Source organism: Phallusia mammillata, chromosome 6, assembly GCF_965637545.1.
Source record: "Phallusia mammillata chromosome 6, kaPhaMamm4.hap1.1, whole genome shotgun sequence".
NCBI classification, from domain to species: Eukaryota; Metazoa; Chordata; class Ascidiacea; order Phlebobranchia; family Ascidiidae; genus Phallusia; species Phallusia mammillata.
Window position 1 is genome coordinate 17,614,925 of NC_137257.1, and position 60,948 is coordinate 17,675,872.

Genomic DNA, 60,948 nt, shown 5'->3' on the forward strand with positions numbered 1-60,948 from the left:
AAATGTTGATTCCATTCGAAACGAAGTTTAGTATAACAAAGGTAAATCAACTGGTTTATTGTGTGGTTATAATAAACTAACCGCGGCATAAAAACATCTGCAAACGTTTTATCATTAAATCAGTGGTGTTTATGCAAAAATGTACTTACACCACAACATATAACGTTTTCGTTGGTCCCTCTAAAGGTGTGGTTATGCTTTCGATTCTTCCAGTGGCGGTGTTATTGTACTTAACCACCCATTCTCTCGCACCAGGAACAGGTTCAAGAAATGTTGTAGCGAAAAAAGGTGTTGAGATAACGTTTAATATATTAGCTCCGTTGGGTGCTAAATAAACAAAAATATTTTACACGCAATACAAAACGCTTACAACAAAACTCCTAAAAGGTAAATCTAAGGCTGAAGATTCATAACAAGCCTTTGACACTTTGTGAAAAATATGTAACGCAAGGTGATATTTTTGGGTATTTTTGCATTTTTTTGATAAAGTAGGTGTCTGTTTAGTTTTACAGAGAATGATTTATCACCATGCTCTATACGTTTATGCCACACAGCAATTGGTGCGACATGTTGCGCTGGGCAATTTTGTTTTACAAAGCCATTAAGCAATCGATAAGTATTAACCAAGCATGTTACCTGTTCGTACAACAAGTTGGGTTTCACTTCCAGATGTGGCCTTGGCCCCAATGTTGTATATAATGTTACTTCGCAATCCAGTTATCTGTAAATAACAGAACTGGAGTATAAATAATTAGAAAAATAACTCTTTGAGTTTTGATAAAAATTTATAGTTTTTATTGAAGAGTATAACGATTCAAACAGACGTAACAAGCGGCATGTATTATCATATAAATGTCGTTTTTTCGTCTATTTTAGCCGTTATGTTCCTAATTAAACTTATGAACAGATCCGAGTATAGTGTTCTATCGTTCGTTTTCCAAAAACAATGGAAACTAAAGAACGTGACATTTTTGTTGTATAAAGACTTACTGTGACGTTTTCATTAGCATATTGCGTCACTGTGTGGATATCCGAACTGTTGTACTTTGCTGTAGCGATTACAGTGCGGTTCGACGTAACGTTAGATGCCGACAGAGTAATTGTTGATGAAGTCACGTGTGTTGTGAGTGTTGCTGTAATACAACGAACTGTATTAGCCTATTAGTTGAAGCATCCAAGCTTATTTTCTTTCACAATACATTCTCGTCAAGAACGTGTGTACATACATTGGCCTCACCTTCAGTGAATCCACCAATAAGGCATAGATTGACAATGTAGTACATAAACATCTTGCAAACATAGTTTAGTTGGTTTTCTGCTAAAATAGAAGTAGTTTGGTTTTATGCTAAAATAGAAAAAAACATCCCAGTAAACCAGTGCTTCCCTTCTGGCCAGTCAGACCAAAAATAGTCTTTTTTAAAGCCCTTCAGTTAAAGGTCGGATACGGCGGATTTTCGCAAACTTATCAGACCTTTAACTCGGAGACTCATGTTTCTGGTCCTGCACTTATACACTAAACGTATTCTCTGTTACCCCTTGTAGGGTGCTTCGTGACGGTTTTACGTTGCTTTCTATAAACCTTACTTTATTCTTTACAACAGTTTAACGTTGCTTCAATTTTTTTGCCAGTGTTTCTGTTTTAAATATTTGCACCTTCAGACAACCTAATCAGCACATTATCAGTTGCTTCAGTTTTAATATTTTGCACCATCACCCAACTTATTATGAGCATTAAATAAGGACGAAGGTAACTTATTAAACATTAATCAACACACACCGTAAATTCTGAGAGCTTATAATAGGCAGTTATGAAAGTCATTTCCTCTAGCAGACATTTACTGCATTCGGTTTAAACACACGTCAATCGCGGTGATGTCATTGCTTTTACGTTTATCCGCTAATATGAGATTTACTTGTCACTTAACACATCAATCAAAATGTTAACGGATAAGGTTTGGACCCAACAAATGCCCAATATTGTGTCATTGTAAATGTGGTAGAGCTACTAACACCATAACGCAAATCACACCCCAAAGTTAATCGGTTATATCTCCAAAAATGCTCACGGTTAGGGCTATTAGGGTCGGGGTAAGGTGTTAGCACTTAAAATTCAATAAAACTAACCCAAAAATTAGTTACTAATGTAAAAATTTTAAAAACTTATTTCCCAACCCAACCCATTTATAGCCGCTAAATAAAAAATTCAGCTCTTTACGCCACCTAATCTCTTTTGGTTGTCATTTGCGTTATGGTGTTAGTAGGTCTGCCTGTAAATGTAGTAGCAACTGTTTATCGCTTATTTGTTTTAATTGAGACATATTTTATTGTTTATTGAAACTTTTATAACTTTTATCAACACGAGTTTTCATGTAAGTTTAAACCGTACAAAATTTACTGCTTAATCACATTATTTCACAACAATTAAACAAGTTTTGAAAATGAAATACATTTTCATACTAACAGTCTTACTTGTGTATTGTAATTCGCATGACACATAAGCTTGAAAAAGACTGTTTTTATTCACACTTCCGAATAAATTTCAGTTATTTTGTAGCTTTTATCTTTGGATAAAAGTATTTCTCAAAACTTAATTTGAAATCCGTGTGGCTAGCCCATGTTTTATTGCACCACTGTCGTTGAAATATTGTTTAAGTGTTTGTGTAGATTTTTTGTTCTAACAATGCCTCTACTACACAAAGTTGCTGTACCTCAGTGTAACAAACTGCTGTGTCACAGCTACGTACGTGAATGGGGTTGTTACGAAGGAAGTTGGTTAAGCAAACGTCATATGCACCACATGTGCGTCAAAACCCCATTCACAAATTATTAGGTTGAGCGTCATGGGAAATCCCCTTACCCTCGGCAAAAAAACAAACAATACAGGAACCTGTTTGACAAATTAAATTGTATTGGCTATAGAGTTAAGTTATACAGCCTATTAACCAGAGAAATGGAACACAACTTCTGTAGTTGGTAAAGCAAGCTATGACCAAATAGTGTAATAAATGTCATCGTAATTGCGGAAGTTCATTGATGTATTGTTATTGTCATATTTTTGTAACAATAGTTCATATGATGAACAGCTTTCTTATGATTCATTGTTTACATACTTTTTGTTTGTTTTTGTAAATTTGTGAAAGTATCAATTATCTTACAACAGTACGTTCCAGTTTTCATAAAGTATAATGGGAAGTGACCGAACTTTTAAGTTAGTGTAGCAAAGGAAAGGAAACTTTCTAGTTTTAACGTGGGTGGTTCATATGTTTGTAATGTATTTCAATTTTTTGTCGTTTTGTCTCTACTTTTTTGTGACATGAAATTATTCTGATCAACAATTTTTTTGGCCAAAAAATCGAATGTCATATTGCAATATTCCAGCAACATTTATAACTGATAATAAATTATTTTGCAAAAGTAATCTTATTTGCTTTTCATAACTTTACCAAAACATTTATTGTAATGTACAAATCAAATCCAGTGAGTGATTTTCAGCAATCAGCAAGGACTTATACGTAAAACACTAAACATTTGCGGCCAAATTTACAAGTTTCTTTGAATATCAGGACTAAAAACCAATTTTTTACACTTTCCACAACATTTTGTACAAATATTACTTTCTACTCTTTTACACATATTATCGTATTTACAAAATACAATTTGATTTCACATCAAAGAATGTTTAGGTGAAATGATACACTTCAAAGTTACCAAGATTAGTAAAATGAATTTGTTTAACCTTTCTCATCTTACGCGACGTTTAGCAGATTTAGCTCGAGCAACCAACATTTTGTAAACTCTTAGACTAGCCTAACAAGTCCCGAAACTAGCCACTTATCTAGGCAATTAAAATGTTTTCGTTACTGACACAGAATTTAAAGTCATGCCTTTTTTAAGTCTATTTAAAAAATCCCAACCCGAACCCGGTCCGATCATGCAACGCCGTTTGCAACAGATTTGCTTGGTATGGAATACCAACGATGCGGTTTAACCATCTTTAGTCGCTGAGATAAGAATCTCGATTTAACAGAGTGTTTGCAACTTGTGTCACATACATCAGGTCCAACATGCTGACTTGAGTGTAAAATAATACAATAGGTAATATGGTTCATTAAACTTTAGTTTATACAGGGGAATTGACAACAGTAAGCTGCCCGCTCTCGGTGACATCATTTGATACATGAGTAGTGAGCAACGAAACGTCGTAGGCTGAGTGGTTTTCGTGACTTCCGTCTTGTTGGGAAGTCGGCGGTACTTGCAACTGGAAATAACGGGAAGAAACGTTTTATAATAAGAACAAATATAAGCCAAGTAAAAGCAACCAATTTGGAAATAAATATATTGTTGATCGCATGCACTTAAAAGCTATTCTTGAGCGTCCTAGCTTCAAACCCCTTGAAAAAGAGAATTGTATCTATTGGTCACTTTTAAACAACGTTTCGCCGAACCTTACCCCGTGTCGCTTATTTTTAGAGACCCTCCTTGTGGAGAGCTTCTTTAACCAGGATGAGGATCGTATAAGGCGCTCCTGCAAACAAATCAAAGCTCAGAATACAACAAATAAGATGAGCACACTTTATTTTTTTACCAAAATCTTTAACCTGTTTCTTGGCATTTGGGAATGCTTTGATAAATGAAATAGTTTAAAACCATCATACATAGCAACGCTGTTTTATTTTCATCATTGGTTGGAGGCATGAGTCCTTTGCGCGTTATGACCCCCAATAACTTCCATAATTTTAGTTACGTTAGATCAGTGGTTTCCAATTTATAAAACTTAAGAGGAGAAAAAATACTTTAACTTGTACATGTGGTGTGTAAATAGACTTTTCAGCACTGAGAACATAACCTGTGAAGTTGATGAAAGACCAATTTTAAAATTACGTTTGTATGGAGTCTTTTGGGGAGGAATGAAAATGTTTTGAAGTTTGAAGTGAGAAATATGTCGATAATTGTTGGGAACGAATGCGTTAGATTGTATACTTGTTGTAAGATGATTCACATGTTTAAGAGTGTTAATCAGGTCCGACAAGACGAAAAATAAAAACAGAACTAACCTTGAAGTTGAAGAGAAAGAATGAGTTTAAAATTGGATTTAAAGCGCTGTTGAAGAAGGCGAGACAGAAGGTGATGTCTCTTATCAGATTGCAGAGGTTAGAGTCGACACCATTTATTCCGTTGATCTGAGCCAAATGCCAAGCGTGGTAGGGAAGCCAACATACGGCAAATGCAAAGATTAGACAAGGTACCTGAAACACACATATTTGTAAATACACAAAGCAGAATATAATAATGTCAAAAAATAGTCTGTGTTTTGTTTATAGCACCTCTTGTTGTATGACATGCGGTATGTACTCCAATATGTTTTTAACATTAACCTGTCAATACCAGAAACAAAAATGACCACAAAGTATTGGAGTTACATGTATAGTGATGACTTATTTTAGTTTCGATATTTCAATGGGGTGTTTTTGTAACATGGATATTTAGATGGAAATAAATCAAACCGCTACACAGTAAACTCACAAGAATGCCCATTAGCATCTTCGCCTTTTGATTTTGTTGGACAGTTCTTCCGTTGAACCTTCCACGTGTCGTTCGGCTTGATGTGCACTGGCCAAGTTTAACAAATATTTTTTAACGAAAAAGTCAAAATAAAACAATGTGGGGAACTAACCTCATAAAAATGATAAAAGAACATAAACACAAAAAAGTTCAACTATGTAAAAACTTGACTTTGAAATAGCACACAAAATATCTTAGCTCTTAAATTTGAACAAAGATAAAGTTATCGTTAGTTCACGACATTGTATACTATTTTAATCTGGTCATTACTTAAAATTTAAAAGCTACAGTTAATATTCAATTAAAGTGGACAATACCTCTGCTCGTAAAGGTTCTCCATTTTTCTGGATTTGAACGTTGGTGGTTTGTGACGTCGAATCTTTATGGTTTCCAGAGAAGATTGAAGAATTAAGCAACATGATTTTTGCGTAACTGATGCTGATTATTGAGAAAGGAATCACAAATCTAAAAAACATTGTTTAGAGTGTTTTGTTGCCCCTTTTATTTGTTGGTCCATATTCCACTTATTGTTCGATAATGTCTTCATATTTATATTGCTAATTGAGTAATTATTACTGTTTGTAGGTGTAAGACAAGTTTTCGCTGTTTAAAAAATTAACTTACTTTCAATTTTTTTTCAGTTTGTTTGAACTTATGTTTTTGCCCGTTAAAAATCTACTAAAAATTTTTTTTTAACCTTTTAAACCGTTTATATTTTTTTGGACATCTCACATCTTAAATTGCGAAGCTAAAATCTTTTCAGTTTTGGGGATTTATTTTTCGAACATTCCACTGTACTTACCCGAACACGAAGTTGCAAACTAGCCACACATGTAAACTTCTCACAGGTGGATGTCGACATGATACCGTCAGGTCATCTACAAACTCGTGGCTTACCTGTCAAATAAACACGATATTAAGATAGTACAGGAAATTATCCATAAGTTACAAGTTATGCACATTACGAATTCAATTGGCCAAAAAATGGTTAGTTAAGACTTTGAGAACTTGTGCAATGGTTTTTAATCGTTGAACGACAGTGCCTATACCATAAAACACATTGCAAGGGGTCTAAGGTTTTGAATCTCAAGCTGGCAAAGCATGTCTGCGGGTGGATTTAAATTCATCATCGAAGGTCATATAGTTGTAATAAAAGAACATGCCTGTTGGTTCGAATCTCACCGCATTCTTGTTTAACGCTTTTGCTTTGCCGTATGAAAATGCTTAGGAGAACGACTCAAATCGATATGACACCTATTGTAGACCAAAAGTACTAAATTTATGTGTGAATGTCCTATGATTGCTGGTCTGCATGAACGATTCAAGGCCGATTCCAATAATGAATATTGGTTCATCGCAGTTATTATCTACGGTTTATTATTTTTTTGCTGCATTTGTGAACTTTCAAAAGACCAGACACAATGTCCAAAGCTATTTTCAGAAGTTCAACTTCACGACAACAAACTTATCAAATACATTCCTGTCAATATTAACATGTTAGAGGACAGGTATAAGGTCAAAGGCACTGATGTACGAAAGTTAAGTGTTTCCTTCCTGGGTTTAATCACGCAATCCAGACGATCATTGACGCCGCACTGCGAAAGGTCAGAATCTATCAACGATTTTATTTTGACGTTATCATTTACATTTAAGGTCAAATTTGTCAACTACTTGAACGCTTAGCCGACACTATATGCAGTGGTGGGATTCAGTCGGTTCGAACCAGTCCCATAGAACCTTCTCACTTTTATGAGATCAGCGATTCGGCTAGCATTACTTGTTACTGTCAATGGACTTTTTGTAACAGAACCGGCTGAAAAATATAACTTTGTAATGGAACCAGCTGATAAACAATTTGAATCCGATCACTCACTATATGTAGTCAATTTTACTCACAGAAAATAGAAACAATTCAAATTTGAAGTTGTTTTAATAGTTTTCTATGTGTGCATAATGAATAAACTTTGCAGCATTTGTTAGTTTTATAATTTTTCCGTTGGTCAAAATCTGGGTTAAACCGGATTCGGTTAATCAGGATAGTCGCCTCATTCAGACAAAACTTGATGTCGAAATGATTTGTAATGTGAATAATTGACATCACTAAATTCGGATCTTCGCCTAATCTTGACAATCTTTTGATCCAAACGGACTCGACGGACTGATGTTTACCGTACTTAGGGTTCGCACTATCATGGTTGGTACAAGGAAAAGAGAGCTTACCAGCTAGTTTGGGTCTTAAATAAACACCACATAACAGTAAAGTCTGTCAGAGTTCGGGCCGGGTTTGGCATAGGTATCTTCAAAAAAACGGGCCTGACTTCACACTCTTTGTCAGTATTTTTTGAATAAATTTAACCCTAAGTGGCTCGTTGCTGCACCTGACCTAATGTCAAACAGCCCTAAAACGCCCTGTTCAAGACCAATGTCTACTGTGTTTGTTGTCTTGATCTTTACTGAGGCTTCAATGTATTGGCCTGTCAATCAAACTTTCGGGCCTAAAAGGGCTTCTCAAAAATGATTCGGGTTCGGATCGGGTTTCGGGCTTAAATTTCTGGCCCGTTTACAACTCTGAAGCCTGTATTGGTGCATTTTTCCTCATACGCAAAAAGTCGTACCTCAGCAATGTTAGCCTGCTCGTCCAGTGGCATCGATTCCGGGAACTCCTCACCGACATACTCGTACGCGACACCAGCCGGATAATTCTCAGCGTTGTAGTAAATGTTTTCCAGACAAACCGTCTTGTTTCCTTCCGTTGGTTCTGCGGGAATATGTGGGACATGCGGAATCTGTCAAAACCAAAATCAATTGGTTTAAATTTTAGTTACGAATACACATGTATTGCTTGTGATAATTTTCTCTATTACCTTGATGTGTTATCGTCTGTGTTAAAAAATATCCATGGGTTTGAAATTGGAAGAGTATAAAAAACTTTTATTAACTTTAAAAATTACACATTTTACATAAAAAAAAACGATTCAATTCAAATTACATCAACCAGAAGAGGTTTGAGGGCAGAAACAAATTGCTTCATACAACAATTTTCTGCTGCAGAAAAAAAAAACTTTACTACACAATTCAGGCGTTTTTAAATTTAAAATCACCGACAACATATTTTCATGTTTGTTTTTAATCAACATTACATGAACAAAAAGCAAAGAAGATTTTTGAAGTGAATAATTTATTTTTGAAAATAAAACATAGGCCGAAGTCAAAATGAACTTACGTGGGTGCCGGGAAACAGAATGCTGCAAAACCCGTATGCATCTACGTCAGCAAACACCATGAGCGGAACGACGAAAACCAGAGAAAGCATCCAGAGGGCAGCAGAGAGCATCCACAAAGTTTTTCTTGCCATTCGACGATCGTACGTGGCAGGCCGACATAGACAAACATACCTAATATGTCACATAATACATCATAAATCCTATAGTAAATTTTCATTGTTTTTTTTCCTTTTTCGATTTGAATAAGACGCTGATAGCGAAACATATGCTTAACAGCGAAATATATATGTTTTAACTAAAAAATACATATATTTAACCAGGAAATTAACGTTTCCAAAATTGTTGTAGCATGCTATAACACATCAGTAAGTTATTACACATGCACCCGAACGGATATTTCATTTTTGGTTTAATCTAACAAACGCTAATATGTGGTCCCAACTGAACCCCTCAGTGTAGGCCATTTCTCAATTTGAGGTGACGTTGAGACGTACTGTAGTTCTGTACTATAATGGAAATACATTATATGCCTGCTTTGGTAAAGAATTAAACCTAAAATCCACGCGATTAATATACTTTCCACAATGTATAGATTTTATTTTCGATCTTTTGCAAACTTATGTTAGAACACACGCCTAATTTTGTTACACACAAATTCTGTAAAGTTTTTTTTTCACATACCTGTCAACAGCCATTGCAGTGATAAAGAACACGGATCCATAATAATTAAGAAATTTGATTCCTTCCTCGAGTTTGCACATTACGTTTCCGAAAATCCACTTGCTTTCCAATCGATGTACGATGGCAAACGGCAGCGTCAACAATAAAAGCATGTCTGCTATTGCTGTGAGAATAAAACACCAAAGGCTGACACAACGAAGAAACCATGGTTGCCTAGGATTTTGTTCTAAAAGCAGTTGCTTTTTAGACTATTTTATTCTTTAACGTTTTATTACGTTTGCATTCAATTTGGCTAAAAAATTGAAAAAATATTATCTTCTTCGTAAACTTTTGGTCATACAATCATTTGGATTTAAACAAATAATTTTCGAAATTTTTTTTTAAAAATTTCGTTTGTAAAATATTATTTTATAAAATTTTCATCATGAAATATTATTTTATAAAACGTTTATCACCATTTCATCGTTTTTCTAACAATTTTTTTGTCATACAGACAGACTATATTTAAGCTGTTGCTACCAGGCACAATATCAAATTTGTAGAGCTTTATTGGCAATGGTATTTTGGAAAACTGTCAGGAAAAAAATATTTCAGGGAAAAAACAAGACAAAAATATTTTTTATTGTTGCATTACAAAACTATTTGACGCTGTGATATCTCAACATGACTCGGCCTAGCAACAAGCAGCCACATACAGATAACAACAACAAAATATTTTAAATTTTTAGACTTGACCAGCTAGAATTACAAATCCAATATGCGATAAAGAAATACTACCCTTTTCATCAATACAAATACCAAACTTCAACTTACCCAGGTTGATGATAAGAATGGTAGACGGGGTTTTGTAGGTGACCCCACGGTTGCCTCCCCCCAGCAGTGACGTCATCAGTACGATGTTGGCAATCAGTCCAACGGCGCAGATGGCACCATAAGCCCCCGCCACATACTTCTGCCTCTCATGGGTTTCTGCTGCCAACTCATCGATGTAGTCAAAAGACAGCGGCGTACAGTTACTACTTGCCATAGTAAAGTTGCTTATTTTCATAAAGTTTTCTTAAAAATCAGAAATAGACAATGTTATGTATAATTCGATACATAATCTATTGCTGCCAGGCATAACATAAAGACTAAATCATGTATTTTTGGCAAATATGCGACAAAATGTATAGATATAATTTGATTAGTTTAATTACTATTCTCATCAAGCTGCACAGTGCACACTGTTTGGACCTATAAGGGATCATGCTGTTACTCCCGACAAACTGGAGTGCCGCTGGATGGCTAGTTTGCTACACTAGCCAATACGGCCGATCTCTCGTCACCAGCTGCACTGATGGGACCTTGTAGGTCGAAACAATGTGCACTACCTGCAGCTTATCATTTATTGGCTCTATGCTTTGCATGTTTGCGTTAATATATCAAACACGGAATACAGGAGTTCTTGCTTTGACTTCTATCGCTGCTCATTTACAGTCAACTCACTACTACGCATCTTTATATACTCCAGCAAACTTTAAGTGTCGTATTGCAACCTTTTTATAGCGCGGCATGAATTAACCTCTTTACCCAAAATAAATTTGCATCAAGGTTGGGTTGGCAATCGGCGGCTTCGGAGGCGCCAAATTCTCGCCAATCCGCGACGCGTTTCTGGTCCTCGTAGTGACTCACGATTTACAAGTTGCGATAAAAATACCCTGAATTTTGGTGACGGGATGTTGCAATGACGCAGCCAGAAGTCGTTCAATGGAATTTGATTCATAATTTTAGCGTACAATTTACATTCTCCATAAAAATTTCGCGTAATGGATTACGCAACGTAGGCGTTATTACGGTCTGAAATACCGTGGGTAAAAACTACAAGCAAAACTATATTTCTTCTTTCAGAGAGCCACAGCAGACTTTGGTCATAAAATAAACCGCTGTTAAGTAATTTTAATAATAGCACCAAAGTGTGAAAAAAATATCGACTCTGAAAGCAGACTAAATCTAACCTACTATCAGGCCGTAAAAGCCTTTTAAAGCGTTATGCTGTTTTCCAGATTATTTTTTAATGCTTGAGTATGAGTTATCAAAATGTTTTCACCTCATTTATCCCGAAGCGTTTGTTAAATTCAGTTTCGTGTGGCAATGGTAACGATTAGAAATTACGTTAAACTCAATCTTTTTGTGGTGCCCACAGTACCGCTATCTCAATACAACTGCTTAGTCATCGCAAATCAACCTATTTTGAAGTTAATTTTGGGTGATAGCAGTGCAGTTATAACCTGTCATAATTATACACGTAAATCGGCAACTTTAGGGGCTTGTTTAAAAAACACAATGCCTTCTTACATAGTTGCAATCGATATAGTTGATGTACAGCGTATTCTGATGTTCTCACACTTTATAAGCGCTCTTTTTAACCACATCATCGACGCCTGTTTTTCTGTGTTATGCGTCCACGCCTCCCCAAAAAGTAGCAAGGGCAAAAACAACTTGCCCATGTAATCCTGCGGACTACTTCAAAGTAATTGGAAAAAATCGTGTCTGACACCGTTTGACTTTTACGGATTTGCTGATGATCCCTGGTTTAAGTTTGAAAACAGTGCATGGGTAGGTATGTGGTGTTTGTGTTGTTGTTTTTTGACAACTTAAAGCCGTTTTGCTACACATATCTTCAGTACGTTTTATGTGGTCCACAAGCATACGATATTTTTTTAAACGTGTAAAATGTGCTGCGCATTTAACTAATCTTTTTTCTTCGTTCATATTAAATCGTATAGGCTTGCAACTATCTAATTATTACACACCTTTTGACGATTTAGCAAGTTATCTTAAACTTTTCAATAGGCCGCTCACCATAAGCAGTATAGATTTTTCTTGGATTGCGTATAAAAAACGAGACTGGCTAAAGTACATCACCGACAATTTAAATACGTTTTCACCTCAGTTTGTATGGGCCGACAAACAACAAAATCGTCAGGCTATTTTTTCACATTCAAAGGGAATAAAACGGTACGATGTTTGGTAATACCCACTTAGTGCAGACAAAGGCTGAATGACTAAAACTTTCTGTGCCAAAAGGTTTTTGTCACGTATAAGTGAGTGGTAATCTGTCATCCAACAAAGCCGTTATAGGTATTTTTTCGCTTGGAACTGTAGTTGGCATGATTTTAAAAGAGCCCGTGATGTTTGTTAAAGGTTTACTGGCGTGAACACTCGAAATGCTAGGAGATTAAGTTACAAAACGGCGAGAGAAAACGTTGGTCCAGCAATCTAGAGTTTCCACTCACGAAATAAATGCTGTAATTTTTCTTACACTTTGCTGACACATTTTTGTAAATCTTGCTGTCAACTACAAGCACTCCTGCCCCCGTAACATTACTGTAGCAACTGTTAAACAATAAAATTAGCTTTTTTTAAAAACAAACAAACAAGACCGATGTAGCTTAAACAAGCGTAAAACAATGACATTTTTAAATAAAACGATTTACTAAAACGATGTTTTAGGAGAGGGTTGAAGTGAATGCTTTGTGACTTACGCTGCTGTCAAAATGAATGTTTATCAATGTTCATACAAAACATTGGTAGCAAAGCAGAAAAGACAGTACTGTAGTGAATTCATCACTCAAAAGAACCAGAGATAGAAAAAATACCCTAAGTCTATACGTGACAAGACAAATTGCTGTTTTCATCTCCGCAGCCCCAAACTCAAAACCTCCACTCATTTGTTAACGCATAGGATTAGCAAAATCAACACAACCAGGGTGAGTTATCACAAGGACGATCCGAACGCCACCCAGGATTCACCCTCTTATTTACCTCCCAAACAGCTTTGCTTGCATGTCAATTGACCCTGAAAACTTAAATGCGTTTGAAATTGGAGACTGAAATCGTTATTTCCTGCAATTAGGGTTTGTATGTGGATTTAGGCGTTAAAGTGTCAGGCAAACTAATAACCTTGTTCAAACGGGTTTTGACACTGAATATGCGAATGAGCAAAAAAGTTAAAAAGCCATGCAAGGCAATTACATTTACAAAAAAAACAAGCTGTAGAAAAGTGTACCTATGATGGGTATAATAGCACATCGATCGATTTTAGGCTAACTACAAAACAAACATCGTTTACAACGTGTGAAAATGTTAGATAATACAACTTCAACAGTTAACACGTCGCCATATTGCAGCGGCAAATTATGGTTCATTATTGGTTGTTTACATACTTTTAAAAATCCGTTATATTAATGTAACCAGCATATTTCATACGATATTAAAAGCAAACGCGTTCGACAACAAGGTTTAATTTCCCGTGGGAATTGGATCTCTCTAAAAAATTCTTATCTATCTAAGATATTCCCTGTCTACTCTATTGTAATTAATGTGCGTATTTTATCTCTTGATGCTAAACCTTGAGTAAGACAAACGACTTTTGTCTTATTGCTCTTCAAGGGAGCAGACTTCAACTTGTCTGTTAAGTTTTGATACTGGTCCATCTTGACACAAAGACATAGGCGGTAACATTTAGAGCCAGTTCAACGCGATGTGTTTAACCACATAAAAGTGTTCGACAACCTTAGTCAAAAAAACAAACAAAAAACTAAATATGCCGAGCCCTAAAAAACGCCCTGGTGCGTCGTTTCAATTTTCCAAGGGCGTCGCAGAATAGTTGCGTTTCGTGACTTTTTGTTGTTGTATCAATAAACACAACTTTAATAATAAGTTTCCTCATTAACTTTTATTTGCTGGTGCGCCGCAAGTGCAGAAAACTTTTCCAGAGGCGTCGCAACAAAAATTTTTTAAGAATCACTGCCCTATAGCGAAAAAACGTAGAGTAGTTTTGTCATCGAAACTAACTGTTACTTGTATTCACCAAACTTAGAGTCCAATTATAACTTATTTGTAACTAATTAATAAGTATGTAGACTGTGCAAACCGGTCAATACATGAGAAATATTGCACTCTATCTACTACAAAACAAATCATTTTATGCTTTATGACTTTTTTATGTTATCGTTTTATGACGTAGTCAATCCTTGCATCACATTTCTTTAGCGGAACGGCGTGTCAGTCACAATACATTTGCGGATACACCATCGCGGACTGTTCCAGCTTGCTTTCAACTCTGATGGTTGTTTCGCGAAACACAATACAAGAATCACAAATATATCTAATCGAAAAATTACCTACAGTGCTCGAATTTGTTGGGGTAAAAGTTTACTATTGCTCAATTTTACTTACAATGAGATCCATGACAAAGCAAAACACACTTTTTACTATAAGTTTTTCTGTCGTACAAAATCGAGTCCTGACACTCCAACAACATTTTTACCGCGGAGCAACAGGCAGTAATGCGATTGCCCCCTAACCATGCGCAACGGCCAGTACGTGATAGTCATAATCCTGTTGTAGTCAAGTGTGACAAAAAGATAAGATCGATAGAAAACAGCATCGCAAAAAATCCCGGTCTGTGCATCAGGAATCTGCTTTGTCTTATTTTGCAAACAAAACTGCAGGAGAAACATCAAACAGGAAATAAGAAACACATGTTTCTGCAAACTTAAAATCAATGACGTCAGATTGATGTCAGAGTGATGTCGTACTCCAGTTAAGCTACGTCACGCATTTAAGTGAAACAAAATTTCTGCAATAAGTACAATTGCTTGCACACTTTATAAGGTGCGCATACATTTATCTCTAATTTGAATTTTTTATGCTATGCGCTCAATATTGCCTTTACACAAGGGTTTTGAAAAATCAACATACGACACTGCCATTTTACACATCTCTGTGCGACTTGCTTGAACGCAACGCTCAAAATTGCACCAGGCAAGGCACTTGTAAGACCTTTTGTTAAATATACTTCGAGATCCCACATCTTAATTAAGCACCATTTGTGGTTTTAATTGCCGAGATCGTTTTGCGCCTGATGAGGAAGTCATAGGAATTTCGGGGGCATAGTGGACCTGTTTCCTACCGGTTGATACGATAGGTGAACCAGCAACACATGAACAGTCGGAAATATTCAATTCTACAACTGCGCGTGCCACACTTGGTTCCTTCCCTGATGGCGGAAACCGACCATTGCTGAATGCTACACCTTTCAGGTCAGCTGGTCTGCCGTCTGCCAATTTGTTGTCCACTAGCCAATATGAAGTGTATGGGAAACTTGCAGGCAACGCAGCTGTAACCACTAAAGATTCGCCAAGTTCGTCGTACGGTTTTTGCCTCACGAATTCAATAGATTGATAACTGAAAATAGATTGATAACGGAATATATTTGAACAAATGGGCTTTTGTTTCTTCGAACCACATAGGTTTAGTAGAGTTATATTGGATTTGTTATATGAAGTGTCCCAAAACTTCAAAACATACTGTTGTGTATACGAGGGATTTGTAACTTTCAATCAAAATGATTTTTCGAATTTCGGTTTCACCCTGATAGAAATTATACCGCGTAGAAGTATTTGAAAGCATTACCAAAGCGACACCTTCCTTTACAAAAACTTGTTTAAAAAAAAAAACCTTATTCACACACGTTATCTGTGCGTTTATCGAACTGCGAATTGAGAACGGTTTGCCAGTGAATCCCCACTTTTACGGCCAAATGGTAATTTGATATTGCTTGCTTGCATTTCATGCATCTCAATTTTCCAGGTATTTCCTTAATTACCACAAAAGCGTGGTGATTTGACGTTATTTGGTGCTTTAATTTGGTTTCAATATGCAGCGAAAGTTTCACCGTTTTGTAGACAAACACGATTTTTACAGTTGGGCAATAATTTCGTGCATGCGCATGATTGGATTTTTGCACACAGTCGCATGATCATCATGCCGAAAGGGCATGCATTTTGAATATAGGCCTATTTATGAGTGTGTAGGTTAATTGGGCTATTCAGTTACTTGCACAGTTTGCCAATAATGGTTAATTTAGCATTGTCCGCTAGCAACACTGCGTGTTACATAAATGTATTTTCGCTGCCTAACTTCATTACTTCGGATTGATTTACACAACTATATAAACGGATGGTGTGAAAAAACCAGTGGTTTCCAACTGAGGGCCATGATCCCTCACAGGGTCCGCGATGTGATTCCAAGGAGTCCTTGAATGTACGAATCAAAAGTATTTTAAAGTTTCTAAAAAAATAATTGTGGCTGAGGATTTAATAAAATGTCGTATACTTTCAAAACGAAGCCACTGGCTAAAAATGTTCAACCTAAACTTTAGACACAAAACAACTTTAAAAAAAATACTTTGACGATTAGTTGTTGCTCATGGTTTTGAAGAGTTTTTTTATTTCAGTGTTGCGGAAACACATGTTTACTCATGCGAAACACTGATGATTCTCTTGCGCCATTGTTTGTGTGGTGGTCAGTTTTCTGAGCTCAAAATATTTGTAATTAATGAATTTGTCCTTGTTTTGTTTCTGCATTTTGCGTTGTGGTTTCTTGTATATTTTTGTAAAAAACATGTCATTATGCAATGTCTTCAAGTGTGAACATTATTTCCATGCTCATTGACATTTTAATGACAAGTTTTAAGAATATATCAGATGCTTTTTCGATTAACTGCATCTTTTGATTTGTTATTTAAAAGCAATGAAAATTATACATGTTCACTTGGATCGCTTGGTGCACCTTATTATCACTTTAATATCGCTTGGTGTTGGTGCACCTTTATATCACTTGGCGCACCTTTATATCGCTTAGTTAGTGCACCTTTATATCGCTTGGGGCACCTTTATATTGCTTGGTGCACATTTATATCGCTTGGTTGACATTTATATTGCTTGGTTAGTGCATCTTAATATCGCTTGGGGCACCTTTATATCGCTTAGTGCACCTTTATATCGTTCTAAGCATCCAATTTATGATTACCAATTTATGAATGGACAAAATACCATATATGTTTTAAGAGATACAAAGTCAAATTTTTAACACCGACTAAAACATTATGTAACTTTCATGTTGCTTAAATCGCTACAAAAACAAACAAGCAAGAAAGTTTTGCCAATTTACAATAGCTGAACTCCTGAACATATTTTTCTGGCAAGTCCTTAACATAAAATCATTCACAAATATTCACAAAGTTAAATATTTATTTTTCCTGCATATTTCCTGCAAATCTGTTTCAGATCTTGTACATCTATCTGAAACAAAGCTGCACAGACAACAGTAAAAGTATAAATCACTTTAAGTTTAAACATTGGTGTTCAGTGATGCAGTATAGCAGTGATAATGATAAGAAAGAAACCAATAAGTTGGATTTTGTGTGGTAACCTGATGAAATATTTTTCCCTCTTAAACCACCCCTTGAGGGAAAATTTGCCCACTTTGAAAACTGCTGTAGTCAATTGGACCCTAAAATTCCGAACATTAGGTGTGTTTTCAAAAGTAGTTCCTTACACAGATTTTACGCCCAACTGTTTGTTAATATCCATAAAATTCCTGGCATCTGGTAACCTTAATTAAATTTGATTATTTGACCTTGACCCGATTTTTTTGTATTTTCATTTTGCAAAAGGTACGCAATGTTTTCATTCAAGTAAGCAATCTGCCTATATGTGACTGATAGTTTTATGCATGAAACATTTTTATTTTGTAGGTATTCCATTCTAGATAGATCTTATATTTATATTATAGGCAATTACCTGAAATGTGACATAACAACACAGTCTGTTAGTGCAGTAAGGGCCCAAGACAGGCTTACATTTCGCCTCTAAGTATGAGGAGTAATATACTTAAATTTGCCCAGCAAGGTCTGTGGCCAGCACTCACAGGTGGATGGCACTACAACCCAAATCACAGTAACTTCACCAACATTTTCCACATGTACACATGGCTGTTTCTGCTTTGCCTGCCCTTTACCTTGTATTTGGTAAGTTAACAGATGTGTGTAAAATGTAAACATAAAGTATTTTGGTTGATCACACAAACTTTAAAATGCTGAATTTTTAAAGCTAGCCAAATATGTTATAAATATATATATGTACTTCCATGGTGTACATTGTATGTGCAGTTTATGGCAAACTGAAAAATTTTTGGACATTAGGATGACTGTTTGTGAACTCTACTAAAGATATTAAAACATAAGCCTAAAGTATAAATTTGTATGCAGATAAATAATATTTAGAACCTTGTGTTTTCAGAGTACCACAATTACCTGGGTTGTAATTGTGATCTACACCTTGATCTTGGCAATCTTGATCAGCTGCATTAAATTTATCAGTGCTCACTTGCACAAAACATTTGATGTTGGTGAACAGATGCAGCGGAAAACAATGCCAGTTATAGAAGGTCAGTGTCTTTCGTTCCGTTTAGAACAGGGGTTCTTAAACTGGGGGGCGTGAAGGGTTCGCAAGGGGGGCGCAGCACAATCTGGCTGCAAAGTTTTCACTTGCAAATAAATGCATTAGAATTATGTCGGCGCTAATTTCGAACATATTGTTTAAAGTAAACGCTTCATTGCTCTGAAATGGATGTCCAGTTGTAATTTTTGACAGTAACCAAGTCATCAATACGTTTTGGCAAACCTAAAATTGGGATTGGGGCCCGTAGATAGGTGACCCCTGTACTATATAGTCGGCTGTACATTCTTTATTTGTTCTGAATTTCGCATCAGAGATTGCCTTGACTTTTAGTGCATCAACAATTTCTGGGCGACATATGCGTATAGTTTACAAGAATACTGGCACCGTGGCTCTGTGAGCGCGCTTTTTTTCGCAACTTATCAGCGTTGAAGTGGCGTTTTCTAACGATTGGAACTAACTTGACAGTAGCTTAAAGCGGACCTACGATGTATGTTGTTTTAAAAAAACAAGACAAGCATTATCAGTGCTAATGTTTTAGGGGGGGGCGTGAGAATAAATAAATAGTGTCAAGTGGGGCACGACCGAAAAAGTTTAAGAACCCCTGGTTTAGAACTTATAATTTGAACAAGTAGGTTTCAAATATACAAATGTTTTTGTTTTGTCTTTTGTTTTTTTGTATGCCATTGTGTCAGCAAAATGTATTTTATAGAAACAGAGCAAAATGATCATGTCCCCTCCAATGATAGTCATGGACATTTGGATTCTTGGTGCAATATGGACTCGGGTGATATGTAAGTTATGTCTTTATCAGCAGTTCATGGTGCATTATTTTTTCTCAAAAATTGTGGGTACCAGATTTACTTGATCGTAAGCAACCCTCGATTTTAAGCTGCTGTTTGTGACAGTAGGACTATTGTTTAATAACTATTGTTACTTTTAAAAAGCATGGGTGTAGAAATAATATGGTGTATAACATAAAATTGTAAGCTGCCCTTAATTAGGAAGCCACACAAATGGCAGGGCAAAAAACTTATAGGCCGTAAAATCTTTTTATACTGTTTAGACATGAAATCATTATCCAAGATATTTTGTGATTTTAAACTTATTGTTTGTTCTTTTTTTCTACTATTTCTATACAATATGCTAGTATAGCAGTCAAGTGCAAGGCTTACAGAAAATATTGATACACAAGAAGCGATTAAAGACTAATTAACTTAATCCCTTATTTTTTACCTGAAGGCCAAGTGTGGTTGGCACTCCTAAGCCTGAACATCGGGACACAGCCGGCCATCTGGAACTTTGGGAAGAGATATCCCGTCAGGTAGGATTTTTTGGATAGGCTATATTTAGCATAATGTTGGGATTTAAACTTTTCTTCATAGGATTTTTCTGAAGTTGAAATCTTCAACACATTTCAAGACCCACACAAAGGCGACAAAAATAAAAGTATGATATAGTTTAAACAAACCCGGTTAATTGCATGCCGGTTAATCGTATTATCAAATTTTATAGGGACCATGAAAATATATCTCTTTGCTGGTAATGAAAAATGTTCACCTAATTACATATACACACCGATAGATTTCCTAAAGCAACAACATAATAACCTTTGCTTTTGTGTTTTATGTGGCGATTGCCTTGAATATTATCCATAAAATCTATAACTTATCATATGTTTTACTCAGCCCATATTGCTCATGTACATGCCCATAGCAGCAATGCTTACAAGGACACTCCTACAAAGGCAGAAGGTCATTCAAGAAAGAAACATCGTGTGGCTTTGGACAAATGTAGAAGCTTGCCAGATATTAGCAGTAGCAGTAGCAGTGATAGTGACATAGATATATCACTGGGACAAATTGGGACTTTGGTAAGTAGGAAATATTTTTGGTTTTATGAGGTTCCCCTTTTCCCAATTTGCTTTTATTTGGTGGCAATGCATCCTTTTTAGTTTTAGCTGCAGTTTTTGGTCAACTGGCTGGTTTTAAGTTTACAAATAAAAGTTGGCTAAATAAGAAAATATTTTTTTTGCTTAAGCTATTTCCCCAATGCATTATTTTCTGTAAAAATACATCATTTACAAAACTCAAAAACTAGTGTTTGCACAATTAAATCGATTTCTTTGCTTTATGTAACTGTTTTAGTTGTAAAATTTATGTTTGAAAATGTCAATTTTTCTTCAAATGAGTGGCTTAAAGATTGTTTTTGCTGCAGACCAAAGAAGGCTCTTCAGGCAGTGAAAAAGACACCGAAGGTAGGAAAGTTTGTAAACTTTATAACCCTCTCCATATTTTACTTCATGGTCATGCTTATATATCATTTTTGTACTGGCTAAAGACAAGGGCTGTAATGAATATTCAACAATATTTAATAAATAGAAGTATCATATCATCTTTATCATAATTTTCTATAAACCCTCTTTTCAGGGTGTGCCAAAAATGGCACAAAGATAAATTTTTAGAAAGTGTGGTTGTGCAATATTCAATGTTTTGGTATTGCTTCAAAAAAATGAACACAGATCTGTTGTTCCACTTTTATATGTATGTGTGATTTGCATGTATTTTTTACCCACACCTATATTTATGGGTCCCCTTCCCTCAAGGGGACACATATTGTTTTTGTCCGTATTTTTTTTTCTTTTTTTCTTTTTTTCTTTTTTCTTTTTTCTTTTTTCTTTTTTCTTTTTTCTGTATAACGCTGGTTTGTAACGCTTGGTCAAGAAAGAGTGCTTCAAATTTATTCAAATTTGGACATATGTTAGATATTAATCCAAACTTGGGCCACCTGAAGTTTGACCCCAAATTACCCAGCGGTTCACCCACAGGCCCCCGAAACGTGAAATTTTTAACGCTGGTTTGTAACGCTGGTTTGGTAAAGAAAGATTACTTTAAATTTATTGAAATTTGGACATATGTTAGATATTAATCTAAACTTGGTCCACCTGAAGTTTGACCCCAAATTACCCAGCGATTCACCAACAGGCCCTCGAAACGTAAATTTTTAACGCTGGTTTTTACTGCTCATGTGGTAAAGAAAGAGTGCTTCTAATTTATTTAATTTCGGACGCATGTTAGTTATTAATCTAAACTTGATCCTCCAGAAGTTTGATCCCGATTGACCCAGCGACACACCCACAGGCCCCCGAAACGTAAATGTGTTTAACGCTCGTTTGGTCAAGAAAGACACTGTAGGCAGAAGTCCCAAGAGAGTAACTCATTGGTTTACGATAGCAGGAAGGCTCAGCTTGACGTCGGACAGACGTTTCACGACACGTCGTTTCGGTGATTAGAAATCAGCTGTTTTGCACAGCAATGCTATTTCGTTTTATTAAGTTATCACTCACATTTTCAGTTTTGGCAAAGGTTTCACACCTATGACGTGATTTAAACCTGATAAGCGTGCTTCGGTTTCGTATATATATGTTGTTAATAAAAATAAAGTATAAAAAAATATAAAAAATAAACTTGACATTTTTGCAAGATAAAGGTTTTTTTAAAATGCTCGTTGTCAGGTTGGCCGCCGCATGACCACGGGTTACTTAAGGTCAACTAGTAGGTATCACTAACACAGTTCAGAGCTTTCTTTCGTCATAACGTAGCGTTTTTTTGCAATCGCTTTAGGAATCAATACTCAAGGCATGTATAAATTAGGTTAAACGGTGTTGTTGAACACCAAGGACTGCGTGCTATTGAAAACGGTGTCAAAAGGTCAAACAGTCGTTTGGCGTGTACACCCTGAGAGGTTACTACAGGTCAATGGTACTCGTTTTGCGAAACAAAGTTAAATGAAAAACAAATGGTTATGTATACACTTGTAGCAAGTTGCTTTTTAACTTAAAGTGTCTGTAACACAAAGTTTTTGTAATTATATGACAATAATAGTGCAAAAAGAATACGAAAAATTTTTTTTATTGTTGGGTTAATGCATTCTAAAAATTTGTCTTTAAAAATCTAAAAATCACCGCAACATTTGTTTACCGTAAATCCGCACAAAAACGCGTGTGGGGACCCATTCGTTTTTGTTTACAAAAACAATCATATGTGTAGATCAAATAATGTGTATAGTAAATTGGTAAATATCGTATAGAATATATATATATATATATAAAATGGAAATATATCAGAAAGCCACCATTCTAGTTTAAACTGAATGAATAGTTTGAAACCTAAAAAACAAATATCTGACACTCCTTTTTTGATTTTTTTGACTTTACAAGTCATCAAGACATTAAAAGTCATTAAATTACGCCTGTTTTAAGTACTACATGGTCTAAAATGTGATAGTCTGGTTTAGTATAAGGCACAGGATTATTATGATTGTTGTGAAAATAAAATTAATTTCTAAAATAGTCTTAATTATATATAGTATTAAAAATGTGTATAAAATAAAAAGAAATTTATTTTAAAGTTTGTCAACAACAGTTTTGTTGAGGTTCTTATTTTAAGCCTTTAAAATTGCTTGCTGTATATATATGTTGCCATTGTTTAAAGAAAAACCATTCCAAAAGCAAAGAAAAGCTGGTTTTCGAAAACGGGAACGCCCCCTACGCTTTTCTAGGAAGCCAACTGATTCTGATGGTAAAAATAACTGTGTCATGTCCTATGATTTCTGTTTATTGCATAATTTCGGCTGCAAATTACGTTGCATGCATCTAATTTGCAATGGTGTGCTCCGACCTTACTGATTTGCATGTAGAAAAACATGATCTTGCAACAATCTTTAGTTGCCAGAAGTGTGCCTGACAGAAGGTGCAACATAAAAATTCCTGTGTTTTTTCCTTATTAATCAATAATCATTCTACATTTACATTAAATTATATTACCAATTGCCAAGAACAGTAAACAGTGGTTAATCCGAACCTGTCAGGACAAAATAGTTATTCTGGGTTAGTCGAAGAATAACCAATGTGGATTAGCTAAAGCCTTACCACATTGCAAATCATTTGTACTTTTTGGTTCCATTTGGCCAAAGATGTGAATTAACCAAATTTGGTTTAACCAAGGTTTACTGTATATATTAAAGGCCTAGGCATGGGCATTTTTTAACAAAAAAAATGCTGATTGGGCGAATGCAGTTTTGCAAACTACAATGTACATGTTATATATTGTTTGCAAAGTGTACACACATACATTGTTCCAATTAATAACCCTGCATTAGGACTACAATATGTTTTGTTCAATAGGCAAATTTAATATTAAAAATGTTTTCTTAAGCATGTTTGCTTAGTTCATATTATTCACAGGTTTAGTATGGTGGTTTTTGTTATGTTGGTGTTGTAATTGGTGTGTTTTGCATGGTTTAAAAAAGCTTTTAAACCTAATGTAGCAGGTTTTTGATATTATTGGCCTTTATTTTGCTTTGGTGGTTGTAGTGCATCTTTGTATAGTAACTGAAAAAACAACAAATCTTTTACCAAAAACAATTTCTGGCATATTTTGTCTTACAAAACGTGTATTTACTATGTTTAAATATTAACACTTAAATAACCACAATATCATTGCATGCATGTTAGATACAGACTTGAATGCTAGAGGTGATGGGAAAATGAGTCGAAAACGAACTGCTCCAAAAAATGGTGTACAGGGTCCAATGCTTAAACGAAGTTATTCTTCAACAGATGCGGAATCTTCTGTGCAATCTGACAGTAAACTACTACCTTTAGAGGTAATGGACAACAAACTGATTTGAATTTACACAGAAGCTCTTTTTTGAAAACAAATATTCTGTGCTAAACTAAAAATAATTGTTTCTAAATTTTTGTGGTTCACAACTTGACACCGAAAGAAAATTTAGTAGCAATACTGCAGAAATTTCAGTTTATGGAATTCAGTTATAAATGCTGTATATGAAAAACATGTAGCATCAAATTGACTTTCTTGACTTTGTGAACCTTTAAACATTTCAACTACAATAATTTTAAATTCCCCTATTGGAAGAATCAACTTTTGAAACTTTTGAAAAAATTACACAACCTCCATTGCCGTGGAAACCTACAAAAATCTATTTGTCTTAATTTCTGGTTTACATTAGTAAGTTACGTGAATGTAAGTAAACCAAGAGACACAATCGACTCCTAGCAAAATACGTTTGTTTTCGTTAGTATCGTAACATGCTTGACGTTGGTACAGTACCACACAAGTTAGGTATGCTGACTGTAGAGTTTGCATCAGAACAGGAAAATGGCTTGTCATTGTTTCAATGCAACGTTTTATTAAATTTTAGTCAATATAATGTGAACAAATCAGTGGTTTTTATGTAATTTTTTGGTCGCAGACGTTTGGACTAATTTTTTCCGGCTGCATTAAAAAGCATTAGTGGATCCCTGCTATATTTAAAATGCTGTTGAACCTTAATGTTTAAACTAAGTGTCACCAATCTTTTTCTGTTCAGGCCGATTCAAAATCCGGTGCAACGCGCTCGAAGTCTCATTCGTTACCCTCTGCTGCTCCAAGTGGCCAATTTTTGAAGATGTCAGGACTGAACAACAGACTCTCTCAAAAGTTGGACTCTTCCAGAGATATGAAAAGCAATCGGAGAAAAAAAGGGTAAAGATTATTTTTGACATGCTTGTGCCCTTGCAAGCAGTAAAATGACAAAATTGGGCTTGTGTGGAAAATTGGGCTTTTGATTTACTTGACTTTAGGTTTTTGTTTTTAAAAGTTTGACCTGGCATGGGCTTAGGTTGTGGCAGTATTTCGTTGTTTGATCTTACTTTTGTATGATTGACTAAATTCAGTTGTGTATTTAATCATTGGCCGTTACCCATATATTTTGCAGAGCTTTAATCGGTGATGAGGACGAGGGCGGTGGCGATGCAGTGAACAACGTGAGTAATTACTCAATAATATATTTAGCCATGATTTGAAACTTGCCTCAATTAAAACCGATTTCATTATTAGAACAACAAAGCGGTATCGGACCTTAACGATGACATTAGCAGTCTGACGTCACTGTCTTCTGACCCGACCCTAGCTGCGTCATCGAAAGAGTGAGTAGAGTTTTTAAAAGCATTAGTAAAAAGTCCACCCATTGTCATCATCATCATCCAGTGCCATGTAGTGATGGGACGATACCAGATTTTGAAGCGAGTACCGATACCGAGTACGAGTACCACATGTATATACCTTCGATACCGAGTACCGAGTACGATTACCGAGTACTTAAGTGTAGTGTTGTACTTAGTTGTATATCACTAGCTAATTTATCTGCCATGCTCGGGGTAAAGGCGTGCGCACACACATGCCGAAAAATGTAATCACCACGTGATAGCGAAAAAGACGTACGTAAACTGGCGGGACTTTTTTCCAATTTTGTGCTGTCCGAAGCAAATATTGGCCAAAAGTTGCCCGTATTCTTATGGTGTAAATCGGCCTTCGATACTCGAAAAAAATCGAAAACTGAGACAAAATATTTCGATACCGAGTACGAGTATCGATACCACTGAAATCGTTCGATACCATCGATACCGAGTACCGGGTACCGGGTACTCGTCCCATCACTAGTGCCATGCCTGAACCAGGCTTCGGCTGCCATGAAACACTGGTTTCTCCAGGTGTGTGACTATTTCTTGCCAGTTCAAAAATATTCTCTGCTTGGAAGTCTAGAAAGTCCCTCAGTTGATTAATTAGCAATTTCCTTTTTCGTCCCGGTGAACGTTTCCCATATTTTGCCACACGAAATTAAGTATTCTTGTTTTTGTTGTCTGGTAATGTAGCCACAAAACTTGAGTTGTCGAAGTTTTATTGTGCTTAACAGTGATCTTTGTTGATTTGTCTGAATTAATACCTCATGATTGGTTTTATGGGAGGTATATGATATTCGTTGCATTTTTCTCAAGAACCACATCCCACCCGCACTGCGGTTGTCAATCAGTTCCTTTGTGAAAGTCGAACTTTCACACCCGTGGAGTAGAACGGGTAGAACCACCCATTGTAACCTCCGTTAACTACATCAACGAAATACTAGGCATCGGTGCTTGTGATTCGGCTTTCATTGGGTTTTGCAGTTTAATTTGTTGAGCACGATTCTCGAAAAGACCCTGTTGTGGCTTCAAATCCCGCCTAGATTTTTCTAGTCTGTGCCTTGTTATGGGTCCCCTTCCCTGAAGGGGACACATATTGTTTTTGTCTATATTTTTTTTTCTTTTTTCTTTTTTTCTTTTTTTCTTTTTTTCTTTTTTCTTTTTTTCTTTCTAACGCAGATTTGTTCCCACGTTTTGGTCAAGAAAGAATGGTTCAAACTTTCAAATTTACACACATTACAGATATTGGTCTAAAGATGGTCCATGTGAATTTTGACCCCGTTTGATCCCTCGGTTCACCCACAGCCCCCCAAAACGTGAAATTTTTAGCGCGGATTTGTTCCCACGTTTTGGTCAAGAAAGAATGGTTCAAACTTTTTCAAATTTACACACATAATAGGTATTGGTCTAAAGATGGTCCATGTGAATTTTGACCCCGTTTGATCCCTCGGTTCACCCACAGCACCCCAAAACATGAAATTTTTAGCGCGGCTATTGTTCCCACGTTTTGGTCAAGAAAGAATGGTTCAAACTTTTTCAATTTTACACACATTACAGATATTGGTCTAAAGATGGTCCATGTGAATTTTGACCCCGTATGACCCAGAGATTCACCCACAGGCCCCCGAAACGTAAATGTGTCTAACGCTCGTTTGGTCAAGAAAGACACTGTAGGCAGAAGTACCAAGAGAGTAACTCACTGGTTTACGATAGCGGGAGGGCTCAGCTTGACGTCGGACAGACGTTTTACGAGACATCGTTTCAGTGATTAGAAATCAGCTGTTTTGCACAGCAATGCTATGTCGTTTTATTAAGTTATCACTCACATTTTTAGTTTTGGCGAAGGTTTTACACCTATGACGTGATTTAAGCCTAATAACCGTGCTTCGGTTTTGTATATGTCAAGAAAAACTTTGTTAATAAAAGTTAAGATGAAAAAATTAACTTGACTTTTTTGCCAAATAAATGTTTTTTTAAATGCTCGCTGTCAGGTTGGCCGCCGCATGATCACGGGTTACTTAAGGTCAACTAGTCGGTATTATAAACACAGCTCAGAACTTTCTTCATAACGTAGCGTTTTTTTAACAATCAATTTAGGAGTCAATACTCAAGGCATGTATAAATTAGGCTTAACAGTATTGTTGAACACGAATGACGGCGTGCTATTGAAAACGGTGTCAAAAGGTCAAACAGTCGTTTGGCGTGTGCACCCTGAGAGGTTACTACAGGTCAATGGTACTCATTTTGCGAAACAAAGTTAAATGAAAAACAATTTGTTATGTATACACTTGTAGCAAATTGCTTTTTAATTTAAAGTGTCTGTAACACAACTGTTACAGCTTTCTAAAAAAAATTGCCCGACCTTGGAGGACTATATCTGGGTTAAAGCAAGAGATTAGATTTAAGTCTTTGTTACGTTTTTTTAATGTTTTTGTAAATACATGACAATAAGAGTGCAAAAAGAATACGAACAATGTTTTTTATTGTTGGGTTAATGCTTTCTAAAAATTTGTCCTTAAGAATGTAAAAATCACCGCAACATTTGTTTACCGTAAATCCGCACAAACATGCGTGTGGGGACCCATTAGTTTTTGTTTACAAAAACAATCATATGTGTAGATCAAATGATGTGTATGGTAAATTGGTAAATATCGTATAGAATATATAAAATGGAAGTATATCAGAAAGCCACTCTTCTAGTTATATTGAAACAACGCTTTCGATGGGCCTGGTGATCTATGATTAAAATATGAGCATGCCACGATCGCTGGTCTGCATGAATGCTTCAGGGCCGATCCCAGTTATGAGTGTATTCATCTGAACGAAGTGTTTGAAGATGGAAGGTCTCTTTTAAATGAAAATACCCTAATAATCAAGTACTCCAAAAGCCCGGCAATCCTTTCATAATGTTATTTTTTTAGGTCTGACAAACCTTCAACCGAAATTACCCAAGTCGACGTTACAACTACGTCAGGTAGAAGATTGAATTGCACTAAAATCTCTGCTAAAAGTAGAGGCTTTGCATGTGAAAATATTTCTTTCGCATTTTTAACTTTCTGCCCGTATGCAAGTCTTTGTAAGTAAGTAAGTAAGTATTTTTGGATGAGCCAATCAGACTTTCATGCTAACCTAACAAGGAAATACTTACTATATGGTGAAGTATTTAAGTGTTATTGGCATTTCTTGTTGTTTGTTCTTCGTTTCAAGTGATATTTAATTACAGCACCACTAAAAGGCCTTAAATTAAAAATCCGCTTGCAAAGGGATTTTACGACGTGTACATAAAAGCCCGTAACTTTATTTTGCGCTGGGAATTTTTTATCAACATTTAACGTAACATTCAATTGCAGGTTCATCAATGACCGACATTCTTAGCAAGAATTGTATGAACCCATCAAGCAATCGTTCATCTCTGGAGGAAGGTAAAGTCACATCTTTTTGTCACATACATTTATCACGAACTTTTATATACTCTAAAAACAACGAGAGAAAATGGAATGGTTTGATTGTGGGACCAGTACTCGCATGTTCAAGAAAAACAGCAAAATTTTTGAACATGTTAGAACAATGGCTTTTAAACATTAACTTATATTTTCATAACGATCACTTTGCCTTTATCTTTAGGCCTCGTGGGCCAAAACTTTGAATTAAAAAAACACTGGCTAATTTTACTATTTGCAAAACTATGACCCAAAGAACACCCAAAGACGATTTGTGACATTACAGACAAGACCAAAAAGCATCAGGATTATGCGCGAACAATTGCATTTTTTGTCACTTGCGACAGAGTAAACGGCATAGATCACATAATACAAATTCAAACGCCAGGCGGTCCCCGCGAAAGTGCTTCACGGACCCCAGTTTGACAACCGGTGTGACTGAACATACAATATAATAAACGCATAGACATTCATTCTGGGATCAACCCAGAAGCGATGTGGGATTCGGTATTACACCTTGAATAGGCCTGGCGTATACAAACAATAACACGACTAATAGTTTTAAACACAGGGTATATGTAATGTCTTATACTATAAAACTTGTTATGTGGTGCTGGAAGTCGACAGAGCAATGCCGTCAAAAAGTTGATATATTCGTTGGTTTCTTCGGGAGAAATTTGTATTTCGAATTTCTAAACATTTTCCTATATCTCTTTTTTCAGGCACATCAGCAGCTGAAAATGTTCGTCGGAAGTTCATGGACGAAACAAACAACCGTATTTCTCTTGAACAGTTTCTTAACGAATCTACAGCCTCTATCAGAATGGCCGGTACATGATTGAGCATTTTTTTTAGTTTGCAGTAATTTTAGTCAAGTTTATTAAATGATAATCTCTTTAAATCATTGTGGAGTGGTATATATTAGTGACGGTTTGTCAAATTTATTCGGCCGAAGCAGCCATTTTTTCGAAGATTCGGTTTCGGCTGAATGATTTCTTGCGATTCGACAAATCTTATACGCTTAATAAGGTACCACACAATATTTTAAACTACGCCCCAACTAAAATTGCGTATTATGAACTATTAAGATTTTTAAACATTATCGTTTTTCCCACTCCAGACATTAAGTCGGTAATTTATTGGCAGGCTGGCAACCATGGCTGAGGCAACCTTAAACCCATCAGAAATAAAATGTAAATGAAACACAACTATCCTGTTCTGCAACACCACTGTCATAAATAATTTGATTGATTCGGCCGATTTAAAACTGCCGAATATTCGGTTTCGACCCCAAGTTAAGATTCGGTGCATCTCAAGTATATATCACTCATAGTCCCAACATTTTCTGCAGAGTTGTGAGTAGAACCTAAGTCTAAATAAAACAGTCTTGACTTGGACCTGCCTTGCACTACACAGTTTCACCAACTTTAGGGTCTAAAACAGCGGTTCTTAACTTGTTTTTGTCCACGCCTCCTTAAGAGGTTTGTCCGGCACTTCACGCCCCCCTGAAACAGGCAAAAAACGGCTTTTTTTTGAACACTTGCAGCAATAGAACTACAAGAAGTCTCTCATGTCTATGTTGTAAACCAGGGGTCACCAAATTACAGCCCGGGGGCTTAAAGATAGTGCAAACATGCAGAATACATTTTAGTAAGGGTGCCCCCCTGGTTAAGAACCACTGGTCTAAAACGTGCTTTTTAAAATCTCGTGTTGGCCTAGTTTTCGTTCTCAGATTCAGGCTCGCAATTCTGTTAGTTAAGCTATTTCTACCTTACGAAACTTTATCCTTGTGTAGATTTTCCGCGCGACCACCTTCCTGTGCGTTACTTCGATTCGGACGGTGACGACACATCGGGTCACATGACGTCAAAGGCCGAAAACGACGCAGCGGAAATTCCTCTTCTTTCCACATGTAAGTTTTTACCCGAACATAACTTAAAATATTGCTTCAAAATTTGTATTGTTAAGAATTAAGACAAGTTTTGAGGTACTCAAATTTTTTCTAACTCTGGTCTATGGCGCCTTAAATCTATTTAAATGACCAGGTTATATATTGTACTGTATAAATTACTGAAGCAAGTTCTTTGCCCTTGTCCGTCTTGTGGACCATCAACACTTTGTGGTTGAAAATTGTGGGTTTCAAATTCTAGCTCCTGTAAGGCTTTGCTGAATTTGCATCCTGTAATTATAATAACAGGGTATGTTTTATTTTTCAAAAGCAAGCGCTGAACCATCTTCATTCTCAGGAATTGAGGTCAGTTTGTCTCTTTACTTTTACGAGTTTTTTTATATTTTGTGTATCCATATTGTTTTCGTTTTTTGTGTATAACGCTGGTTTGTAAACTTAAGCTTCAAATTTTAAATTTACACACATGTTAGTTAGTTATGCAAAGTTGATCCTCCCAAAGTTTGTGCTTAAATGACCAAGCGGTTCACCTATTTCAACGCGGGCAAAAATGTCTGCTTGCAAAAACAAGTATGTTGTTAACTGGCAGTTAAAAATGGGGTACCTAATTGACATTAGGTAACAAATACACATCGACATTAAGTATGGCAAATGGTGTATGTGGTAAGCCAATCAAATAGGCTGTGGAAAAATTTAACACATTATAATAAAGTCAGGTACACAATTTACTAACCAGAAACAAACAGATCAGGAAATTAGTATAAAACATGACAGTTATTTCATTCATTTAACAATAACACAAGTTGCTGTCAAAACGTCATATTTTATACTAATATACTGCCTTTTTTTGTTTCTGCTTATATTAATTTACCTTTTTTACTTCACTTTTACAAGTTCACCTGTTTAAATACCACTAGATTAGTTTTATTAGTGGTCTGTGGATTTTGGGTTATTGCTTGGTGTCAAAAATTTTATGCTGCAAAGTGCCAGCTAGAATCTAAATGTGTTAAGATGTCTGTTATTTTGTTGCAGGTGCCTAAAGACAAGAAAGTAACTTACAAGTTTTCGCCGCCGATTTCCAGGTAAACTTTTGTTAGCCTATGTTAAATCGTCAAAAGTCTTAAAAAAATAAACCAGGTAATTCAATGTTCAATAAACAATGGCAGATGCTTTTTCAAAGGCCACGGCAAAAAAAAATCCAATTTAAAAACACCATTTCTAATTATGTTCATAAAAATTGGTGTAAACTGATAGTTTTGGCAAAAAAGTTAAAAATCTAGCGATTTTACCTGCGACAAAATGTGTATTACCCTGGTTTCAAAAATCTGGCAAGTGTGAAAAGACCTAATGACGGTTTATAATTTTTTTGTACGTTGGAAGGTTAGCGGATTCATTCAGTCTAATTTTATGGAAATTGTTTTGTTAGAAAATCGCGTCCGAGAGGAAGCCTTGAAGACTCGGAAAGCCTTAGCGTGGAAGAAAACTTTCGAGAATGTCTTCATAATTTTAACTTTTCTGGATCAGGAAGGGTAAGACTTTACTACGAATTTAACTGCTTTTAAAAAAAGTCAAAGTCATAAAGTGCTTGCCTAATCCAATATTTCTGAGAGTATTATGTCTCTATTGAATTTGAATTATTATCGTACACCAAACCATTTTACATGCGGATTACCTTTCATGTAATTAGGATCATACATATAAGTATTAACAACTTGCAACGTTTGCTGCCAATTAAAATGGTATTTGTAAATCATATTGGTAAAAGTAAAATCAAATTTCAATTGTTTTGTCGTTAAGTCTGAATAATAAAACGACAATATTTTACACTGTATCAGTGACAATTTGTTGTAATACACATTATCACATGACACAACTGTTTCGTACAGCCACGTCATCACCGAAACGTCAGCGCAACCACGTCATCAGCTGCTTTGGCTCAACGCTCTCGTTCGTCCTATTCCCGCGGCCGAAACTTTGTCCCAGCTAACAGGTCGCACAGTTTTGACACATCGGCTTTCCGTCCTCGCGGCCCGGCAACTTGGAACCCTACGGGCGGCCAACGCCGTCGTGCTGAGTCGGGAGGCAGTGGAAGACAGCGCCACCCAGCGGGAACCGACACGCAACCGGTTAAGGCTGATCTCGAGGAAGGGGACTCCCGGTAGGTTTTCAGACATTCTTGGGATTTTACTGTTTAAAATGGTCGCTTTATAAGAAATTTGGTCTGCAAGTTATGTCATTATCCTGATGAAGGCGTCTTGAATAGGATGTCGAAACGTCGATTGTCTACAATAAAACTGCTGGATCAGCAATACTTGGTTATACATTATGCCTGGCAGCAATAGCCTATTTCATGGTCGTATGTGTTACGCCTTTTTCTTTGTTCTGCTGCAATAACGGGCTGTCATTGCCCATTTCTTACTTGTACTAAAATGTTAAAAGATCAAAAGCGATAAAAGACAAGCAGCGCAGATATAACAGTCGTGATACAACCACCGCTCACCAACAGCTCCAACTGCCGGCTTCCAAGCCTCGTGGGGCCACGTCCCTATTCGTAATTCGCTACAGCGACGCAACATAGGGTTGCATTTATAACGCCATACTGTGCCAAAATAAAAACGTAACACATGTATCGGGTTATTTTTTTAGCTCTCCAAAACTGACCACTGGAGGCAGCAGTTCGAACGGTGATGACGTGGAGTTGACGTCACGCCCCTCACAGAAACTTCATTTTGCCAAAAACCACACCGATACCACAGAAGGAGCAATACACAGCTTTCAAGGCAATATTTTTTGAGTGCAAATCTCAATAACTTTTTTTATTTATTCATTTGATGTCTTGGCCTTTTGTCATACAATGTAAGCCTGCAGAATACTAAATGACGTCATCAAATTTGTGATATCATTGCAGACGAGAACGGTCGATGGATGACGTACACGTTCAGCAACGATGGGGCAGGAACCGCCGAGGCTGTATCGAATCCTTTAGAACAAAGATCCGGATCCGTCTTAAGAAGCCGAAACGTTTCGGGAAGGTTTGTAAGACTGGCAAAGTTATTAGTCGTTTGTTTTTATTGCAATATCAGAACTTAGTGCTTGTCAAGACCATGCAGTGATTCTCAACCTTTTTTATAGTCGGGGTCAAAAGGTAGTTTTTCAGTATTTAAGGAGTCGCAAAAACACGAATAAAAAAATAATGCAGCAAACAAAAAGATTCCAAATAGTTAGTTTTTGTTAATAACACTTCTCTGTAGAAAGCTTACTGATTCTGACTTATGAGACATAATACAACACCTTTGTACGTAATTATTTTCGGTAAAAGATTGATTGGGTTGAATAATGATAGTGTTTAAATATGCTGCATCGTAAACTTTTATAAATAGTAAATTTCGAAACATCCATTTTTTTGACTATTGTAGCTGTTAACGCTTCCAGTTAGCCTATTAAGACTGAATTATCTGTCTCAAGTCTAAACTGTCGTCACAAACTAAAATGTAATTTTATATAATCAAAGGTTAAATCTTTCAATTTTAACTTAATCAAGCGTGAATTCACTCTTGCGCTTATGGATCTCTGTGTACTATTTTCAGTTTAAATTAGAGTTAAACTATTTAGCAGGGCTATGCCTCTAAATATATACAACCTTTAGCACACCACCTTCTGATTTTAATAAATACATATACAATATATAGATACAATATATAAACATATACAACCTTTAGCACACCACCTTCTGATTTTAATAAATACATATACAATATATAGATACAATATATAAACATATACAACCTTTAGCACACCACCTTCTGAATTTAATATATACATATAGGCTACAATATATAGATACAATACATTTTAATATATACATATACAATACATAGATCCTATACATAAACATATAGAACCTTTAGCACACCACCTTCTGTAGGGATATTTCTTGCATTATTAAAAGGAGCTAGCTTTACATTGTGAGAGATAGCAACATCAGGCGAACCTGTAGCATGGCGACACGACGATACAGCGATACGATATTGACAAACAGTACTAGAGCGATGATTTACAGGATATTTAGTGTAATAAAGTGAACAAGCTTATACACTCAACTGCCCTAAGCAGCAACAGGCCCACCCAATTACATTCGAACTGTTACACAATGAAAAATAAACTGAAGAAAATCACGATGGAACATTCAAAGAAACTTACTTTTACAAAAGAATTGTGTTTAACCAGTGAATTTCGACCTGTGTTTCAAGGAGCACTAGTCAAACTAATCAATTTCTTGCAGAACATCGGTTGGAAATCACTGGTTTAAAGCACTGGCTATGTTTAAATATTGTCACCATGTTTAAATGATTTCTGTAGACCTCATTCATTTACGAACATTTTTTTCACGTGAACGCTAATTTTAAAAAAGTGCAAAAAATGAATTTTTGTGTAAGTTTGCAGGCTACACAACACCTTTTGCACACTGCATTATGAAATACGGCCATTTTGCTACACATGTAAATTCTCGTTGCGTATAGTTTGAAAATCGCTGATGTGTGCAAAGTGCGCAAGGTATCGTGTTGCGGACGTTCTCAGGTACATATAATGACCCGTTTCGCCATCTTATTCGTGGCGGCCGCGTGGCCTAATGGATAAGGCGTCTGACTTCGAATCAGAAGATTGAGGGTTCGAGTCCCTTCGTGGTCACTTTTTTCTCGCACATTAGTTGTGTTTTTAAGTCTTGGAATTAGTTTCTGTTACATGTACGTATTTGAACAAATTCAGATTTGTTTTTGTTTTAAGCCACACATGTCTAAAATTGATTTTGTTCACGACTTTTGTAAAAACGGCATTGGCGTCTTTGCAATCACGTAGTATTTGAATCCTTCGAATGATTGTGGGTTGGAGTCTATTCGTGGCCATAGTTTGCAAAATTGCAAATTAACTTTGTTGATACTTTTGTTGGTAAATCATTCTTTCGTTTACTTAAGTCCACTGTAGACATTTTTAATAATATTATTGTTACAAAGGAGCAAAATGCTAATCGATTTTTTTTGTGAGAAAAAAAATAGATATAAATTCTTCGCTTTTTTAACTTTTATATATATTAACAGGACTAGAGGCGACAGTTCTTCCACGACTTCCAATCGTGATCGCCGTAGCAACGACGGTGACGCAGGTGGTGACGTCATCGATGTCGCCATGCGATCGATGCTTCGAGCAAGAATGGCGAGCAGGGGAGCCCTCAGGCTCCTTCCCGAGTAAGTACATTATTTATACAATTTTTTTACTTATACTTTTGAGATTTATCACAAAAATAGTTTTTGCCTGCCTGTTATTGGTGACGTCATGTTACTATGGCACTAAGGTTAACGAAACAAAACATCTTACGTTTCGAGGTCGCAAACGGCGTCTTTACCAGGGTCACGGATTATACAAAAGAGGGATTTCTGAGTGATAAAACATTTACTCGGACGCCAACACTATGAAACTAAAACTGATGTTCAAATTTTAGCTATCGGTCGCTTTTACCTCGCTGAACTACAGTTCGACTCAGTTTCGAACAGTTTCTTTTTCGTGTTCACCTTTTTGTTGTTCTAAAACTGTTTTGGGTAGTTGACATTACCCTGTAAAGTTGTATAAAACGTCGAAACGTCGAATGTTTTGTTTATGGTAGAAAAAAATGTTTTTGAATTATGCCTGACAATAGCACTATATTTAAAGGTTAACGAAGTTACGTGTGCGTGACATAATAAAAGCAAGTGCATGACTTTTGAGAACCGATAGTTATTAGAGGATGTCGCCACGGTTTAGATGCCTGGTGGCAATCAAACAAACAATTGCTGTCTGAGTCTGCCTGCGTGGGGAGCACGGCGTTTAATGTTTGTTGATCTTTGTAACGCCCTGATTACCAGTATTTAGGTCGTTGGCTGGCTACTCACTGTATTGCGGTGTTGGTGGCCTTTCTGCCTTTTAAAAGTCAGCTGTTAAAGCTGTTTTGGATTAGCTGGTTCTTTTTTGGGCGCCATTATGAGATAATACACATAATTTTCACTTGTTTGTTTTGGACAGTAACAATGACATAAATGCAAATTGCAATTGTAAGATTGGGTGTAGCAAAATGGGGTAGTTAAAAATGCCAAAATTTTCTGGAAACTTCGCAGGTTCATAAACACACGTACATTCTGTGGTAAACTGACATATGTTATTTCATGCTTAGACATATGGATTTTCTTCACTATAACCACGTTTTTGGGAAACCATTTCGCTTAATTGCCTTCCGCTTTGTCTTACATTAAGTTTGTCGTTCGCTGTAATAAGTTTCAACATAGTCACTGGTTAGAATTGCGCTTTCGACTGGCCGCGTGGCCTAATGGATAAGGCGTCTGACTTCGAATCAGAAGATTGAGGGTTCGAGTCCCTTCGTGGTCACTTTTTGTGTTGCGAAAGTCGGCCATGACATTTACAGCAATGCTGTAGAAATTTATACCATGTTTCGTCAACCCTCTTTCTACAGACGTATTAAAATGTTTTTTTCCTGTTACGGTTTTAAATCAGTTCATTAAATTAAGTACTTTGTTTACACTTTTGTTTAAAGCAGATATCTTTGGAATGTGAAGCCAAATACTACATAGTCTTTACAAAAACAAAACTTACTTAAGTTGATTGACCATCTGCACTATAACTCGTAATGATTAACCATTTCTGAAATATTAGAACGAAACAAGGCCAAATACATTACTAAATATTTATATTTGTGATCTTTTCAGACACCAAGATCTTAGAGAGGCCTTTCGCCGCTCAATAGACACGGGCCAGAGAATGGCTCAACATGGAACTGATACGTCACCCCCGTCTATCACCACTCCTGTAAGTAGAATGATAACCAGTGTTGTTATCTTTGCGTTATGTGCCTGTATTGGGCTTTTCTATCATAAAGAAACCGGAGTTAAGCATTAAGTTGTTTTTCTTAGTGGCCCTAAAACTTTTTAAACTAATGGTTCTCAACCTTTTTGGGCAAATTCATCGCTTAACAATTCAAATTATTTTATTTCCTTCTAATATACTATATGGTAGATGCTAAACCATACAAAGATCATTTGAAATTAGGTATTTTATTCACTTCACTGGCCATATTCCCAGAGCTTAAGTGTCTATTTACAAACCACATCTAAAATCAAAAGTAAATTCATCCACTCAAGTTTTGTAATTCCTCTTTGGGAAGAATTCCTCCCAGGTTCGGAACCACTGCTCTAATCAGTCAATTTTTTTAAAAATGCGTCAAATGTTTTTTTTTTGTATTAATAATAGAAAGTGACGAAATTAAAAGCTAGCAAATAATTGGTCAAAGTAAATGTGAAATCTGATTTACCAGACACATAAACACAAACAAAAAACAAACAAACAAATTGTATACTTTATGCGGAATTTAATCCAAACATCATAGTCTTAAACACATGGTGAAATATTGCACGTTTCAACACAGATTGAAATGTTCAATATCGAAAGAAGGGCGCCCTCACCGAAGATCAAAATCTTCTATAAAGTAAAAGTTTTTCCTTGCAAAACGATCACAATTCAGTATGACCGCTTAGCCCTGATGGACCTGTTGGACAGGTTAGTGTTTCAACTGCTTCATTGCTTTTTTGGTTAAAAGGTTCAAACACAAAATAACCAAATAATCTTGTTTTATATCTTTTATTGCGTTGACTTTTTTTTCAAAATACATACTATGCGAGGAAAACTGTGACAAAATATGTTATGATTTCAAATTTGTTTTGTTTAATGTAACTTATTCCAGGTTGTTCACCCACAAGTGGTTCCCTTTACAAGGATCTAAAGTACCTTTCTACATTGTGCAATAGACTTTTCTAAACAAGCATTTAACACACACTGGGCTTAAAAACACTAAGCCCAAATATTTTTACTGTAACCCTTGTAGGTTGTCTACCCGTTTAAATACTATCTTCAGTTTCTGCGAACTGTGTTGTAGCATTGAAAAGTGTTTTCTTGTGCATTGATCTAGCTTAATTTGACTCTCAGCAATGAAGCTGACACAATGGCACAAACTAGACAGATTGGCAAAAAACTTTTGTATCCCCCTAATCAGTTTTGATATACTTCCTGATTTGAAGTCTGTTTTCCACCGGCCGCGTGGCCTAATGGATAAGGCGTCTGACTTCGAATCAGAAGATTGAGGGTTCGAGTCCCTTCGTGGTCACTATTTAACCTTTTCTTGTGCGCGGTTTTGTGGTATACGTGTGAACAAAGTTTCCTGACAATTATTGTTGGCTGTGTTATAGTTCGGCAGCTAAAACTAAGAGCCCAAATGTTGTTTTTCGACAGTTAACATTCTGAAACTATTGTTTTTAGGGCTTCATTAAAATACTCAATCTACGCAATCTAAAAACGCTTAAAATTTTTGGAAATGTTAACGTTTTGGGTTGGGGTGAGGGTTTGTAATTCCACTAACTTTACTATGCTACCTCAGATCCCCCTTATAAAGCTGACACTCTCACATGTGTTGTCTAGTAGAGGTACTAACAGCATAATTCACGACTGCCTAACATTTTGGTAAATTCTGATAGGTGGCGCAAGAGCTGAACTATTAGAAGCTATGGAGGGGTTGGGTTCGTCAATTTGATCGTTGCTGAAGTCTGTCATGACTTTCATAGTTATGCTATTTTTAATATTTTTTGGGCGTGCTTGATTGAAATTAAGTAAAAGAGCCCTAATGTTGGATTTAGATGTTTACGATTTTCTAAATTTTTGTTTTTGTAAATCGTCCAAACGTTGATTACATCGATTGGCGTAACTTTTAGATAAAGTCTTTTGACACAGACATGGCTCACTACCTTACGCAATTTACAGCGTATGGATTTCAACATTGCGTATATAATCTGGTAAATAAACTTTTATTTCTGTCCCTACCATTTAATGTGTTTTGGCTTAGTGAGGGAGAATATTTGCATCAACTCAGTATTTGAAAGAGTTCCTTCAACCGGCCGCGTGGCCTAATGGATAAGGCGTCTGACTTCGAATCAGAAGATTGAGGGTTCGAGTCCCTTCGTGGTCACTTTTTTGTTTCGCTAGTCTGTCATGACTTTCATGGTTATGGTGTAAGATTTTTTGGACATACTTTATTGAATTCTCTCCCAAACGGGCACTTTTAATTGTTTCTCCTCTTTCAATTTGAAACCAATCCACTTATTGTGTGTATTTTGTCCAAACCATTTCAAAATCGTTATTGTTCGTTACGTTTAATAGAGAAAAGAGAAAAGTTTGTGGTAAATTACTTTTTGTTTGACGTATTCCACGTTATTGGCCTAGAAGTTTCCCAGTTTACCAAATTTAAAGTTACTTTAGTGCATTGTGCAATCCTATACATGATTTGATGTTACTTTTCTGCATTCTGCAATCTTTACAAGATTTGAAGTTACTTCTCCATTGTGCAATTCTATACATGATTTAAAGTTACTTCTGCATTGTGCATTCTTTTGCAAGATTTGAGGCTACTTTTCTGCATTCTGCAAGCCCAAATCTTTTTACTGTAACCCTTGTAGGTTGTCTACCCGTTTAAATACTATCTTCAGTTTCTGCGAACTGTGTTGTAGCATTGAAAAGTGTTTTCTTGTGCATTGATCTAGCTTAATTTGACTCTCAGCAATAAAGCTGGCACAATGGCACAAACTAGACAGATTGGCAAAAAACTTTTGTATCCCCCTAATCAGTTTTGATATACTTCCTGATTTGAAGTCTGTTTTCGACCGGCCGCGTGGCCTAATGGATAAGGCGTCTGACTTCGAATCAGAAGATTGAGGGTTCGAGTCCCTTCGTGGTCACTTTTTAACCTTTTCTTGTGCGCGGTTTTGTGGTATACCTGTGAACAAGTTGCCTGATAATTGTTGGCTGTGTAAACTAAGAGCCCAAATGTTGTTTTACGACAGTTAACATTCTGAAACTATTGTTTTTAAGGGCTTCATTAAAGTACTCAATCTACGCAATCTAAAAACGCATAAATTTTTTGGAAATGTTAACGTTTTGGGTTGGGGTGAGGGTTTGTAATTCCACTAACTTTACTATGCTACCTCAGATCCCCCTTATAAAGCTGACACTCTCACATGCGTTGTAGAGTAGAGGTACTAACAGCATAATTCACGACTGCCTAACATTTTGGTAAATTCTGATAGGTGGCGCAAGAGCTGAACTATTAGAAGCTGTAGAGGGGTTGGGTTCGTCAATTTGATCGTTGCTGAAGTCTGTCATGACTTTCATAGTTATGCTATTTTTAATATTTTTTGGGCGTGCTTGATTGAAATTAAGTAAAAGAGCCCTAATGTTGGATTTAGATGTTTACGATTTTCTAAATTTTTGTTTTTGTAAATCGTCCAAACGTTGTTTACATCGATTGGCGTAACTTTTAGATAAAGTCTTTTGACACAGACATGGCTCACTACCTTACGCAATTTACAGCGTATGGATTTTAACATTGCGTATATAATCCGGTAAATAAACTTTTGATTTCTGTCCCTACGATTTAATGTGTTTTGGCTTAGTGAGGGAGAATATTTGCATAAACTCAGTATTTAAAAGAGTTCCTTCGACCGGCCGCGTGGCCTAATGGATAAGGCGTCTGACTTCGAATCAGAAGATTGAGGGTTCGAGTCCCTTCGTGGTCACTTTTTTGTTTCGCTAGTCTGTCATGACTTTCATGGTTATGGTTTAAGATTTTTGGACATACTTTATTGAATTCTCTCCCAAACGGGCACTTTTAATTGTTTCTCCTCTTTCAATTTGAAACCAATCCACTTATTGTGTGTATTTTGTCCAAACCTTTTCAAAATCGTTGTTGTTCGTTACGTTTAATAGAGAAAAGAGAAAAGTTTGTGGTAAATTACTTTTTGTTTGACGTATTCCACGTTATTGGCCTAGAAGTTTTCCAGTTTACAAAATTGGATGTTACTTTAGTGCATTGTGCAATCCTATACATGATTTGATGTTACTTTTCTGCATTCTGCAATCTTTACAAGATTTGAAGTTACTTCTCCATTGTGCAATTCTATACATGATTTAAAGTTACTTCTGCATTGTGTAATCCTTTACAAAATTTGATCTTACTTTTCTGCATTGTGCATTCTTTTGCAAGATTTGAAGTTACTTCTGCATTGTGCAATTCTATACATGATTTAAAGTTACTTCTGCATTGTGCATTCTTTTGCAAGATTTAAGGCTACTTTTCTGCATTCTGCAAGCCCAAATCTTTTTACTGTAACCCTTGTAGGTTGTCTACCCGTTTAAATACTATCTTCAGTTTCTGCGAACTGTGTTGTAGCATTGAAAAGTGTTTTCTTGTGCATTGATCTAGCTTAATTTGACTCTCAGCAATAAAGCTGGCACAATGGCACAAACTAGACAGATTGGCAAAAATCTTTTTCATCCCCCTAATCAGTTTTGATATACTTCCTGATTTGAAGTCTGTTTTCGACCGGCCGCGTGGCCTAATGGATAAGGCGTCTGACTTCGAATCAGAAGATTGAGGGTTCGAGTCCCTTCGTGGTCACTTTTTAACCTTTTCTTGTGCGCGGTTTTGTGGTATACGTGTGAACAAAGTTTCCTGATAATTATTGTTGGCTGTGTTATAGTTCGGCAGCTAAAACTAAGAGCCCAAATGTTGTTTTTCGACAGTTAACATTCTGAAACTATTGTTTTTAGGGGCTTCATTAAAATACTCAATCTACGCAATCTAAAAACGCTTAAAATTTTTGGAAATGTTAACGTTTTGGGTTGGGGTGAGGGTTTGTAATTCCACTAACTTTACTATGCTACCTCAGATCCCCCTTATAAAGCTGACACTCTCACATGTGTTGTCTAGTAGAGGTACTAACAGCATAATTCACGACTGCCTAACATTTTGGTAAATTCTGATAGGTGGCGCAAGAGCTGAACTATTAGAAGCTATGGAGGGGTTGGGTTCGTCAATTTGATCGTTGCTGAAGTCTGTCATGACTTTCATAGTTATGCTATTTTTAATATTTTTTGGGCGTGCTTGATTGAAATTAAGTAAAAGAGCCCTAATGTTGGATTTAGATGTTTACGATTTTCTAAATTTTTGTTTTTGTAAATCGTCCAAACGTTGTTTACATCGATTGGCGTAACTTTTAGATAAAGTCTTTTGACACAGACATGGCTCACTACCTTACGCAATTTACAGCGTATGGATTTTAACATTGCGTATATAATCCGGTAAATAAACTTTTGATTTCTGTCCCTACGATTTAATGTGTTTTGGCTTAGTGAGGGAGAATATTTGCATAAACTCAGTATTTAAAAGAGTTCCTTCGACCGGCCGCGTGGCCTAATGGATAAGGCGTCTGACTTCGAATCAGAAGATTGAGGGTTCGAGTCCCTTCGTGGTCACTTTTTTGTTTCGCTAGTCTGTCATGACTTTCATGGTTATGGTTTAAGATTTTTGGACATACTTTATTGAATTCTCTTCCAAACGGGCACTTTTAATTGTTTCTCCTCTTTCAATTTGAAACCAATCCACTTATTGTGTGTATTTTGTCCAAACCTTTTCAAAATCGTTGTTGTTCGTTACGTTTAGTAGAGAAAAGAGAAAAGTTTGTGGTAAATTACTTTTTGTTTGACGTATTCCACGTTATTGGCCTAGAAGTTTTCCAGTTTACAAAATTGGATGTTACTTTTCTGCATTGTACAATCCTTTACAAGATTTAAAGTTACTTTTCTGCATTGTGTAATCATTGACAAGATTTAAAGTTACTTTTCTGCATTGTGCATTCTTTTACAAGATTTAAAGTTATTTTTCTGCATTGTGCAATCTTTTACAAGATTTAAAGTTACCTTTTTGCATTGTGCAATCCTATTCAAGATTTGAAGTTACTTTTTTGCATTGTGCAATCCTATACAAGATTTAAAGTTACTTTTCTGTGTTGTCCAATCTTTTGCAAGATTCAAAGTTGCTTTTCTGCATTGTGCATACCTAAAAAAGATTTAAAGCTACTTTTCTGCATTGTGCAATCTTTTACAAGATTTGATGTTACTTTTCTGCATTGTGCAATCCTTTACAAGATTTGATGTTGCTTTTCTGCATTGTACAATCCTTTACAAGATTTAAAGTTACATTTCTGCATTGTGCAAATCCTTTACAAGATTTAAAGTTGCTTTTCTGCATTGTGCAATCCTTTACAAAATTTGATGTTACTTTTCTGCATTGTGCAATCTTTTACAAGATTTAAAGTTACTTGTTTGCATTGTGCAATGCTCTGCAAGATTTGATGTTGCTTTTCTGCATTGTGCAATCCTTTACAAAATTTGATGTTACTTTTCTGCATTGTGCAATCCTTTACAAGATTTAAAGTTGCTTTTCTGCATTGTGCAATCCTTTACAAAATTTGATGTTACTTTTCTGCATTGTGCAATCTTTTACAAGATTTAAAGTTACTTGTTTGCATTGTGCAATGCTCTGCAAGATTTGATGTTACTTTTCTGCATTGTGCAATCCTTTACAAGATTTAAAGTTGCTTTTCTGCATTGTGCAATCCTTTACAAAATTTGATGTTACTTTTCTGCATTGTGCAATCTTTTACAAGATTTAAAGTTACTTGTTTGCATTGTGCAATGCTCTGCAAGATTTGATGTTACTTTTCTGCATTGTGCAATCTTTTACAAGATTTGATGTTACTTTTCTGCATTGTGCAATCCTTTACAAGATTTGATGTTGCTTTTCTGCATTGTACAATCCTTTGCAAGATTTAAAGTTACATTTCTGCATTGTGCAAATCCTTTACAAGATTTAAAGTTGCTTTTCTGCATTGTGCAATCCTTTACAAAATTTGATGTTACTTTTCTGCATTGTGCAATCCTTTACAAGATTTAAAGTTGCTTTTCTGCATTGTGCAATCCTTTACAAAATTTGATGTTACTTTTCTGCATTGTGCAATCTTTTACAAGATTTAAAGTTACTTGTTTGCATTGTGCAATGCTCTGCAAGATTTGATGTTACTTTTCTGCATTGTGCAATCCTTTACAAATTTGAAGTTACTTTTCTGCATTATCAAGTAGACCTCAAGAACGCTAAGGAAAATTTAACACTGAACACAAATATGTTCATTGCAACACTCACATATCTTCATTCAAATAGTGTTTTCAGTTTCTTTCCAATTTCTGCGAACTGTGTTGCATAATTGATAACTGTTTTCTTGAGCACAGAGCTAAATAGATTAAATCGCTAGTATTGCAACTTGGGTAATGAAACAAAATATTGACAGAATGGCGAAATGTGTTTTTCAACCCCTTAAATCAGTTTTAATATGGTTCCTGATTTGAAGGCTGTTTTCGACCGGCCGCGTGGCCTAATGGATAAGGCGTCTGACTTCGAATCAGAAGATTGAGGGTTCGAGTCCCTTCGTGGTCACTTTTTGTTTTGCTTAAGTTTGTCATGACATTCGTAGTTGTGCTGTTCGATTTTTTGGACATACTTTATTAAATTCTTTCCCAAACGTGCGCCCTGAATTTCTTCTCTTTGCTCACGATTTGAAATTGAAAAAATGCATTGATTTCTGTAGTTTGTCAAAAACTTGTCAAAAGCGTTGATCGTTATGGATGAATGAAAACGCGAACAAAATATGCCAAAGTTCGATTGCTATACACAGCATATGGATTTGAACATTGGAGGTTCTCAATCGGGCAATCAACTTTTGATTGTTTCCTATGCGATGCAATCAACTTTTGATTGTTTCCTATGCGATGCAATCAACTTGTTGCTCCTTACTAGGCTGAACTGTTTTGATAAACATAATAGTTGAAAGAGTTCCTTCGACCGGCCGCGTGGCCTAATGGATAAGGCGTCTGACTTCGAATCAGAAGATTGAGGGTTCGAGTCCCTTCGTGGTCACTTTTTGCCGCGCAGATAACATGAATAAGTCTTGGATTTTTCTGTTTTGGTCATATCTTTGTATTTGATCAGAAAACATGTTTTTGTTTTACGTTTCGGATGTCTAATATTAGGATTGTTAGCGTATTTTGTGTAAACGTCATTGGCGCCTTGCAAACACGCATAACATTGAATCCTACTTTTGGATGACCTTTTTGTCATTAGCAACTTGTTGCCCATAACTTTTTACAAAAACTGTTTTAAATTTGTATTTTTTATGTGCTTGCAAGTTTATCCGTAACAAAGACTTTGTAATAAATCCTTTCACACTTAATCTTTTTTGCAGGAGCATTCGTTGTATTGAAGTTTCCCTTTCTGTGCTTTTTGCTGCTTTGGTGGCCTGTCTTGGAATTCTTGTACTAGCCCAGGGAAATCTGCTTTACGATTTATGGGCCTTCTGGTTCTGTGTCGTCATCGCTACGTCACAGTTTTCATTGATACGTAGCGTGCAACCTGATTCAGCCTCACCGACACACGTAAGATACAAATACATTATGTTCAATATCAAATATATTACATCTTTTTTATGCAACGGTAACTTCAATTGTATATTTTGGGCTATAAATGTGATGGTTTTAAACCTAACATGCTGCAAGGCTGTGTTTTTCAAACCTTAATTGTGTCAAAAAAGTTCAACACATTTTACTTAGTTCAAGTCCAAAAAAATTATTTTAGTCCCAAAATTTACAAGCAGTCATTGTTTCAATCTCCGAAAGACACGTATGCCACCATGTGTTGTGCATTTAATTTTTTTTTGAGGTAAAATATATTACTTTCATATACTTGCAAAAATCCAACATGAAATAAGTTTTTGTATCAAACTTTATTGTTTTTTTTTCTTACATGTTATGTTCCTTTTCTAGGGCCACAATCGTGTCATAGCTTACAGCCGTCCATTCTATTTCACGATATGCGCATCTTTGCTGCTCCTGTTCAACTATTTAGCAGACGAGAAGAACGTACGTTTACCAGGCATCACCATATATGGTGCGACATTGTTTGACAACAATGGATGTGCAATGGGCAGGGACTTTATGCTTGGTAAGATTTGATGACAACTAACAGTTTTTGTAAGAGCCTTTTATTTGTCATTTGTAGCCCTTTAGGAAAGCGGTTGTCTACAGTTTGGTAGCAACGGACCACGTTTATAAATTGTGTAGAGTTACGAAACCCGACTTTAAAGTTTACCAAAAGTAATTCTTGTGAAAGTTAACCAAAAATTCCATTTAGACGCTTTGCTGTTTTATTTTCCTACACCCCTTAGATCAGTCCCACGGGCAAACCCAGTTTGAAAACCACTGCTTAAATAGTGGATAAAATTTGTTTGCGTTTTAACGAGTCGACAATATCTCGATATTGATACAACGATATTGTTACATGGTATACATGTAGGCGTAACTCGTACAGTTAAAAATTGTGGTTTGTACCATCATAAATTTCCAAACATTACGTTCCTTGTTTAAAAGCCCTGTATTTTTATACCAAAAGTCGGAACTTTTAACACAGATCCATTCATGATTCTTGCAAGAAATGTACTATATCAACTAAAACTACATGCAGATATATATTTTCAGTACAAAAGCATCTATTTGTGTTTTGTTTGGTGTTTACGTCCTCATTTAACTCAGATCCGTTTGTAATTCGTGCAGGAAATCTACTAAATCTCAGAAAGCTGGGCAATTTCACTTTTTACAACTATATGCAGTATACATTTTCAGTGCATGAGCAGTTCTATTGTTTCTTAGTGTTTACGTTACTTCTTCCGTTCATTTTCGTCTTCGGACTTCTTCCACAAGTCAACACTTTCGTGATGTATCTGTGCGAGCAAACTGAAATCCACGCGTTCGGAGGTTCTGGTAAGCAACACCCAGCAATGTTGAATATAACTCTTACTTTCAACAATGTAGTAATTATTAACACCCAAATAGTATATTTATTGAGTTTAGAACTTGGGTGAAGTTGCAAAAGTGTATTTATACAGATATAATTTTGATCATCATTAACGAGTCTAAACATAATCTTTGGTTTAAGTTTTTGACAACGACGACTCCTAAAAGCCATAGCTTGAAATTAAAACTTATTTCCACCATAAAAACAGTGACTATGAAACACATTTGATATTTTCATTCCTTCGTGCGATTTTTCTTTTATTGCGTATTTCAACAAGTTTTTGTAAGACATTTTTCAGTGTGTCAAAGTCTGGACATTAGATATTGTTGCGAAACTGCGTTAACTCTTGTACATTTACATTGCTCATTGGCCTTTAAAATGTAACAGCCCAAAGTCAGCGACTTGCAAAAATATATAATTTTTCTTGTGTGAAGAGTTTTGAAAGAAAGTTCAAGGTTCCTTTTGTGGACGGCGGGCCGTTTTTGAACCAAAAATGTTATCGCGGACCGGTCTTCAAAAAAGTACAAATATTTAGCAATAAAAACGCTTAAATTAGTTTATCATCCTCGGGATACATGGGCCAAACGTTTTATAACATCTGACCTAAAAATTTGTACGGCCCGGTAACGAAACCCTCGCGGACCGGCGGTTGCCGACCACTGGTTTAAGGTTTAGTTTCGATTAGATGGGTAAAATTTCAATAGGTTATTTGACTATGTGAGGGATTTGATAGTTCTTGTTTTCCAGCGTCTACCAGTCTCGAAGCGTCGGCTTTCAGTGTTGGACGAAGTTTCTTGACACTACTTCTTGTGTACGGGTTCGCTTATGGAGCAATGCTTGCTAAGGTAACGCAAGAATTGATACCAAAATCAGTTTCACCCTCTAAACATACAGTAGCTCTGAGTTTTAATCACGAAATCGTTTTGAAGATTTCGGTGGGCAATTGTTAACAAGCGTAGGTCCCTCCTAGCCATATTTGGCCCGTTGGGTTTGTGTCTAATCATAGTCCAGGATGTTTCTTTTATTTACCAAGCATTTATTGTTCATTTATTGTGGAATACTTCAATATAACTGGAAGAATGGTAATAAAAATATACACATAAACAATAAAACAGCGATTAGTAAATACCTTTTGCACTCGCTTACTTTATTTACGAGTTCTCTGTATTAAATCGGGCACATATTAGGGTTGACCTAGTTATTTGTGGTGGACAAGAATTTTTAAAAATTTCCCTTTTCTTGAACAATTTTCCCTTTAAATGAATAAGTCCCTATAGGTTTAAGATCCCAACTTTAGTAAAATTTTAACAGGTTATTAACAGTTTTTACAACTGTTTTTGCAGGAAGGCAGTCAGCATATTTTATTCTCAGCATTCTGTGGATTTCTTGTATCTTTTTCGTATCACCTGAGCAGGCAAACCAGTTCGCCATGGGTGCTATGGTAAGAAAACAAACTTGTTTTAATATTTTTTTTTTTAATTTAAATGATGACGTTAAAATTAACATAAATGATGACGTCACAATTTTTGCTTAACTATTACATTTGACCAAGCAAATAATTGTAACATCAAGTCGTTTTACACGTTTAGGAAATTGCTTAAATCGAAAGTTTTGACGTCACCGGCGTGTCGTCATAGTGATGACGCAACCGAGAAGTCGGAGGATCCCTCAAAGGAGGCGGACAACGTCGGACTCAAATACGAATTGGAAGCAGTGGTAAGAATATTTTAATATTTTGTTGTATTAAAAGTGTTACGTCATCAGCGCTGACGTCACTGTTTTACGTTCACAGGACATGAGGTTGCAGTCGGATGTAGTACTTTGTCCGTTGATCGCCGTGTTTATGTTTGCAATTCATTGCAGTACAGGATTTACAGCATTGCAGGTTGGTAACCCGACGTCAAGTTGTCCAATTACTGCATAAAATTCAGTCACTCAAATCATTTACAAAAAATACTAAAGTTATAACTCTGTAAACAGACAACGGTGCTTACAACTTTGGGCTCGTCCGTTTTACATCATTTTTTTCCTCAAAGTTTTTGTGTTACATCACTGCTGTTTGTTTTTGAATTTTTTGAGATCTGTGTAAATGGAAAACCATGACTTAGGCTATTATGTGTTGATTTATGACCGTATTTTATGCCCTTCCTAAAGAGTTTAGTGGTTTACTCAAGCGAGCTTGTGTTCACAAACTGGTCTGACGACATTGCTTTTAAAACCACCCTTTTAAGAAACGTTTTATTGCCTGTGTGCATTTACGAATGCGACTGTTTTCGTTGTAGCCTGCACTTACTACAGTGTTGTACATTATGGTTGGGGTCATCGGAGCAGTCCTACATTACTTCATTCCGCAGCTTCGCAAACATTTACCTTGGTTGTTATTTTCGCGGCCTATTCTGAAGTCCAAAGAGCATGGACTATTTGAGGTTTGTGTGACAACTAAAAATTCCGCATCTAGGTCTGGTTATTGTAGTCTGCTTTAACAGTAAAAAAATCTTGCATTGATGTTTGACAAAATGAACATTTATTTATGGCAAAATTGTCAAGATTTAACTTTACGAAATTAAGTGTAAACTTGTGTCAAACTAACAAAAAGTAAACTAGTAAATTATTTTCCTTTGCTTGGAAGTAATACTTGTAAATATATGCGTTGCAACTCATAACGCATTGTATAACAAACTGCTTCGTGACAAATCCTTATTTATGTGCAGGTTAAAAATGCTGCGGTACTAATGTGGTACGAACGATTGTTTGCTATTGTTTGTTTTATGGAACGAAATTTCCTTTTTCCTTTACTGGTGGTTAACACCCTCACAGTGGAAGCCAATCTTATTATTGGAAGCTATGGACTTGGGTGCGTTTCCAATCACTATGTTAACGCCTGTTAATGGTATGATGTCGTATTTAGTTCACATAACCTCCCGCCTTTTTTCAGTTTTCCTTTTGGGTTATATAAAAGCTATACTTTTATATATACATCATACCCTCGAAAGTTTGCAAAAGTGAAGACGAATTTTGCACTAAACTTGAACTTGAAATTTTTTTTCATTTTATTTTTTAGCACAGAAAATGTTTTGTAATTTATTAGTATTTTGATTTGTTGGTTTTTTAATCATTTTTTTACGTTTTTAGAAAAACTTTTGTTAATGGAAAAACAGTTTCTTGGATACTTGTTTATGTCCATTTATTTACTTTAATGGCTCGTATCACTTGCTTGAAATCAACACATAAATCTGTGTAATTGACCATATCTTTTTCGCAGGTTTGGCTGTGTTATTTTGTCAGTTGTGGGGCTCAAGTTGCTTCGCAGCGCCTACAGTGTTCCAGCCATGCAGTACCTTGTCTTTTCATTCTCTGTATTATTTGTCCGCTACGACGCTCAACAGTACAATGCATCTGTTCTTGTGACTTGCTTCTTTTTCGGAATACTTTTTGTCAAGGTAAAAATTGACAAGGGAAGGGAAAATTTAACGTATTATCATTTTGAACAGCTTGAAGGGCCGATTTGCTTGAAGACTGCTGTACAATAGCTCCACCTACTATCTAAATGCGCATAACTTCATGCACATATACTAAAAGGTCGCCTTCACAGAATTATATAAAAGAATTTTACTTTCAAACTAAGTTGGTGCAACTCTTGCAATCAACCACTTTTGGTTGTAAAAGCTAATAGGATTTGTTGTAGCACTTAGGAAAAGAAAACTGCATTATGGCCCTTGGAAACACAGAACAAAGGGCAGCAATTAAAAAAATAACACTTTTATGTATAGTTTCAGGATCTCGTACTCAAACTGCAATTTTGGATGGTTTATGTGGCACCCTGGCAAATAACTTGGGGATCCGCATTCCACGCTTTTGCTCAACCCTTTGTGGTTCCACACAGTGCTCTGCTAACCGCCCATGCTCTTCTTGCATCTCTTCTGCAAGCTCCGTTTGTTCCATTTCTCGGTAGTGCGCTATTTCTGTCTTCCTATCCGAGACCGTTGAAGTTTTGGGAAAGAAATTACAAGTGAGTAAGATGGTTGCAATTTTTCAATGGTTTTTAATGTGATGTAGTACAATGTGAAATCCAGTGCGTCTTCTAGAGAAAGGTATAATGATACGTAAAGTATCACAAAAAAAGAAAGAAACAAATGTTATTGAACTGTAAAGCAATTTCGACCGGAGCTAACTAGTACAAGAGCATTAAGCTGGTTTAAAACATATCCGTGCATACTGTTTTAATGCAATGTTACTTGATTTGTTAAAAATATATGTTTGGGGATTTGCTGACACAGAGCTTTTTACCCGTGTCTAATCAAATTGGTTTGGTTGACATGTAAAGCCCGTTAGATACCCGTTTCGGCTGTTGTAAAGAGGTGATGCAACGTACGTTAAAGAATCAAACAAACATGAGACGAATTTTGTATTGTATACCGTGTACCTAGGCTACTTGACCAAATAGGCAAAGCGTCTGACTTTGAATCTGAAGATTAACACCTCAAGATAATTTGTTAATACTTGATGAACCCACACTTTTTGTTATTTGCTATTTTACCCCAGGACAAAGCGCATTGACCATTCCAATACACGATTGTCCAGTCAGATTGACCGAGGTCCGCACTCTGATGATAACAACCTCAATTCAATATTCTATGAACACCTGACTTACTCATTGCAGAAATCTTTGGCTGGAGATATTTCGCTTGGAAGGTAGATTTATTTCCTGACAATGAAAAATGGTTAAAAAAAGAACAGTTTCTCTAGAAAGGAGATTTAATTATCCACATACATTGCGCGTATATTTTACAGTAATAAAATAAAAACCATTAGCATTTTATAATTCAAAACATCCGTTTTAGTAACAGATCAAAACTTGCTTACATCAGTTCTTCAACTGAATATCACTCTTTACCTTAATTGAACTATAAAACAATAAAAACCAACGGTCGATAATTTTTTTGGTTGAAACAGAATCATCAGTTTCGGGTTAAGAAATTTTAATGAGCTGATGATGTCATTTGAGCCAAACATATATTCCTTTACCAGAAACTTATTAATTCTGTTTTAACCAAGGATTTTATCGTCCATTTCTGGTTTACTGTTTTTAGACATACAGCTTGTATTACACTCCCCTTTCTTATTTTGCAGATGGGGAAATGTTTATTCTGGAGATTGCTTTATCTTAGCATCGGAAAACCTAAACGCCCTTGTTCATGTAGTTGAGAAGGGAAACGGGATTATAACATTTCAACTTCGGGGACTCGAATTCAGAGGTGTGCATACAGCTGCTGGCAGTTGCCTTTACCGTTTCATTACGCTTGTCAGTCACCCAAATATAGTCATATTCTGCTTGTCATCCGTCTAAATATGGTCGTAGTATGTGACATCACCCATTTATTGGTTTGATGCAGTGGATATTAACATTTAACCCGTGTAAGTTTTCCTGTTCGTTACTTATCTCATTTTCAGGAACTTACTGCCAACAGCGTGAAGTTGAAGCAATAAATGAGGGAGCGGACGACAGTAAATCATGTTGCTGTTGGAAAATAGGAAGACTTAAAGGTTTTCTTTCCTTTAACTCTGCTTTTAACCAACGGTGGCTAGCGTGGCAGGTAGGTTCATCACACCTTGCGTGCTTTTTACATTTGTAGAATTGTTAGTAGATTTTTGTTAATACGTTTTTTTTCTGTAACTTTTTATGTCCACATTTTGGTCATTATGTGCTTTTGTTATTTTGTGAAACTGCCTTACAAATTCAGGCAAAACCGACAAAAATATTTTTTCGTCAACGTTGTGAAAGTTAATTCCAAGATGGTTAAATTACTTGGTTTTTAGATTTTTTGTTTGTTCTGTATCTTGGGTTTTGTTCAAATCTTTAAAAAAAATGTAAATTAAAAAAATAACTCTTCAGCTAAAACAAGTTTGAAACTGTACTACTCAAATTTGGCTCGCACTAAACTAAAACAATCACCATCAATTAATGTCTATTTAGTTTGCTGGATTGTTAACATTAAAAAAAAAGAATTTGTAGCTTACATAAAGTAATTAGTAGAATTGTGTCGTTTTCTGTAGTTTATCTCTATTGAAAACATCGTTTGACAAGTTTATGTTTAAAACGAGCTGATTTAGCCGGTTTTTTTTTAAAAGGAGAAATGTGAAAAAGTTTTCATTTTTTGTTTGCAGGTCATCGTTAGTAACTACGTACTGGACGGATACAGCATTACCGACAACAATGCCACGACTATGTTGGGTGTGTTTGACCTACGAAAGATTCTTATCGGATACATCGTCAAGGTTCGACTAAAACACTACGTTTTTCTCTTTTGTAAAAGCTTCACGGTCGCGGTAATTATTTTTTTTTGTAAATTAGCGGTTTGTTTGTTTACCAAACTAATTCAACAAACATAATAGTGTTATTTGCGGGGTAAAACCCTGTAGATGAGTAAATTTACTCCCTAGGTGAGAACCTTCTTACAAATATTTAGATTTCACTAAATAATGAGAAACAATTCACGCATGGAGTCATAATTTCTGACTCAGCAAAAAGAAAAAAATATTCGAAATCAATATCACACAGCAAGTTTGAAAACGTTTATTTCTAGGCTAAAAGCAGTTAGCTATTGTTTATGGAACAAATATGTTTCACACAGAGCATCATCTTTTTTCTCATCTCTCACGATTCCTTGGAGACTTGGTTGAATGACCCTAACATTAGGCAACAGATAGAACCGTGTGAGCGACCCGATTATGCCGACGAGGATTCAACTTTCGCCGTTGCTATTGACGACGACTATGATGTATGGCTGTTCGGTGTCTCGCTTGCCAAGTTTCATCAGGTTTACGGAGAATGGATTGAACATTGCGCAGAGAGAAGACAGAAAACTCTTAATAGAGTAAGTGATGGTTCATAATATGAAGTAATGTTTTTGTGTTGGATTCGCAACAAAGACGCTTTCTGCGGAGGTTTTTATTTTGCATAGTTTTGGTTTTTTGAGAGACGTATCAGTTCTAGTTCTGCATGCCTGGATATCTTTGCGCTAGGATGGATACATCTTTAGGTGGCTGGACTCGAAACACAAAAGTAGTTATCTTTTGTGCTGCATCATAAACCCAATTTTCGTCTCAAAGATTTTGATTTGACTTGTATTTACCAGCTATTTAACGAGACTAGACTAAATATCGACTATCAAATTTAATAGAATATATTTGGAAATGCCTTAGAGCAGGGGTCGGCAACCTTTTTTGCACTGCGGACCGTTTTTGAAACTGAAATTTTATCGCGGACCGGCCTTTAAAAAAAACTACAAATATTCAGGTTAAAAGAGCATAAATTAGGTTATCATCCCTGGAAAGCACGGGCAAAAAGCACCTGATCTGAAAACGTATACGGCCCGGTAACAAACTCCTCGCGGACCGGCGAAAAAACACAAACCACAATAAGGAAAAGTTTTTACTGTGCGTTGTGTTGTGTCTATATACCTTACTAAGTCAGAAGGTTTGTGATTTTTAGAGCATTGAAAGCGGTCGGGAATCCAAACTGGTCACACTTTGCTTTGCGATCTCAGTTCTGGGAAGACGAGCATTGGGTTCCGTGTCGCATAATGTGTCGACAAAGTCAGTTAAAATTTGTATCGTAATTTTCTTGTGACTTGTTATCTTCACTGCTGTAAGTTTTATTATTTTACACCCACAATTTGAATATTTTGCACCCACAATTTGATTAAATTTATTGCAGGAAAATGACTAAACGCATAACATTTATATTTATCATTCGACACAACTTGAGTTATTGCTCTGAAAGAGCTCTTCAGTTGATTGGCATAAAGTAATAGACTTCACTAGGTCATAAGTTATAGACTTCACTCGTGGTCATTTACATATTTGCAAGTGTTTGTTTAGCGAAATTATTTTACTTTTGACTTATCTTCTACCTTTTACAATGTTGCAGCTTAGACGCTTTTCTATACGGCCTTCACGCTTTATTCAAGGGTGATCTTCGCATAACTTTGTCGAAAGATGAGTGGATTTTTACCGACATGAACCTTCTACACGAAGTTGTTGTACCTGGTGTACGCACTGCCCTCAAACTGCACCAAGACCATTTTGCCTGTAAGTTTCATAGCATACGCTGGATTCCAAAGTTTAAAAGTAGAATCTAAACCTAATGCCTTATGCGATTGAATTCGATACCATTGATAAATCTTACCCTTTTCAAATTAATTTTTATTTCCTTCGTAGTATTGTTTTGAAATGGTTGCAAGTTTCAATATTTCACCAATATATTTTTTAGCCCGATCGGTTGTTATTTATTTGTTTACATTTCAAGAACCCGTTTAGACAAAGTGAATAGCACTGTAATTTTAGGAAAGCCCAACCTGTAACGATATTCCTGGCAAATTACAAAAATAGATCTTTTCTCCGGGGAAAGATGGAACCTTTGTGTTCCGAGGTAAACTTACGCAGTTTCCAAATCTCTTGAACTAGTAATGAGTAAAACGCACAGTAACTGACTTTACCTCTTCTAATGCAATAAAGTGTTTTTCTGCCACCACTTGAGCCGTTGTTTCCCGAACAATTCGTGAAGAGTAGCCTTGCCGCACTTCAAGCACTGTACCGCATCAGGCGTTTAACTAAAATTTTCTCTCAGGGTAAACTGTTGGATGCTAAGTACATGTTGGGAAAAAAAAATGTTTTGTTCCACCAAACTTGACAAACCATTTAGGGGTTCTGTATGACATTATAAAGACTGAAGAGGTGTTACATACAACTATGGAAGTCCTTTATTAATTTTTTTTACACAGGCCCAGGCGAATACGACGAGTCTGAAGTCCTGTATGACGCAATATACGATTACACAAAGAACATGGTGATCACGCATGAGGGCGATCCCGTGTGGCGAAGAGCTGTACTGTCCAACACTCCCTCCTTGTTAGCTTTGCGGTGAATTTAAGTCTAGTTTCTTATGTAGTTTCCATCACACGTATGCAACGAATGCTCCCAGCCTAGATTTGATACTGTTTCCCAAGGTTTTCTTTGTATTGTTTGTCTCGTTTGTTAAGAATATTTTCCTTTTTAAATTGTGGATTTGTTTTAGCGGCATTGACACAGCTACACTTTAAATATTGGAGTTCATCAATGCAGATAATTTCAATACCAAATGTTTGTGTATTTAGACGCGTTGTGAGTGACACGTTTGTGGACCAATACAGTGTCGTAACTCTGAGCCACCGAGCCCTTGGATTCAACATTGTCAAAGTAAACAGGGAGTCGGTCCGCGGCTTGTGGGCCGGTCAGCAAAACGAGCTGGTATTTTTGAGAAACCGTAACCCGGAACGAGGAAGTATTCAGAACGCCAAGCAAGTCCTCAGAAACATGATTAATTCCTCCTGCGATCAACCAATAGGTATGAAATAAAAGGCATTGCGACTATGATACCTAAGTTTTGTTACCACTGTTTGTTTAGTTTTCGCGTACCCCGATACCGAGAAATCACAATAAATTGAAACTATTTTAACGCAAGATTTTTAAATAAAAAATTATCGAGTGTCATCTCAGGTTCGAATATTACAACAAAATACGAATATATTTGGAATAACAGCTATAAAAAAGTGAAGCGGCACTATCAACAAAAATGTTGCAAATACCCGAATTTGTTGTTATTATGGTGTGTGTAAGAATGGTTTTGTACATTTTTGGTTTTGTACTTAGGTTACCCCATTTACGTTTCACCGCTGACGTCATCATACGCAAGCACCAATGAGCAACTGACAGGTCTTCTTGGCGGACCAATCACGTTCCAATCTGTGCGGGACAATTTCTCCAAGTTTATTAACTGGTAATAACTATGTTTTTTCCTCAATATTATAAAATCTATATTAGTGCTTGGTAAGAGTTCTGCACCTAAAATATCTTTTCCAGTGTCTAGTAATAAGTTGTGAAGTCTGCATTTTTCTAAATCTTTGAACTAAAGACTGAAATGCTTGAAAAATTAACTGTAAAACAAACAGTCAGTTAAAAATTTAAAAATTTTTGCTAGATTAAACTGATTATAGTTTGCGCCTAAAAGCTGTTGGTTTTTCCTTGTCTGAGGCTTGTGCAGTTTTTTATGTTATAAATTGGGCCAAGGCCAACTCTTAGTAAGAAATACAATTAGAAATCTAGGTAAATTCCACGGTAAGTTACACTGTTGACGTTTTTTCTTCCTTTCAATCAGTATGATATCAATTTTAAGCGTTGCGTGTCGAGGGTTTTGCTTTATCGAAAAAAGGTATTTTAATCTATGTGCAGTTTACGTCAGAGCTGCTCGGGAAGTTGTAACAGCGGCGGAAGTGCGGGAATGCAAATGCAGCAAGCCGTCCCACTACAACCACTCGCCATTTCTCGAATTTCTACAAGATCTGGTAATTAGAAAACTTAAGTAACTGGGATTTGTACTGCGTGGGACGGTCACAGTGTTGCCTTAACATTGTGGTCGTTTGGTGCTGTTGCGTTTTTTTGTATACCAGAAGTTTGCAAGCTTTTCATAGCACGACCCCATATTGATCGTTCAACTGTTTAATGCGACCCTAAGTCAATACAGTCATTGGAAGCTCAGTGCCCATTAGCCACATCCAACGATGATCTGTACAAAGTCAAAAGAAATATATCTACATACTTTCTATGTGTTAATTACAAACATAGACACGTCTATATGAAATACATATTACTTTCATCTGAAATCACAAAATGCACACTGATCTAATTCATTTTTTTAACTTGCAATGGATATTCATTGAAAATGTACAAATCTCTACAAAGTAAAATTTGAACCCTACGAAATAGACCTTTTTAAATCACAATACGTACCCGCATATTAACAAGCGCTTATTGTTCGCAATGGTATTCTTTGATTGCATACAGAAAGTATTCGCACAAAGCATCCTCGCTTTCGTACAGTTTATCCTTGATAATACTTCAGCGATCTCACCGACCTTACGACCTGTTTGTGACCCCACGCGCATTCCGACCCCACATGGGTTTCCGACCCCTGGTTTGGCAACCCCTGTTGTAAACATTCGAAATACCGCGTGCGCTGTATTCATTTTGTCGTTTCATTTCGTTTTTGTTTTAATTCACGTTGTTTCTTACCTTGCGTGGGTAACTTATATTCAACTGTTCGGCTCAATAAGTTTGTCAATCCAGCAAGCTTGCACAGCTGTTCAAAAATCTTATTTACAAAAGTTCGTCACAATATTAAAAGTTACCCCACAGATTGTTGATGTAGCGTGAAGCGAAACTTTATCTGTTATTTAATTTTCCTTTCAGGTCAGTTTCATAACCTGTCGTCTCGCTCATCCACCCAGAGTCGCCCTCTTCAGCGTCAAGGTAAGTCTTCGACGCCACCCTCATCCGACCGAGACTTCTCTACCACAAGCTTTGGGACGTCACGCTCCAATGAGCATGTACATCGTCGCGCGGGATCGGCTGTTGACATGGCAACCGGCTCGTCGCGTCACGGTTCAACGAGCAAACGATTATCAACAACGCAAGCGGAAACTATGGCTCCGGAATTACACCTCGTCAAAGGATCTTTAACGCATCACTCATCCGCTTCTGTACTCGGAAGGTTTGTGTAAAAGTGTTGAAATCTTTGGCAGTCCTATTATCTCTGAAAAGGGGTAAAAAATTGAGCATTCAAACATTAAAGCTGCTTCTTGAGGATTAGAGGTGTAGGAGTTTTTGCCAACGAAAGACGGTGTATTAAAGATGTGTTAACACGAAAGGTTTTAGTTTGCAAGACAGAAACGTCGACTGCGTACTAATTAAGTCGTATGTGTCGGGATCAGGGGCGTATCCAGAAATTTTTAAAGGGGGGGGGGTCCAACAATTTTTTTGGGGAAAATCCCTAATGACCCCCAAACCCCCAAATATTCAGATGCAACAAAATATTCAGATGCAACAAAACCAGTTGTTTTAGCCATGAAAGGATGTAGTCAAGGCAGCATTGTTCCCATCCAAGTCCCGGCATAGCTACTGAAATGCAAGAAATGAACAGGATGAATTTGCCTTGAATTTCGTACGAAGGGCCACAGAAAGTCAGCATCAGTGGCCAGAAGCTGTGAGAAAATTTGTTTGTTTTATATTTCTTATGTAAATTTGTATTGTTTTAAACCAACTGCCATGACTTTGAGCTGTATTTAAATTTTTGTACCTGAAACTGAAAAACACCAACATAAAAAAAGTGGAAAGCTCTTATTGTACCTCGATCATACATCCACAGACATTATGCCAAGGACGTTCTACAATCTAAAAAGATATTTTTTTTTTCAGTGACAAAACTTGGTGCGAGCAACTTTTCTTGCCTTGACACAAGCATATCCCACAGCTTGTAAATGTTTTTTAGCCGTCGAAACTTAAAAAAATATGATTCTGCATTGCCACATGACAGGACCCACATTATGATAATCCCTCAATATATATCATAGTTTGTTTTTTCATTTGAGTATTGCTGATTTCCTACGAAACTAATCACCCCTTTCTGATATAGGAAATCCGACGCGTCCCTGCGTAGGAGCCGGGATTCGAACGAGGAACCTTCTTCTTCACGTCTTGGTGCGGTTGTCAGTTTGTTGTCGTCACGTTCAAGTGGTTCGACTTCAATGGCTGAGTTTGGCAGAATGGAGAAAAAGCGGGAAAGTCCACATGCTAGTACCACCAACTGTTGATGAGCCCTGTTTTACTGTCTTTATGTTTTCTTAATACAAGTTGTCGTCATTACGTGTTGTTTTATATTTTGGTGTCCCACGGGGGGTTGTTGAACGGAACCCGGAACTTAGCCGAATTTGTGAACGGCCAAGTTTTGGTTTGGCACAATTTCGGCCGACCTCTGTTTTTCATCACTCGTAGAGCAAGTGGCGAAAAAAAATGTTTGCGAAACTTTTGCAGCGCATTGAGAAACAGGAAAATGCACGGTAGTCGCGAAGCATCTTTTGTAGACCTTTACGTATAAATTTCAATGGTAACCTGTTCACCCACCAA

At 36.3% G+C, this 60,948-nt stretch overlaps 2 protein-coding genes and 10 non-coding genes across 15 annotated transcripts; 11 read left to right on the top strand and 1 right to left on the bottom strand.

Moving 5' to 3' along the window:
- Window positions 1–3,506: 3,506 nt before the first annotated feature.
- Window positions 3,507–10,518, bottom strand: LOC145233025 (nociceptin receptor-like). The gene is made up of 10 exons (XM_080097689.1): window positions 10,281–10,518; window positions 9,468–9,630; window positions 8,786–8,957; window positions 8,178–8,348; window positions 6,365–6,459; window positions 5,880–6,027; window positions 5,524–5,610; window positions 5,055–5,246; window positions 4,451–4,525; window positions 3,507–4,258 (listed from the first exon to the last, which is right to left on the bottom strand). Exons 1-10 carry the CDS (start codon window positions 10,513–10,515, stop codon window positions 4,121–4,123), a joined length of 1,476 nt encoding a protein of 491 aa, XP_079953815.1. The 5' UTR covers window positions 10,516–10,518; the 3' UTR covers window positions 3,507–4,120.
- Window positions 10,519–18,055: 7,537 nt separating this feature from the next.
- LOC145232122 (pecanex-like protein 1) lies at window positions 18,056–60,687 on the top strand. 4 transcript variants are annotated; one of them, XM_080096635.1, is made up of 49 exons: window positions 18,056–18,324; window positions 18,596–18,743; window positions 19,467–19,548; window positions 19,997–20,078; window positions 20,140–20,203; window positions 20,443–20,627; window positions 20,972–21,011; window positions 23,248–23,334; window positions 24,270–24,421; window positions 25,148–25,302; window positions 25,535–25,583; window positions 25,657–25,745; window positions 28,700–28,752; window positions 29,129–29,200; window positions 29,941–30,048; window positions 31,014–31,130; window positions 31,438–31,472; window positions 32,157–32,206; window positions 32,551–32,653; window positions 33,011–33,282; window positions 33,771–33,904; window positions 34,033–34,156; window positions 36,221–36,367; window positions 37,877–37,976; window positions 38,593–38,723; window positions 46,346–46,535; window positions 46,923–47,100; window positions 47,805–47,915; window positions 48,697–48,794; window positions 49,293–49,390; window positions 49,539–49,665; window positions 49,742–49,834; window positions 50,232–50,375; window positions 50,661–50,803; window positions 51,212–51,389; window positions 51,720–51,958; window positions 52,492–52,641; window positions 53,080–53,204; window positions 53,401–53,543; window positions 54,115–54,225; window positions 54,582–54,824; window positions 55,442–55,545; window positions 55,880–56,040; window positions 56,733–56,871; window positions 57,105–57,334; window positions 57,640–57,766; window positions 58,219–58,331; window positions 59,236–59,536; window positions 60,458–60,687. In XM_080096635.1, the coding sequence occupies exons 1-49, from the start codon at window positions 18,172–18,174 to the stop codon at window positions 60,633–60,635; spliced, it is 6,456 nt and encodes a 2,151-aa protein (XP_079952761.1). In that variant the 5' UTR covers window positions 18,056–18,171; the 3' UTR covers window positions 60,636–60,687. The 4 variants fall into 4 exon arrangements, with proteins under 4 accessions (XP_079952761.1, XP_079952762.1, XP_079952763.1 ...); XM_080096636.1 differs by having other exon boundaries at window positions 24,276–24,421; XM_080096637.1 differs by lacking the exon at window positions 23,248–23,334.
- Window positions 35,741–35,813, top strand: Trnar-ucg (transfer RNA arginine (anticodon UCG)). Its single transcript has one exon. It is a non-coding gene; the product is annotated as a tRNA-Arg (tRNA).
- Trnar-ucg (transfer RNA arginine (anticodon UCG)) lies at window positions 37,466–37,538 on the top strand. The gene has a single exon. It is a non-coding gene; the product is annotated as a tRNA-Arg (tRNA).
- Trnar-ucg (transfer RNA arginine (anticodon UCG)) lies at window positions 39,255–39,327 on the top strand. The gene has a single exon. It is a non-coding gene; the product is annotated as a tRNA-Arg (tRNA).
- On the top strand, window positions 40,110–40,182 carry Trnar-ucg (transfer RNA arginine (anticodon UCG)). Its single transcript has one exon. It is a non-coding gene; the product is annotated as a tRNA-Arg (tRNA).
- Trnar-ucg (transfer RNA arginine (anticodon UCG)) lies at window positions 40,876–40,948 on the top strand. The gene has a single exon. It is a non-coding gene; the product is annotated as a tRNA-Arg (tRNA).
- Trnar-ucg (transfer RNA arginine (anticodon UCG)) lies at window positions 41,713–41,785 on the top strand. The gene has a single exon. It is a non-coding gene; the product is annotated as a tRNA-Arg (tRNA).
- Window positions 42,594–42,666, top strand: Trnar-ucg (transfer RNA arginine (anticodon UCG)). Its single transcript has one exon. It is a non-coding gene; the product is annotated as a tRNA-Arg (tRNA).
- On the top strand, window positions 43,451–43,523 carry Trnar-ucg (transfer RNA arginine (anticodon UCG)). The gene has a single exon. It is a non-coding gene; the product is annotated as a tRNA-Arg (tRNA).
- On the top strand, window positions 45,468–45,540 carry Trnar-ucg (transfer RNA arginine (anticodon UCG)). Its single transcript has one exon. It is a non-coding gene; the product is annotated as a tRNA-Arg (tRNA).
- Window positions 45,948–46,020, top strand: Trnar-ucg (transfer RNA arginine (anticodon UCG)). Its single transcript has one exon. It is a non-coding gene; the product is annotated as a tRNA-Arg (tRNA).
- Window positions 60,688–60,948: the final 261 nt, after the last annotated feature.

What these genes read in the sequence shown, in the direction of transcription:
- LOC145232122 (XM_080096635.1), top strand. Translation starts at nt 18,172, where the DNA reads ATGAGGAGTAATATACTTAAATTTGCCCAGCAAGGTCTGTGGCCAGCA. An exon ending in AGCAATACACAGCTTTCAAG is followed by an intron (nt 33,905 to 34,032) that starts GCAATATTTTTT and finishes ATATCATTGCAG; the next exon opens with ACGAGAACGGTCGATGGATG. An exon ending in ATTGGAAGCTATGGACTTGG is followed by an intron (nt 50,804 to 51,211) that starts GTGCGTTTCCAA and finishes TCTTTTTCGCAG; the next exon opens with GTTTGGCTGTGTTATTTTGT.
- LOC145233025 (XM_080097689.1), bottom strand. Translation starts at nt 10,515, where the DNA reads ATGAAAATAAGCAACTTTACTATGGCAAGTAGTAACTGTACGCCGCTG. An exon ending in CATTCTTATCATCAACCTGG is followed by an intron (nt 9,631 to 10,280) that starts GTAAGTTGAAGT and finishes TTATTCTCACAG; the next exon opens with CAATAGCAGACATGCTTTTA. An exon ending in CTAAAAATAAGCGACACGGG is followed by an intron (nt 4,259 to 4,450) that starts GTAAGGTTCGGC and finishes CGTTATTTCCAG; the next exon opens with TTGCAAGTACCGCCGACTTC.